The sequence below is a fragment of the Hevea brasiliensis genome, chromosome 1, assembly GCF_030052815.1.
Source record: "Hevea brasiliensis isolate MT/VB/25A 57/8 chromosome 1, ASM3005281v1, whole genome shotgun sequence".
Lineage (NCBI taxonomy): Eukaryota > Viridiplantae > Streptophyta > Magnoliopsida > Malpighiales > Euphorbiaceae > Hevea > Hevea brasiliensis.
The window spans coordinates 40,202,995-40,275,083 of record NC_079493.1 but is presented as its reverse complement, the minus strand read 5'-3'; the positions used below and the strand labels follow the sequence as shown (position 1 = coordinate 40,275,083).

The 72,089-nt window shown below is 35.2% G+C and overlaps 1 protein-coding gene across 1 annotated transcript; it reads left to right on the top strand.

Moving 5' to 3' along the window:
- The first annotated feature begins 45,463 nt into the window (after positions 1 to 45,463).
- On the top strand, positions 45,464 to 64,705 carry LOC110637260 (GTPase LSG1-2). The gene is made up of 7 exons (XM_021787297.2): positions 45,464 to 45,823; positions 45,904 to 46,005; positions 46,086 to 46,172; positions 46,840 to 46,933; positions 50,179 to 50,235; positions 63,055 to 63,134; positions 63,221 to 64,705. The coding sequence occupies exons 1-7, from the start codon at positions 45,600 to 45,602 to the stop codon at positions 64,359 to 64,361; spliced, it is 1,785 nt and encodes a 594-aa protein (XP_021642989.2). The 5' UTR covers positions 45,464 to 45,599; the 3' UTR covers positions 64,362 to 64,705.
- Positions 64,706 to 72,089: the final 7,384 nt, after the last annotated feature.

The window sequence follows — 72,089 nt, the reverse complement described above, 5'->3', positions numbered from 1 at the left end:
GGAGGGAACCATTTCCCTCAATCTTCAACCACCCGCTTCGACAGCGCACTCTTCCCCTGAGTGCCCCGCAGTTATCGGTTGAGTGTCCTTGTGCCCCTCCATGGTATTCACAACGGGCAGTAGCATCATACCATCTGGGATATGGTGGCTGGATCGGGTCTAGGGGAACTGGTACAATTTGGTTTATACCGACAAGGTATCGGTATATTTCACTGAGTGGGAGGGGAAGAGGTGGATCGTGGTTTCTTGGGGGTCTTGGGTTGTTTAGTGGTGGTCTTGATTGAGCGGGAGGAAGAGATGGTCTTGGTTGGTAATTTGTAGGTGGGGGATATTGTGAGCGCGGGTGTGGATAATTAGGGAAAGGAGGTGGAATGTTTGCTACTGTTTGGCCATGAGAGGAAGGGTATGGCCGGTAGTTATTTTGGGGAAGTGGGGAGTAATTATTCTGACGGGTGACGGAATGCACATCACCCTCCTTCTTCTTGCCAAAGTCGCGCCTTTCTTTGCAGAGTTCTCACCGACTCGCAATGTCCCATTCTTAAGTTGGCCTCAATTCTCACCCACTTTGGATGATATCAGAGAAGTTTGGAAGTGTTTCCAATCATCAAGTTGAAGTAGGAGCCTTCAAAGTCTCGATAAACAAAGGAACATAGTTCATTGTTTGGCCACCGGAGGGTATACTTCCGCCGCCTTTTCTCTCCATCTTTGGGCATACCGCTTGAAACCTTCCCGCCTTTCTGTGCAAGTTCGAGGTCCTCCTTGTGGGTGCCGCATCACAATTGAACTTATATTGCTTCAAGAAGATATCAGCTAAATCCTTCCAGAGTGCACTTGCTCTGTCCAATTGTATGCACCATCTTAGAGTCGCCCGAGAGGCTTTCGTGAAAAAAGTGAATGAGAAGTCTGTCATCTTCTGTTAGGGCAGACATTTTGGCAATGTAGGTTGCCAGGTGGATGCGGGGATCTGAGTTCCCGGTGTACTTGTCGAAATCCGGAACCTTGAATTTGGGTGGCACCACCACATCTGGCACCAGTCTTTAGTGACGCCACATCGACTGATCCATACATATTCAGCCCTTCAATTGCTCTCAATCTCTCCTCTAGAGCAGATAGTTTCTCACTTTCTTTTGACTTATTTTCTCCCCCCACTGCGTGGAATACTCCCCCAGTTGGGAGATGAGGGGTGAAGTGAATGGGAGGGATCACATTTGAAGGGTATGGTTCGGTGTTTTGAATGGTTGGGTAATGAGAGTAGGGTAGGTCATTATTCGTAGTAACCGGATTGACAGTAATTGTCGGGTCCGGGATGGGAGACTGAAAGGTAAAAGAAGTTGAAGCTTGGTGAGGATCATTTGTTGTAGGTGGTGGAGGAGGTAGTGGTAGGCTAGGCTCTGCTGTGGGTTTATTCTGGGACATTTCCCTCATTAGTCTCATGAGTTCTGAGACTTGATCTTTTAATTCGGAAACTTGCCCCTGTAGGTTCTGTACTTGTTCCTGATCTTCCATTATCTTCTTTGTCCGAGATCTTGTTAAGTACACTCGCTTGGGTTGAACCGTGTGCTTGATCAGACTTGCCTTGTTTGAAGCAATATTGATTTCCTGTAAGGAGTAAAAAAAGAAAATTTTAAATGAACTTTGAATTTTGCAAAGGAATTAAAAGTCCTGGTCTGGACGAAGGATACAGTGGCATTTGAGAGCCAGGTTGAAATCTGTAAAAGGATAATCGCCCCAATTTTATCATGGCATCGTTCGATAGTCCGATCGTGTGAATGATCGGATTGAATGAGCATTTATGATACTGGCCCATATAGCGCATTCAATTTTTCACATAACCCTAGCGAGGGAGTTCCTACGGGAGTCATATTATTCATTCACAAATTTACTAAACAATGGTCCAGAAATCATTTCATTAACTGAATAATTTGTACACCGTGTTCTTTACATCAGTCTAGGTTCTGGGAGGTTTTTTATAATGAGATGACATTTCCTGAGATACTCATATAACCTTTCTTCTTGTTTGGCAGGATCAAATGCTTTCAGAGCATACTCGGATCTGTGTAAGAGTTATTGCTTTCCCTGTATAGTGTTCTTTCCAAATGGGTCAACATTCTCTTTCATCCTTGATAAAGAGCATTTGTTTTTCTTTCTCTTTCCTTTCCTTAGCACATTCTTTCAAGATATCGTTAATGAGTAGTGCCTGCTTTTAATTCGAGCTTTTTCTTTTTGTTTTCCTGTTGATGCTCTTCAACGATAACCTCTTGGTATTTCATCTTTTCCTTAATATTAATATTCTGTACTTTCACCTCTTTTACCTCAGCTTGGAGAGAGTCTTTTTTCTTTTCCCACTGTTCCTCTTGCTCTTCGAACCCCATCCTTTCGGCCCTTGCCTCTTCCTTGAGCCTTCTTACTTTTCTTTTAAATTTCTGCTGTTGGTCCTTCAACTGTTTTATTTGTTCTTGCAGTTGTGAGTTCTTGGTGTTTGCTTTTTGTAGTGAGCCGCTGCACGATTATCGCCTTCTTCTAATAGGATGTTTTGGCGAGGGTTGTTGTCCTCGACTGTAGTTGAGTGTTCTGCCTCTGTCGCCTCCATTTAAGATAATCGCCCGAGGCACTTGGGCCTTTAGGCGATTTCTCCATCAGAGTAATGTTTTCCCAAGACTTGCGAGCCAGTTTCAATCCTTCCTCTTCCTTGAGCTCATGGTAGAAGTGACCTTGGTGATATTCTTCAATGTCGATTCTGGACTGTGTTGAGCCAAACTGCCTCATTACCAAGGCCGGAGTGTAACTTGTATATCCGGTTACTCCGATTAGGGATACCGACTGATTACCTCCCGTACCGGTCAAAACGGGTTGGCCTGACGTCCACAGCTTCTTCCAACAGTAATCATGGCTATTGAAACTCAAAATCCGTTCCCACCACTGCTGTTCATTCTTCGGACTGATTGCTAACCGGGTCATCTTCTCGATGGGAGGCTGGTCAAGGTACCAAGTTAATCCCTTTGTCTCCACAGGACACATGTGACTGATAATCCAGAGGTATAGCAACTGAGAACAACACTTAATGGACCCTTTCCCTTGTTGTCTGCAGTAGGTTAGGGTTAACAAGGTTTCCGCAAGAATTGCCGGTATCGGATTGATCTCCTGCCTTTCTACCGTCCAGAATACTTCCATCACCGCAAGTTACGATTCCCAATGGTCCCGGAACAAAATCACCATAGATTCCCAAGGCGAAAAGCATCAAGCTTGATTCCATCGCTTTCTTGGAGGTACTGCTCTAACCACTTCTGGAGATATGTCCAATACCAACCATGTGTGTTTCCTTTGACAGTTTCTTTTGACTTTGCCTCCTCCGAAGGGATGCCCAACAAATGTGTTAATCGTTTCCAGGTCTGCCTATGCTCAAGGTGTAGGTAGATCCGATTCTGTGTTGAATAAGGGATCCCTAGTAAAGCCTGATATTCTTCCATAGTGGGAACTGTATCAATATCATTGAAAGAGAATACCCCGTACTTAGGGTTCCAAACCAACAACATGGCCTTTAATGCCGGATTTGGACCTTGGCTCGCATTAAGGTTGCAATCCTCCCGCATTTCTCTCTTCAAATCGTGCCTTGACCTGATCAGGAAGCGACCTCCATCCATCAGACAGACTCTCGAGGCTGTTCATTCTGACTTCAATTCCATCCAGATCTAATGAAGGTAGTAAGCTAGCATGTGCCTTGGAAACATCATTTCGTGGGGGTACTGGAGTATGAATCGATTTGGACCAAAGTTTAGCATTCTGAACTTCTTCTGCCGACTGACTCGAGGATGCCATGATAAATATGATGCCTATCCTTTTACAGACTCTTGGTTTGGTAATGCCTACGGGAAAATTTGTTAGCAAGATAAATTAGGGTAATTTTGAATCATACTGTACCCATTTATCAAAGTAGGAAAATGCGTAGGTGTTTCAGTAAAATTCAAAATTACCCTCACAAAATGAACAAAAGGAAATTAAAGCAGAAAAGGATGAGAGTAAGTATGCCCCTTTTGTCCTATAATAGGGAGACTCCTGATATCGGACGAGCGCTACCTATTTGGATAGTTCTACCTTACAAGGTGGCTTACTACGGCTTTCAGCTATTGTGATAGTTTAGCTCAGGGTCTAATTTTCTAAAAGCCACAGGTTCCCAAATTGCCCTCATCAGAAACAGAGAGCCCCATTCTACCCCCATGATATTATCGGGAAAATTCCACTGGTATCACAGTGAATAGAACGAGTTTCAATCTGAGCAGAAGCCTTCACGGATACTAACGGGGTAAAACCCACGGGTACCGCTACATGACCCCCTCCTATTTTCCTAAAAGGGTGAGAAAGCCCGGGTATAGGGCCAAAGTGTGTGAGGACATCATGTGAGTGTTCAGTGTGTGAAGGGACACCTTTACCTCTTCCCAATTCAGGGGGATTTTATTTTTTCATTTTTTTTCTCCTTTTTTTTTGAAACGAAGAGCAATCAGAGGGAAACAAAATCAGAAACAAGCAAAATAGTTAGCCGCAATAACAATAATTAACGATAAAACATCGCCAATGAGCCCATCTAACTATAATTTGATTGGACAAAATTAAATCTACTTATGGACCACTAGACCGGTTAAGTCGCCTTTGCTATTATCCCCAATGAGTCGCCAAGTCGCCGCAAGGATTTTATGGTCGCTCGACGATCACTCACCGAAGTGGGAAAGAGTGAGGAGTCTCCACCTTAGTTTTGAGGGTAAATAAAGAGAACCATTTGTGAAAATAAATTGAAACGAAACCACTTCAAGACAGAGATTCTAGGTTCGGGTCCAGAAGCGGGTGGGGAAGGTGTTAGGCACCCCACCTCGTCCCTTAATAAGGGTAAGTAGATTTAATTTTGCATTAGTTAGGAGGGCTTGAATGGACATGTTGATCCTTTTGACTAAAGGAGCATTTGATTTTTCACTAAATTTGGATCGCCCAGATACATAAGTAAATGAGACAACCTTAGTGAATTGATGTCACATATCATTTTGGTTGTAGGTTAAAATTAGGTGTGAGAATCGGATAAGAACTCTCCTCCGATCTCTCTTAAATTCTGAGAGGAGATCGGATAAGAATCCTCCTCCGGTCTCTTTTGGGGTATTTAAAATTTAGGATTGAGGATCGGATAAGAACTCTCCTCCGATCTCTTTTAAGTATTCATTAAAATTTTAGCTCAGGGATCGGATAAGAATTTTCCTCCAATTTCTATTTAATGTTTATTAAGATTTTGAAATGAGACCGGATAAGAACTCTCCTCCGATCTCTATTTAATATTTATTAAAATTTTGAGTTGAGACCGGATAAGAAATCTCCTCCGATCTCTATTTAATGCTTATTAAAATTTTGAGTTGAGACCGGATAAGGACTCTCTTCCGATCTATATTAAATATTTATTAAAATTTGGATTTGAGACCGGATAAGAACTCTCTTCCGATCTCTATTAAATTAACAGGAACCTGAATGGGATCTTTCCGATTTCCCGAATTTTAATTGCAGCTACATGTCGTAAGGCCCTAAAGCCGAGGATTCAGCGTTCTAAAGTGCCTGGATAAGGCTTCTTTTAACTAATTGATATTTTGTGACTAAATAAGAGAAGTCGGACTGAATTTTGCCGACTTCCCTAAGGTCACTTTACCAAGACCTATTAATGTCCGATCTATTCTGCTTTGTTTACTTTGGTTTTATTCCACTTTATGGCATCTTGCAGACTGTTGCCACGCCACCTCAATATTGTGGCTATTTTCCTGACGTGTTATTCAGGCTCTCTCTCTTAAAAGAGACCCGTAAGTTGCAGTTATCTATATTTTACCCAACCACTTGCATGCTATTAGGAAATAGAAAACTTGCTTTCAGAAATGACGAAGATTAATAAAATGATGGACTGATCACTAAAGAGACAACTTGAGAGAATAATATTCTTTGGGGTTCTTTTGCACAAAATAAACTTAGAGAAAATTACATACGTAAGAAGAACAAAGAAAATGCGAAAGTAAACGTAAATGCTTAATAAACAACAAAGATGAGCTCTACCGTAAGGAGCCAAATCTATTGAAATAACTACGGTGACAAATAGTAATAAGACACAGATCGATTAGCTTGAGGGTGATGTTCTTTGAATCAAGGGTGCTTAGCTAAAATGCAGTAAGATTAAGATAAAAACCGAGTGAAGTGAAGTTGAGCTTGGATAATGGGAATGAAGACAGATATGATAAAAGGCTGAGAGTGAGAGTGTGACCGGATAATGAACAAACTGAAAATGTAGAGTTCCAGTATTCAGAATCCTTTTTCAAGAAAACACTTGTAAAACTAGTTTCAAAAGTCTTTCTAATCAAAACTTCAAATTAGCAGAGTAACAAATTGAATCAAGTTTCAGAGTTCTTCTGCTATAATAACTACCTCTTTTTTTGCCCGTCCCCTGAACAGTTTTTCATGCAGGTATTTATAGGAATCGGGTGCTCCCCATGAAGGGTCAGGATTTATTTTGAGGGAGATGAAGGGTCTGGATTTCGAAGGACATGATCGGATGTTCAGGAATTAAAGAGAATCAAAATGAATGGTTGAGATCACTCTTCAGAATTTTTGTCCTTTTCTTCTTTCAATCTGACGGTCCCAAATCTTCTCGTCCGGAACGATCTGAGGGCTAAGAGCGAAAGACGCTGGTATTGTCGTCTTCTCTCTTGATCCAAGGGTTCCGGATTTGTCCTTACAAGTGAGATCAACGGTGGGGATTGGGATGTACAGGATCGCATGACATACCCCGCACCACAAGCATTGCGGCGATTCTTAGGCGTATGTGGAGATCTCGCCTGCAACGCTTTAACTACCTCGGCTCTGATTCTGACGACGGTTATTTGGGATTTGTCTTATTCCTTTTGTCTTCCGATCCCTCTTCTTGACACGCTCCTATTCCGATCTCTCATGCTAATCTCCCGTCTTCCGATCTATTATTCCGATCTCTGATATATTTGTCCGATCTGATTCCTAACAAAACGACTCTTAACTAATCCTTCATTCAAGATATTCAACTTATTATGCCGATCTCCATTTAACCGATCTCTTTGGAATGTTCGAATATTTGAGAGAAGTGTCAGAACAGCTGGCGAGTCCCACCAATCGATGCGTTGCCTAGAGCCTCGTGAGCATTAAATGCTCGGACTAGTATAAATAGGGGTGGGGGGTTAGCCAGTTGTTCTCTCATTCCATTTTCAGTCCCCTGCTCACAACTTTGAAGTTCTCTCATTTTCTCAAGTTCTTCCGACGCCGATCAGACTCCGGTAAGGGCTTTGATCTTCTTTTTTAGTTTAAGTTCTTTATTTCTTTTGAAAATGAGCAGTGCCGAAGGTCAAAGAGCGGCGAGTCCTCCCTCCATTCAGTTCTCGTGGTCGTCTGACGAAGAAGAAGTGGTCGGGCCAAGCGCGCAAACGTAACCTCCTAGGGCCTCTGTTTCAGCTCTGGGGCGGACCATCAAGGCACGTACTTCTTCAGGAGGAGAATCTCCTATGGACGAGCCGCCATCGATCTTACAAGAGTCCGATCTACAATCGTTTAGCCAGAGTACAATATTCGCCGATTCGCATTTAACTTATCCGTGCCACGGCGATCACCGAGCCGATCACTTCTTTGAAGAAAATGACCGGTTATGGTATACGAGGAACGCTTAAAGGCCGGTCTTGGTTCCTCCGACGACTTCTTCAAGGAGGTCCTAAAACTTCACCGGTATGCATTGCTCAAATTCACCCTAACTCGTGGCGGATCTTAGTAGCTTTCCAAGGTCTATGCCGATCTAAGGGAATCGACCTACGCTAAGGTGTTCGCTAAACCGCAAAGCTAACTCGCGAAAGGACGATGATCATCGGTTCTTTCAGTGAAGCCTCATTGCGGGCTCTTCACCGATCCGCCTCCTCCCTTAAAAATTGGAAGAACCGCTTCTTCATTCCGAGGAGCAAAAATCCGACCGCTTTGAGGACTTCCTCAGCCGGTGGCACCAGGCCCTTGCTTCCAAGCACGTTAACTGAACCAGAAGAAAGCTTAATAGTGATGGATCTGAAAAGTCGCCGCCACTCAAAAGTATTCTGTTTAGACGCAGTGACCGCCGCACCATTGGACCCTACAATGCTCATCGCCAAGATCGCGAACTTCCGCTCGACCTCAAGATCGGTATTTTCTAAATCTCGATCTCAGACCTTAGCGATCTCACCGACCTCTCCTTTGTGCAGTATGGCGGGTGATGAGGGTTCTAGGAAGCGGAAGAAGGAAAGAGAGATCTCGGAAAGTAAAGGAGATGAAGCGTCGAGATGCCTCGAACTCCGGCCATGAACCAGTGGAGACGCAAGGAGGCCCGTCCCGACCTTCGTGGCCGCGATCACCGGGTTGTCCGATCTCCTCCTCAACAAGAAGAGCGCCCACCCTCCAGCTTGCTCCAAGCACGTAAAGGGGTCCTTCTCAACCTTCTGTGAGATCCTCCTCTCGTGGCGCTCAAACGTTGATGGAGTCCCTGAAGAATAACCGGACTGTTCGGGAGAACCCCGGTTTTGCCAAAGTGTTGGGGTCTTCCATCTGCCTTCGGGAGGATCGGGAAAGGCTATCCCCGGACAGCCTTGACGATATCTTGACTCGCGCCATGAGCCTGAACGTGGAGTGCCTGGTGAACCAAACCATAGTTCGGGAAAAGGCTCATCGCCTGGGCAAGAAGATCGAGAAGAAGAATCAGGAAATGGCTTCCCTCCGATCCCAACTCGCATCCACTCAGGATTACATATCTCAAGTTGAGGGGCGGGCGAAGTTCTATGAAGACAGAGTGGCCGAACAGAATCATGTTCTGGCTGAAAGGGATCGGGCTCTCAGGGAAGTCGAGGCGCTCCGGGCCAATGAAGCTTCTCAGGTCGCCCAACTTATCGAGGAGCTTAAGGCGAAAGATGAGGAAATGGTGACGGGGATAGCTGGTGCCTATGTGAATGCTCACAAGGACCTCTTGGCCGAACTCCAGAAGCGTTACCCGAAAGAGGACTTCTCTTGGATGGCCGACCTGGCTCCTGAAGGCGAGGAGGAAAGCGAAGAGGAGGCCGAGGGTGAGAGAGAAAATGAGCAAAATGTAGATCAGGCTGGGGGTGATCCCCCTGCCGAATGACTTGTACAAATTTTTGAAATGAAATGAAGTGGAATGCCCTTTTTGTTCGATGAATGGTTATGATCGGAAAATTTCTAAATTATTAAACACTTGATTGTCTGAGTATGTTGAAATAACTGAAGATGATTATTAACCTAAGTGTGAGAGATCGGAAAACACAAAGAGTATGAGATCGGTAGGGAAGAAATGCTGAACGAGACTTGATTAAAATTGGAAATTTGATTTGAACACTTAAGATCGAAATCCTCATTAAACCGGACCAAAACCTTAACTCTTAAACTTTTGAAAGGGAGATCAGCAATAAAACTGGTAAGAAAAGATCTTGTTCACTTTGTTTATACTACAACGGGTCGGAGAGATCGGTGAGCGATTTAATAGACCAGTAAGGCTCTGACTAATGTGAGGACCTGGCATTGATTTAATTCTCTGTGAGGAGAGATCGGAAATGTGACTGTCTATCAAAGAGAGATCGAAAACGTGATTAGCTGTCAAAAGGGGACTTAGTACTGAGGTCAGTTCCAAAGTTTTATTAATTTTGGGGATCGGCCAAAATATGGTGTCGACACCTCCACAAACTGATAATAGCTCATTACCTCCATTGGACCTGAGCAAAATTGAAGTCAGAATGAACAGTCTTGAGGGTCTGGCCAGTGGTTGGAAGTCATTTCCCGATCAGGTCAAAGCCCAATTTGAGAAGAGGTATGGGAGGATTGCAACCTTGATACGAGTTAAAGTTCAAGTCCTGGTATTAAAGGCCATGTTGCCAGTGTGGAATCCTAAGTATGGGGTGTTCTCTTTCAACGATATCGATACTGCTCCCGCTATGGAAAAATATCAAGCATTGCTAGAAATTCCTTATGCAGCACAGAATCGGATCTACCTACACCTCGAGCATAGGCAGACCTGGAAACGGTTCGCACATATGCTGGGAATTCCACCAGAAGAAGCAAAGGCAAGGGAAACTGTCAAAGGGAATACGCATGGATGGTATTGGACTTATCTCAAGAAGTGGTTGGATCAATGCATCCAAGATGAATAGTGGAATCAAGCTTCATTGATGCTCGCTTTAGCAATCTATGGCCTGATCTTGTTCCCTGGACCTTTCGGAATCATAACCTGCGGCGTTGTGGAAATGTTCTGGGCAGTAGAGAAACAGAAAGTCAACCCGATACCGGCAATTCTTGCAGAGACTTTGTTGACTCTCACCTATTGTAGACAACGAGGCAAGGGATCCGTTAAATGCTGCCCTCAATTATTATACCTCTGGATTATCAGTCACATATGTCCTGTAGAGACGAAGGGATTGACTTGGTACCTTGATCAGCCTCTCATTGAGAAAATGACCAGACTAGTAATCAACCCAAAGGATGAGTTGCAGTGGCAAGAACGAATCTTGAGCTTTAACAGCCCTGACTACTGTTGGAGGAAATTGTGGACATCGGGTCAACCCATTTTGATCAGCACAGGGGATAATCAATCAGTATCCCTAATCGGAGTGACTGGATACACAAGTTACACTCCGGCATTAGTGATGAGACAATTCGGCTCGACACAGTTCAGAGTCAACATTGAAGAATACCATCAAGGACATTTCTACCATGAGCTCAAGGAAGAGGAAGGGTTGAAAATAGCTCGCAGATCTTGGGAAAACATCACTCTGATGGAGAGGTCGCCTAAAGGCCCGAGTGCCACGGATGATTATCTTAAATGGAGGGCTGACAGAGATCAAGAACACTTGACTACAGATTCAACAAAACCCGAAGACAGCAACCCTTGCCGAAACGCCCTTTCAGGAGAAGATGGTGATCGTTTAGCCGACTCCCTACAAAAAGTAAACACTAAAAACTCACGACTGCAAGAACAAATAAAACATTTGGAGGACCAACAGCAGATCCTCAAAAGAAAAGTAAGAAGACTCAGGGAAGAGGCAAGAACCAAAAAGATGGGGTTCGAAGAGCAAGAGATACAGTGGGAAAAGGAAAAAAGTTCTCTCCAAGCTGTAATAAAAGAAGCAGAAGTACAAAATAGCAAACTTCAGGAGAAAATGAAATATCAGGAAATACTCATGGAAGAATATAAACAAGAAAGCAAAAAGAAGAAGCTTGAACTGAAGGAACAAGCACTGCTTATTAACGATATTCTGAAAGAATGTGCTAAAGAAAGGAAGGAAAAAGAGAGACAAGCTGCTCTCTATCAGGAGCTAAAAGAGAATGTTGACCAACTGGAGAGAATGATAGCACAGGGAAAACAAGAACTTCTACCTGAATCCGAATATGCTCTGAAAGTGTTCAACCCTGCCAGACAGGAAGAAAGGTTATATGAGTATCTCAGAAAATGTAATCTCATTATAAAGAACCTCCTGAGCCTAGGCCGATGTAAAGAATGCTGTGTATGAATTATTCAGTTAATAGAATGATTTTTGGGCCATTGTTTAGCAAAATTATGAATGAATAGTATGACTCCCATAGGAACCCCCTCGCTAGGGTTATGCGAAAAATTGGATGTGCCATATGGACAGGTATCATAGATGCGCATTCAATCCAGTCATTCACAGTCAGACTATCAAATGATGCCATGACAAAATTGATGCAATTATCCTTCTATAGATTTCATTTTGGCTCCCAAATGCCACTGTATCCTTTGTCCGAACCAGGACCTTTAGTTTTTTTACGAAATTCAAAATTTATTAAAAGCTATTTTTACTTCCCTACAAAAAATCAACATTGCTTCAAACAAAGCAAGTCTGACCAGGCACACGGTTCAACCCAAACGAGTGTACTTAACAAGATCACGAACAAAGAAGATAATGGAAGACCAGGAATAAGTACAGAACCTACAAGGGCAAGTGTCCGAGCTGAAAGATCAGGTCTCAGAACTTATAAGACTAATGAGGGAGATGTCCCAGAATAAACCTGCTTCAGAACCTAACTTACCACTACCTGCCCCACCACCTACAACAATTGATCCGCATCAAGCTTCAACCTCTTTCACCTTTCAGTCACCTATCCCGGATCCGACAATCATTGTCAATCCGGCTACCATAAATAATGACCTACCTTTCTCCCACTACCCAGCCGTCTCAAATGTCGACCCATACCCTTCATTACTAATTCCTCCAGTTCACTCCACCCCTCATCTCCCAACTGGAGGAGCATTTCATGCAGTAGGAGGAGAAAATAGGACCAGGGAAAATGAGAAGCTATCTGCTCTAGAGGAGAGATTGAGAGTAATAGAGGGGCTGAACATGTATGGTTCAGTCGATGTGGCGTCACTGAGATTGGTGCCAGACGTGGTAGTGCCGCCCAAGTTCAAAATTCCGGACTTCGAGAAATACACCGGGAACTCAGACCCTCGCATTCACCTGGCAACCTACATTGCCAAAATGTCTGCCTTGACAGAAGATGACAGACTTCTCGTCCATTTCTTTCACGAGAGTCTCTCTGGGGCAGCCCTGAGATGGTGCATACAGTTGGACAGGAGCAAACTGCGCTCCTGGAAGGATTTGGCTGATGCTTTCCTAAAGTAGTATAAATTTAACTGCGATGTAGCCCCCACGAGGAGAGACCTCCAAAACCTAGTGCAGAGAGACAGGGAAAGCTTCAAGGAATATGCCCAGAGATGGAGAGAAAAGGCTGCAGAAGTGTATCCTCCGGTAACCGACAATGAGCTATGCTCCCTGTTCATCGAGACATTGAAGGCTCATTATTTTAATCTGATGATTGGAAATACCTCCAACAGCTTCTCGGATATTATCCAAGTCGATGAGAGGATAGAAGCTAATTTAAGAATGGGAAGACTGCAGGAGTTGACTGAGAACCCTGCAAAGAAGACTGCCAGTTTTGGCAAGAAAAAGGAGGGTGATGTGCATTCCATCACCCGGTAAAACAATTACACCCCGCTTCCTCAAAATAACTACCGGCTATATCTTCCCCCTCATGGCTAAACAGTTGCCAACATTCCTCTCTCTTTCCCAAATTATCCTCACCCACGCCCCCAGTATCCACCACCTACAAATTACCAACCCAAACCACCTCCACCACCTGCTCAACCTAGACCACCTCAAATAACCCGAGACCACCAAGAAATCCTGATCCACCTCTTCCCCTGCCACTCAGCGAAATATACTGATACCTTGTCAGTATAAACCAGATAGTACTGGTTCCCCTTGACCCAATTCAGCCACCATACCCCAGGTGGTATGATGCCACTGTCCGGTGTGAATATCATGGAGGGGCACAAGGGCATTCAACCGATAACTATGGGGCACTCAGAGGGAGAGTGCACGCTTTAATCAGGAATGGGTGGTTGAAGATTGAGGGAAATGGTTCCCTCCCTAATATTACCTCAAACCCGTTGCCCAATCATAATATGGGCAATGGTGTAAACATGATAAAGTCAGACGGAGAAAGGTCGGCACCAGAGGTAGACAAGCTGATTCCTCACTTTGAGAAAATTTTTAGAATGGCAGTAAGGGAAGGTTACCTCCACCCTCAAGCCTCAGAACATGAGGTTGAAATGGGATGCCCTTATCATGGAGGAGCAGCTGGCCATGAGCTGCAAAATTGTGAAGAATTTAAGCAAGAGGTCCAGAACTTATTGTCCCTCAAAGTTCTGAGATGCCAAGCAAAGCCAAAGATGGAGGGTGGAGTAAATACAGCCCGACTCAGCCAAAACACCTCCACCCATAATCACAGAATTACTTTCTCACCCCCAGTATCCTCACCTCCAGTGACAATCATCCGAACCCCGCCTCAGCTCCCTGTCACAAACACCCATGCCATACCTTGGAATTATAATTTCCAAGTTTTCACCCAAGGAGCGTCAAGCAGTACATCGGCTCCTAATCTTGCTTCACCTTTAGCACCTCTAAAACCATGCTTCACTCCTCATGAGCATTTCAAAATGACTTATGCCGGACCTACCAGTAGTACTACTCCCCAGGCTATTCCTCAGCCCGTCGTTGCCACAAAATCCTCCCCACCTGAGCAAGAAGTCGAGTTTATAACTCGAAGCGAGAGATGTTACGGGCATGAAGAAAAAGAAAAGAAGAGAGGGAAAGTAAAAATAGGAGAGCCCCAAGAGAATACAGGAGAGGAGGTTGAGAGAATGGAGAGAGGAGAACCCGCCGGGTCGAGAGAGGAAGAGGAGCTGATGCTTCAAATAATGAAGCAAAGTGAGTATGATGTGGTAGAACAGTTAAGGAAGACACCTGCCCAAATTTCACTGTTATCGCTGATTCTGAGCTCTGAGGTGCACCGTCAAGCCTTGCAGAAAATCCTGGATCAGGACTTTGTGAGCCCCAACATCACACCGGGGCAATTTGAGAAGATAGTGGGACAAATCCAAGCATCCAGTTTTGTCACCTTTTTTGAAGAAGAGATAGACCCTGCAGGCTTAACGCACACTAAAGCTCTGCATGTGACAGTGAAATGTAAAGGTTGTATAGTGGCCAAGGTCTTTATTGATAATGGATCCGCACTCAATGTACTGCCTAATGCCACCTTGGCTAGGCTACCAGTTGACCAGTCCAATATACGTCAGAGTGCTATGGTGGTAAGAGCCTTTGATGGTACAAGGAGAGAAGTGCTGGAAGACATCGACTTGCCACTCCAAATTGGCGCATGCACCTTCAACGTCACATTCCAAGTGATGAACATTGAACCGGCCTACACTATGTTGCTAGGGAGGCCTTGGATCCATTCAGCGAATGCCGTTCCCTCAACTCTGCACCAGAAGATAAAGTACATTATGGACGGTAAAATCATCACTGTGAGAGGGGAAGAAGCCATATTGGTCACCAAGCCACAATCACTTCCTTATGTGGAAGCTGCCGAGGAGTCATTGGAAAGCTCCTTCCAAGTCCTCGAATTACAATAAACTATCTCAAAAAATGAAGGGGCTATGGCTATGGTAGCCAAGGTGATGTCAAGGAGTGGGTATGAAGAGGGCAAAAGCCTAGGCGCCGCATTGCAAGGGATTGTCGAACCTATACCGGCTATCCAGAAGATAGGCCATTGTTTGGGTTATGAGGAGGACACTCTCATGGATGGGCGATTCTGGATGAGAAATCAACTTCGGGATCAAAGATTTGGTCAGAAAATCGGGAGGATGAAGGTAGTCCCGAGAATCACGGAAGTATTCACTAAACCGGTCATTGAAAATCCGGCAGAGGTTGAAGAATCACCCGATGAACCATCCATCGATGTCATCCACTTGGATTCCTTGTATGAGGCTCTGGTCTCGCCAATAACTAAAGGGCAAGAACTAGACAACTGGACAGCAGAGGACATCCCTGTACTTAATTTCAAGTAAAGTACTTCTGGTTATCTACACTTGATCATTTTGTCCATGGTGGCAAGTGTAATATTGTAAATGGACCCTTTTCTTATGTCATAAATGTTAATGAATTAATAGCGCATTTTATATCCAATTCTCTTTTTCTTTCCTTTTGAATTCCATCCTTATAATATAATCCATTTTCGTTCATTCAGGACCATTCATCAATTAGCACCTAATAATTCAATAGACTCAGAAATTCCTCTGGTTAATTTTGAAATCCCCATAACTGCCATTACTTCAAATGATTCTGAGGTAGAACTCACAGAGGAAAGGGATGAAAGAGATGAACCTTCCCTAGTGCCTTGTGGGGACGAAACGCGCATCATAAACTTAGGCACGGAAGAAGTGAAAAGGGAAGTTAAGGTTGTAGAGAATGAAGAATCAGAAGATATGATCAGTTTGCTCAAAGAATTCCTGGATGTATTTTCATGGAGCTATGACGATATAATTGGTTTGAACCCCCAGATAGTGACGCATAAAATTCCTTTAATTCTGGGAACAATCCCGGTAAAGCAGAAGCTAAGAAGAATGAACCCTGACACGCTGCTCAAAGTTAGGGATGAGGTCAAGAAATAGTATGATGCTGGGTTTCTGGAAGTAGTCAAATATCCCCAATGGATAGCTAACGTTGTCCCGGTAATGAAGAAGGATGGGAGAGTCAAGGTGTGCGTTGATTACAGGGATCTTAATAAAGCAAGCTTGAAAGATGATTTCCCTCTCCCTCACATTGATGTGTTAGTAGACAATACTGCGGGATTGGGCAGGTGTTCGTGTATCGATGGGGCATCAGGGTACAATCAAAACCCAATGGATGAGGAAGACAAGGAGAAAACTGCTTTTATCACTCAATGGGGGGTATTTTGCTATCGGGTCATGCCTTTCGGGTTAAAGAATGCTGGAGCCACCTACCAACGCGCTATGGTCATATTATTCCACGATATGATGCATAAAGAAGTAGAGGTGTACGTGAATGATATGATCATCAAATCCCGGGGAGAAGAGAGCCATGTACAGGTGATGAGGAAAGTATTCGAGAGACTCAGGAAATATCAGCTGAAACTGAACCCTGCCAAATGCATACTCGGAGCTAGATCTGGGAAATTATTGGGGTTCATAGTGAGCGAGAAAGGAATAGAAGTTGATCCAGACAAAGTCCGAGCCACTCAAGAGATGCCATCCCTAAAAACAGAAAGGGAGGTGCGCAGTTTCTTGGGGAAATTGAACTACATATCAAGGTTTATTTCTAATCTCACCGCTAAGGCTGAGCCTATTTTTAGACTACTCCGAAAGAACAACACCACTCAATGGGATTCAGTTTGTCAAGAGGCTTTCGAGAAAATCAAGCAGTATCTGTCCAACCCACCAATATTGGTTCCGCCGGTGGCAGGAAGGCCTTTGATTCTGTATATGGCGGTCCAACAAAGCTCAATGGGATGTGTTTTGGGGCAACATGATGATACCGGCAGAAAGGAAAGGGCTATTTATTACCTGAGCAAAAAGTTCAATGATTGTGAGTCAAGGTACTCTTTCCTAGAGAAAACTTGCTGCGCGTTAGCCTGGACAGTGAATCGCCTCAAGCACTACATGTTGAATCACAAGACATTGCTCATTTCCAGAATGGATCCCATCAAGTATGTATTCGAAAGCCCATTCGTGCCGGGGAGGATAGCCAAGTGGCAGGTCATACTATCTCAATATGACATTGTCTATATGACCCGGAAAGCAGTCAAAGGTAGCGTGATCGTCGATCTCTTAGCAGAAAACCCTATCCAGGATTATGAAGCTTTGGATTTTGAGTTCCCCGACGAGCATATTAACGAAGTGGACTGCGAAGAAGAGGAGCCAACTGATGTATGGGAAATGTATTTCGACGGAGCTGTCAATTTGACCGGTAATGGAATCGGAGCTGTATTGGTATCCCCGGATGGGAAACACTTTCCGATAGCAATCAAGTTGAGATTTGATTGCACCAACAACGTCGCAGAATATAAAGCTTGTGTAATGGGTCTACAAGCTGCTATCGAAATGAAGGTCAAGAAGTTGGAGGTATATGGAGACTCAGCCCTGATCATTTATCAAGTCAAAGGAGAATGGCAAACCAAGGATCAGAAGCTAATCCCATATCAGAAGTACTTACTGGAGCTGATTAAGAAGTTCGAAGAAATCTCTTTCACTCACCTTAGTCGAGACAAGAATCAATTTGCAGACGCCTTAGCCACCCTGGCTGTTATGGCTCAAATAGAAGAAGGGCAGACGACTCAGGTATTAAAGATTAAAGCAAGGAATGAGCCGGCTTACTGCTTCATGATCGAAGAAGAACCTGATGGTAAACCTTGGTACCATGACATCTTACTTTACATCAGAACCAGAGAATTCCCTTCAGGGGCAAGCAAAAATGAAAAGAGGATGATTCGGAGATTAATATTAGGATACTTCCCCAGTGGAGAAACCCTATACAAAAGAAGCTCCAACGGCGAATTGTTGAGATGTGTGGATGCAAAAGAGGCGAAGAGAATCCTTTTCGAGACTCATGAGGGAAACTGTGCAACCCATGCTAATGGGCATATGATGGCTAAACAAATCATGAGACGAGGATATTTTTGGACTACCATGGAAAAATATTGTGTTGAGTATTTCCGAAAGTGCCATAAGTGTCAAATCTACGCAGATCCAATAAACGTTCCACCTCACCAATTGTTCAATCTCGTTTCACCATGGCCTTTCGCAATGTGGGGCGTCGATGTGATTGGTCCCATCAACCCTAAGGCATCCAATGGGCACAGGTCTATCCTGGTGGCTATCGATTATTTTTCTAAATGGGTCGAAGCGATATCATATGCTCACATTACACAGAACACATTTCTCAAATTCCTCAGAAATAATATCATCTGCCGACATGGCCTCCCCAATGAAATCGTCACTGACAACGCCAAGAATTTGAATGGTCCGAAGATTCAGAAGTTATGTGATCAATACAAAATCTGACATCTCAATTCCTCACCATACCGTCCCCAGATGAATGGAGCAGTGGAAGCCACAAACAAAAATCTCAAGAGAATAATCCGAAAAATGACAGTCACTTATAAGGATTGGCATGATATGCTTCCCTACGCCCTTCATGCATACCAGACTTCTGTAAGGACATCAACTGGGGCAACCCCATACTCACTGGTTTAGGGATGGAGGCTGTATTACCCATTGAAGTTGAAATTCCTTCCCTAAGGATTCTGAAGGAATCAGGGATTGATGAGTCAGAGTGGATCCAGTCGAGGTTGGATCAATTAAAATTGCTGGACGAGAAGAGGCTAGCAGCAGTATGTCATGGGCAGTTATACCAGAGGAGAATGGCCAGGGCATTTGACAAAAGCGTTCGCCCACGCGAATTTCAACCTGGGGACCTAGTTCTGAAGAAAGTGCTTCCGAATCAAAATGATCCCCGGGGTAAATGGTCACCAACCTACGAGGGACCCTATGTCGTTAAAAAGGCATTTTCTGGTGGGGCCCTGATCTTGACCCACATGGACGGTGAAGAATTTCCAAGACCTGTGAATGCCGACACCGTCAAAAGATACTATGCCTAAAAAAAAAAAAAAGGTAGGGGTGAAAACTCGAAAGGGCGCTCCTAGCAAAATGTGTGAAAGAAGGCGAAAACCCTCGAAGGGCGCTTTCTATAAAATGAGTGAAGGATAAAAACTCGAAAGGGCGTCCTGAAAGAGCGAGTAAAAAAAAAAAATCTAGGGGTGAAAACTCGAAAGGGCGTCCCAAGAACCAAAAGGGAGAAATAAGGAAAGGAGCATGAAACCGAGAAGGGAAATAAACCGTCATGGCATGAGACTTCAGAGTACTAGAAATAACGGCAGTTAAGGGATTTCAAAGCTAGCCACAAGGAATATGTGAGATCTATCCTTGTACCCGTTTTCTTTGAAACTGTACCTTTGTTTCTTAAAACCATAATAAAGTTATACTTTATTCACTTTGCTTTTATTTTCCCATACATTCACTTTTTAATATTGTACTTCTTCAATCTCTTTATCTAATGCGCTATTAGTCATTTAAAATTTTGCCATAAGATTAGGATTTGAAAATTGATAACCTCACGTACTTTGCTCTGAGATTTGCAGGAAATGGCCTAAAAAAAAAAAAACTTGGAAGGGCACTTCTAGTCAAATGGGTGAAAGGAAAGTGAAAACCCGCAAGGGCGCTTTTCGTAAAATAAGAAGAAAGTTGGGAATAGAAAAAAGGGGCATCCGAAGAAATGGGGTCGTAGGTCAAGTCTTGCAACTCGTCCTTCATTAATCATCGGCTTTCGGGATCCTGTTAAGTACACTTCATCAGGGAGGAACTTCTCGTGTCGAGATTAGACTTGCTTTGTAAGTTGATTTTAATTCCCTGTATTTTAAATTCCCTGTTATCAACCTCTGGTTCCTTGATCTAAGTTGATTTTAATTTTCAGCATTTTAAATTTCCTGTTATCAACCTCTGGTTCCCTGATCTAAGTTGATTTTAATTTTCAGCATTCTAAATTTCTTGTTATCAACCTCTGGTTCCTTTATCTAAGTTGATTTTAATTGTCAGCATTCTAAATTTCTTGTTATCAACCTCTGGTTCTGTGATCTAAGCTGATTTTAATTTTTAGCATTTTAAATTCCCTGTTATCAACCTCTGGTTCCTTGTTCTAAGTAGATTTTAATTTTCAGCATTTTAAATTCCCTGTTATCAACCTCTGGTTCCTTGATCTAAGTTGATTTTAATTTTCAGCATTCTAAATTTCTTGTTATCAACCTCTGGTTCCTTGATCTAAGTTGATTTTAATTTTCAGCATTCTAAATTTCTTGTTATCAACCTCTGGTTCCTTGATCTAAGTTGATTTTAATTTCCTGCACTTTAAATTTCCTGTCATCAACCTCTAGTTCCTTGATCTAAGTTGATTTTAATTTTCTGCATTCTAAATTTTTTATTATCAACCTGTGGTTCCTTGATCTAAGTTGATTTTAATTTTTAGTATTTTAAATTTCCTGTTATCAACCTCTGGTTCCTTGATCTAAGTTGATTTTAATTTTCAGCATTTTAAATTTCCTGTTATCAACCTCTGGTTCCTTGATCTAAGTTGATTTTAATTTTTAAGCATTTTAAATTTCCTGTTAATCAACCTCTGGTTCCTCGATCCAAGTTGATTTTAATTTTCTAGCATTTTAACTCCTGTTACCAATCTCTAGGTCACTAACTTAAGTAGGCTTTACTTTCCTAACCTTGAACACCTAATCGCCCAAAATATGGGTCTGAATCTTTACAAAATTCCTCAGACGGATGGACAATAACTCCATTTCAGCACAGCTTTTCATCCTCAGACGGATGGGCAATCCGAAAGAGTAATCCAGGTAAATAATTGAACCAATTGAATTAGTACAAATATTGAACTAAAATGATAACAATAACATGAAATATATGTCAGGTCCTTGAGGATATGCTGAGGAGTTGTGTCATTGAGTTTGAGGGAAGTTGGGATAGATACCTCCCATCGCGAATTTGCATACAACAATAGCTACCAAGCTAGTATCCAAATGACCCGTATGAAGCGCTGTATGGGAGAAAATGTAGAACTCAGCAGTCTTTGGACTGAATTGGGCGAAGACAAATCGGTAGGGCTGCACAGTGAAACAGTGAGGAGAAGGTGAAATCAATCAAAGCCAACTTAAAGGTTGCCTCGCATGCATGTAAATCTTATGCCGACCTGAAGAGGAAAGAAATAGAATATGGGGTTGGCGACAAAGTGTTCCTCAAGGTGTCACCATGGAAAAAGGTATTGAGGTTTGGAAGGAAAGGTAAGTTAAGCCCTAGGTTCATTGGCCCATATGAAGTCATTGAACGTGTGGGTCCAGTGGCCTATAGGCTAGCTTTACCATCAGAGCTGGACAAGATCCACAATGTGTTCCACGTGTCTATGCTCAGAAGATACCGCTCAGATCCTTCACATGTCATCTCCAGAGAAGAAATTGAAATACAGCCGGATTTGACATACGAAGAAGAACCTCTACGGATCTTGGCTCGGGAAGTGAAAGAGTTGAGAAACAAGCAAATTCCATCGGTGAAAGTGCTTTGGAGGCACCACAACACCGAGGAGGCAACTTGGGAAAGTGAAGAGACGATGAGGCAACAGTTCCCTCAACTGTTTACATCAGGTAAATTTCGAGGACGAAATTTAAATTAGAGGGGAAGAGTTGTAACACCCTCCTCCCTATACCAACTCCGTACATTCTACTGTTTCGGTGACCGGTGTCGGTCCGGACAGCTAGAACGTCCGAAAAAGTATTTAAACTAAAGTCGGGAATCATAATTAACTCAAATATTAATAAGAAAAATTTAGTAAAAATTTTAGAAATAAAATACAACCAAGTTAAACGAGCCGGTGCCCTAGCGATGGGTAACCAGAGGAAAGTTGCGGTTCTCGCAACGAGGAGCCCTAGACCCGGGGGAAAAATTATAAAATAATTTTTGGGACTCCAGAAAAGGGTTATTGAGGTTCCCATGGCATTAGAATGCCAAGAAAATACCTAGAAAAATTTTTCAATTGGTACAGACAAATTTGACCCGTTCAGCCAAACGGAGGGCATTTTGGTCATTTCGCCTTCAGAAGTGATTTTTGGCCGACTTGTCCAGTTGAGTAAATAATTAATATGACATAAAATATAAATAAACATTACTAGAAATTAAATTGAAATTGAGTAGTGATGAAAAGAAAAGAAAAATCAAAGAAAAGCTCATTTATGACATCTTGATGATGTCATTTATAAATTATGACCAATCACAATTGAGCTATCATTTGACTAACTATTAAAAGAGATAAAAGAAGACCAAAATAAGAAAAAAATTGCAGCAGCCATCCTTCCCCCAAAAGCCAGCCGAAACCCATTCCATAGCCACCCTCCATTAAAGCTTTTTCAAGCTTTAGATTTCCATCATTTCCACCATATTTCTCTAACCTCTCTTCATTAAAATTTTACCCCACACCTTAAACAAGCTTTTGGCAGCCAACAAGAGGAAAGAAAGTGAAGTTTGGGCCTTTGGAAATTCTGCCCATTCAAGGTTAGTGCAACTATAAACATAAAACTCTTAAATTTCATGATTTTGGACTTGAACTTAGTAAGACTTGTAATTTAAATGAACAAAAACCTATGTGTATGAGCACTTGAATTTCGGCTGCCCTAGTAAAGGAATATGTAGGAGTGTTTTTGATGAGCTTGAAGTGAAATAGAAACCATGTTTGAAGTTATAAACATATGAGTAATGCATTAGTAGCTAACCAAGGTAAATGGCATAAATCATGAATTTGAATTAGGGTTTAGGAAAGGTGAAAATGTGACTTGGCTTAGGAAATTGTTAGAGAACTTTTTAATGGTCAATTAGTGACTATTTTAGGTAAGTGGAGCACAATTTGGACTGAAAAATAGGATTGCAAAGAGAAGGAGTAAGCTGCCCTAGGATACAAAGAATGGTCGAGATTTCAGTCCAATTACACAGCCATAACTTTGGCTGTGTTGGTCCAATTGGTGTTTGGCCAATTGGATATGAAACTAGGCTTATAATGGCATATTTTTGCTGAAGAAACCATGCCCAAAAGACCAAAGCAAGAGGACCAAAACTTGGCCCCAATCCGGATACCCTGCAACTGATTCTGCAGAATTGACCAAATGAATAGTAACTGTTCATTTGGCCATAACTCACTGTAGATATGGTCAATTGACCTGAAATTTTTACAGCAACAAGTTAAGACATAGACAAACAACTTTCATGAAGGAACCTACCCCAAATTATGGCCAGAACCTAACCCAAATGGCAGTGGAAGTCACTGTTCATGTTACTGTAGATATGGTAATTTCTGCAGAATAGGAATCCGGCTAGCTGTGGTTTTTGGACCATATCTGGAGTTACAAAACTCTAAATGGAGTGATTCAAAAAAGGAAATTCAACTAGACAAAATAAGGAACAACTTTCATGTTTTACATTTCTTCAAATTCCCACAGCAACAGTGTCCAATGGAACAGTGAAGTTGACTCACAAAAACTAAAAATTCTGCTTGTGTTGGTTTAAACTTTGAAATGGTATAAATGCTTAATGCCAACAAGTTTGGAATGCCAAATGTGGTATGTTGGGAGTGCCAAAGTCAATGTACATATTTTTATTCTAAAAGTCAACATTTTTGTTGACCAATAAGATGAATAGTGACACCAAAAATTTGAAATTCACAAATTGAAGAATTTAAAAGTTTCAAATGCCCTAGTATACCTAACAAGATTGGTTTGGATAGTTTGGCATGCCAATAGGGTTCAGTTAGCAGTACTGCACATGGCAATATGCCATTCTGTGATTTCATGGCTTTTAGCCATTCTGACTTTGTATTGAGACTTGGCCTTGTGCCTGATATTACTTACAGCTTGTTAGCTGTTCTGCACAATCGAGATGCATATGTGACCGATGGTGTGACGGCCCGAGGTACTAGGTACCCAGTGCCAGTTTACCCGTTATCCAGTCCAGTCATCTAGTGTAGGTTACTTGGGCAACCAAATGAATAAAAGTGAACAACGTTAATGAAAAAAATGAATATACCAATACCAAACAAAGAAAGCATACACATTCTATACACATTTATTTTCTTGCTATTTTCTTTTATTATATTATTGCACCACTAAGCATTATTGCTTAGCGCGTTGCTTTTGCCACGCGTAGGTACTGGAGATCCCGATCGTGAGCCCAGTAGACCACAGACTGGGTGAGTCCATCCTGCAGTTCTGCACAGTGTCCGTGTCACCTCGTCACCTGCAGTGCATTGGTAGGACACTAGATGTCATTTTGTCATTTTGTAATTAAATTTTTATTTTCTCATATGTATTTGGGATTTATGTAATGTATTTTGAGGTCCATGTAAATAATAAAGATTTATGGTTATGTAAGGGAGTAATTTGAATATTTAATTGTTGTTTATACATGAGAACCCTGAGAAAGGGATGTTTGAGAAATGAAAAGGTTGTTGAGACCTGAAATTGAAATGTTGTTGAGACTTTGTTGATGAATTGAAGTTGGGATTGTTTGGAAAATTATTTGGAAGTGCTTTTAACAGGTTCCGAAGAACTGTTTTCTCCATTTTTAGCCGGTACTCCGCCGAATTTTCTTTAAAATTTTCGGAACCTCAAATAAATAATATTTTCGATAAATGGCTTAAATAAAGTATGTTTCATAAATCAGCTTCAAAAGCATGACACAAATTAAGTAAGGTATATTAGAGTGTGCCAGTACACCGTGTGGCATTACTTACTCGGGTATACTGTACACGGGTAAGGGGTGTCACACTATGACTCTCATGAGGATGAGAGAGGTCGTCATCAATGTTATTGCTTGGAACCGAGCCGCTGTCAGGACACCCAATGTGGTGAGAAGCCAAATGAACTTCAAGGCGCAGTCACCAACGGTAAGGGAAATATTAGCAGTCTTTACGCCCGAAGTCAGTTCGCCGATTATATCGGTCGAACGACTCGAGATCGACACGATCGAGGTCCTCGATCCAGATCGATTAATTAGTCCGGTTCTCTCACTGTCATCAGATAGGGTCATCATGATTCTTCGATTACCGGGATCGTAAACTTTCAGACGAGGGACAAAGAGGACAATCGGGAAAAGATCAAAAGTGGCCACCATGGCCAGAATTGTTACCAGGGCAGCTAGAACAAGAAAAGTGAGAAGGAAAGAGGAGAAAGTCAAATGAGGAAGGGTTTCCTATTGAAGGTATATATAGGGGGAGTCTGAGCATTTATTGCGAGCGGAAAACGAAGCGAATGACTCAAAAATCGAGGGAATAAATGCTTTGACTGAACCGGACCTGATAAAGAAAAGACCAGAGTAGGAGAGGTCGGAAGAGGGGAGCCCGGCATGAGGGATCGAAAAAGCATCATGTTGGAAAGACCGGAAAGGAGGAGAGCTCGGAAAACAAAGAGAATAAGACACTTACCGCTGTCCTCATAATCAGAGCCGAGGTAGTTAAAGCGTTGCAGATGAAATCTCTAACGCACGCCCCAGAATCGCCCGCATTACTGACATGTGCCAGAATATGTCATGACAGTGCTGTATATCCTAATCTCCACCGTTGATCCGACTTGTAAGGACGAGCCCGGAGCCCTTGGATCAAAGAAGAAGACGACAAGACCAGCGCCTTTCACTCCTAGCCCTCGGATCGCCCTTGATAAGAAATTTTGGGCCGTCAGATTAGAAGAGAGAAAGGACAAATATTCTGAAAGGAATCTCAGCCGTCCGTTCTGATTCTCTTTAATTCCCGAGCCTCAGATTGTGTCCTTTAAAATCCTGAGCCTCCATCTCCCTCAAAACAAATCCTGACCCTTCATAGGGAGCACCCGGTTCCTATAAATACCTACATGAAAACTGTTCAAAAGGGGAACGAAATAGTGAATATAGCGGAAGGACTCTGAAACTTAGTTCAGCTCGTTACTCTGCTATTTTTGTGCTTTCATAAGAAAAACTTTTGAAACCAGTTTTCTGAAGTATTTTCTTGCAAAGGGATTTTTGAATACTAAAACTCTCCATTTTCAGTTCGTTCATTGTACTGTGACACTCTCACTTTCTGTCTTTGTTATCTTTATTTCCACTCCCGTTGTCCAAGCTCAACTTCATTCAAACTCGGTTATAATTTTGATCGGACTGCATTTTAGCAAGGTATTCTTCATTTCAAGGCGAACCTTAGTCTTCAGGTTATCAGCCCGCAGCCCCATTACGTTTTGTGATCCCGTAGTTAGTTCAATAGATTCGTCTCCCTACAGGTGAGTGCCTATATCGCTGCTTTCTCAAGTGCTTGTTTTTATTTTATGTATTTCTTTTATTTTTATGTTCGTAATTTTCTCCAAGTTTATTTTGCGCTAAAGAACATGAAGAAGGTTATTCTCGAGTCTACTTCCTTGTTGATCAGTCCGTTCTTTTTGTTAATCTTTGTTATCTCTGAATGTAAGTCTACTAGTCCCGAGTAGCATATAAGTAGTTGGATAAAATGTAGGTAACTGTATCTTAAGGGTCTCTTTAAAATAATGAAAGGTCTGAATAATAAGTCAGGAAAATAGTAAGGCCGAATCACTAGAATAACACAAAAGACAATTGGGTAAGACGTCACAAGGCAAAGTAAAACCGAACCTTAGATAAATAAATGGAATAGATCGGGTATCAAAAGGTACTGGTAAGGCGACTACATAGGAAGGTCGGAAAATTCAGTTTGATATCCCCTGTCTAGTCACAAGGTACCAATGAGTTAAAAGAAGCCTTATTCCGATCCCCGGCATCTTTGAATGCCAGAACCCTTAGTCTTAGGCTCTTACGAGGTGTAACTGTAATCAAACTTCGAGAAGTCGGAAAAGTCCTTATCCGACTCCCATTAAAATAAAAGAGATCGGAGGAGAGTTCTTGTCCGATCCTCACCTAAAAATTTTAATAAATATTTTAAAGAGATCGGAGGAGAGTTCTTATCCGATTCTCAAGCCTAAAAATTTTAATAAATATTTTAAAGAGATCGGAGGAGAGTTCTTATCCGATTCTCAAGCCTAAAAACTTTAATAAATATTTTAAGGAGATCGGAGGAGAGTTCTTATCTGATCCTCACCCAAAAATTTTAATAAATATTTTAAAGGGATCAGAGGAGAGTTCTTATCCGATTCTCAAACCTAAAAATTTTAATAAATATTTTAAAGAGATCGGAGGAGAGTTCTTATCCGATTCTCAAGCCTAAAAACTTTAATAAATATTTTAAAGAGATCGGAGGAGAGTACTTATCTGATTCTCACCTAAAAATTTTAATAAATATTTTAAAGAGATCGGAGGAGAGTTCTTATCCGATTCTCAAGCCTAAAAACTTTAATAAATATTTTAAGGAGATCGGAGGAGAGTTCTTATCCGATTCTTACCTAAAAATTTTAATAAATATTTTAAAAAGATCGGAGGAGAGTTTTTATCCGATTCTCAAGCCTAAAAATTTTAATAAATATTTTAAAGAGATCGGAGGAGAGTTCTTATCCGATTCTCAACCAAAATTTTAATAAATATTTAAAGGAGATCGGAGGAGAGTTCTTATCCGATTCCCAAATTAAATTTTAACAAATACGTAAAATGATCCCCTAAAATAAAACTAATACGCAACAGCAACTCACTAAGGGTCGACTCATTTATTTATGTATCTGGGTAATCCGAATTGGTGAAAAATCAAATATTCCCTTTTACCAAGAGGATTAACATCTCCGTTTGAACCTCCTAACTACCAATTCTAGTTTATAAAGAGCTTGAAGTTAAATCTGCTTACCCTCATTGAGGGACGATGTGGGGTGCCTAACACCTTCCCCACCCGTTTACGGACCCCGAACCTAGAATCTCTATTTTTGAAGTGGTTTCATTTTAATTTATTTTCGCAAATGGTTTTCTTTAATTTCCCTCAAAATTAAAGTGGCGACTCCTCACTCTTTCCCACTTCGGTGAGGGTTCGTCCAGGCAACCGCAAAACACCTTGCGACATCCAATAACCGACCACATAAAACATCCCAGTCATAATCTATATCTCCTGTGACTGCAGCACCATCAATAGGCAAACTAGTTATAATCTCAGCATCTTGTAATGCTATAGTTGCTTCACCAATTGTAAGGTGAAATGTATGGATCTTTGGTCTCCATCGCTTAATAAGAGCAGTTATAAGGGTATGATCAACCTCTATAAACCCTATAGCGGTAATTCCAAAAAAGCCTAATGATCTAAGATATGAAATTAATCTTTCATCTATGTTAGTGTACATCTGACTGATTGTTGCCCGTCTAGTGCATAGTTGGCAGTAAAATTAACTGAATTTGTCAAAATAAATTTTCACTAATTTTTTTTAAATTATATAATTGGCATAAAATAAAAATTATTAAAAGAATGAAGGATTATCGGATTATGCCAAACAATTTCCGAACGATGAACATGTTGCTATATTAATAATTCTGGATTAAAGAGGCCAAGTTGCATAAAATTTTGTCGATGATTATGATATTCCATGACACAGCCAATAGACCTGTATTATAAAAACAAATTAGAAAATAATAAATAAGGTCCACAAACACTTGGACTTGATATAAACAATAACAATACTTCATTTAACAATCAAATAGCCAAGACACATCAAAGAAACATATTTTCTTTCAAATAAACTCAACATGCAACCCTTTTCCAAAGATTAAAATTTAAAACCATGTAACAATCACATGCAATTCAAAATCCAACAAACTCATATGTTTAAGTGTACTTGAATTCCTCTAAAGGATCAAAAGAAAGAGGAATTACCTCTTTCCTTTGAAATGGAGAAGAAAGCAAATTGATGGCTCTAACTTCAATCCATGTTTACCAAGCTTCCCCAAAGAATAAATCAAGCTTCACCACATGCAATAGTCAAGAAAATATCCTTATATAGCTTTTTGCATGTGTACCAAGTTGAGAGAGAAAGAGAAGTGAGAAAACAAGTCACTTTTGAGTCAGAAAACAAACTGTGGGCCTTTTATACCATCCTTTGTCAAGGGACTTTCTGTTGCTGGAAGTCATAGTTCTGGTAGTAGGAGTTCATTCCGTCTAAAATCAAATTTTAATAGTAAAAAGGACTTTGGCTGTCAAAAGTCCATCTTTCGGCTGCCAAAGTTTATTCTGCCCAAAAGTTCTTAAAACTTTTCTTTGAGAAAAACCATTAAAACATTTTCATTTTTAAATACATTTTAAAAACATCACACATACAAAAGCATGCACTTCTTACCACTCTTCCCTTGCCTGTGGAATCTTCAAATTCATCAGAATATTTCATCAATGACAGAAAATTCTGACATCGGAAAACCAAGCCTACTTATAATCAAAATAATTATAACTAGCTGGTTGAAAATTAATAGAAAATGCTCTTCCTGTGTATAAACTTTGTTTTCAATCTGAGATAGTTAAAACTTTATTAATTTTGACTTTACTGTAAGAGATCTTATGAGTTTCTTTCTCATCAAAGATATGTTCTAACTCTATTGAGCTAGAATCAATAAGGAATAACACATAAAATCTTCGATTTTTATAAAGATATTCTTGAATAAAGTAATGATTGGGTGAAAATAGAGCTTAAAAAATTTTAGAGTAATTTGGATTGGTAATATTGCCATTAAACATTTCTGGTTCAAGGATGGTAATATGTTTTATAATGTGCTTGGTAAAATATCGATTTGGATCGAAAGTTGGACTTTTTAAAAGAGCTTCGGTATAATTGGAAGCAATTTTGGTTTGGGCAGAAGAAGAGGAGAAAGATCCAATTGGTTTAGAACTAAATTGTTTAGGTTTAATTGCTATAAACGAGATTAAGGCTTCAAAAGGAAAAGGTGAAAAGGGTCTAATTAATGTAGAAGGAATTGGAAGAGCAGACAGTAAAAGAGCAAATTGATTAACATAATCTTCAGCTGTAACTTTCTTAACTTTCATTTTAATAGGAGTGCTTATTTTGCTCACTTTGATATTTTTCGTGTAAATATTCATGAGTAAGAAAATCAGGTAAAGAATTCCAAGAACCTTTAATATATTCTATATTAAAATAAAAATTCCTAAAAGAGCTTGCCATCCAGCAAAAATCTATTTAGAAATAAGATTTTTAACATTTTTTTGTAAAATATCTTTTGCTATAGAGCAATCAATTCTCAGCAAAAACTTTTTACTAATTAAATCATCTTGAATTTTGTAATACATAAAACTATTGATAAAACTTCCTTTTTAATAGTAGAGTAATTCTTTTGGGCTACATTCCAAACACCAGAATGAAATCTTACTAATATCTCTTTTCTTTCATTAGGAAGATGTTGTTTGAGAATATCACTACAGCCTAAATCAGAAGCATCAATTTCAATAATTAAGAATACATCCCGATGAGATATGGCCAAACAGGGAAGATAATGAACTTTTTGTTTAACAAAGTGGACAATTTTCTGTGTGTTGATCGATTTAAGGTAGAGGGTTCTTTGTAAGTCTATCATAAAGAGTTTTGCACAAAATCCTAATACCTTTAAAGAAATCAGAAATATAATTAAAACATCCCAAAAATCTTTGTAATTGATTTTTGTTTTTTAACTCATCAGGAATTTTGGATGTAAATTCTAAAACTCTAGAAATTGATGAAATTTTATTTTCAACAATTTCATGTCCCAAAAATCTAATTTTTGTTTAAAATAATTTCATCTTAAGAGTAGAAATTACTATTCCATTTTTGTTTAATAATATTGTAAAATTTTTCAAATGCATAAAATGTTCATCTAATGATTTTGAAAAAATTAACACATCATCTATATAAACTATTGTAAAATGTTTCTGATCCTTTAAAACATCATTCATATTATTTTAAAATTCACTTGGAGTATTTTTTAAACCAAATGGCATAACATTCTATTCATAATGACCAAGAGGATTATTAAAACCAGTTTTGTATTTATCTACTTCAGCTGTTTGAATCTATTGCATTCCATTTTTCATATTATATTTACTAAAGATTTTGGTAGTATATAATCTTTTTAACAATTCTCTCTTATTAGGTATTGAATATCTAATCCATTATAAAACTTTATTTAAAGGCTTATAATTAATTATTAATCTAGGAGCACATCTTTCTATTTCTGCTACATTCTGAACATAAAAGGTTGAACGACTCTAAGATTCTTAGATTCTCTGGTTAATCCTTTTTCTAATAAATCTTTAATTTCTTTTTTACAATAACTTTCTAATTCTTCATTTATGTGAATTGCATGGCTTCTGGTTGGAATTAATTTTTCATTAAAATTTTCTTCATAAGGTAAATATGCTATGTGTTTTTTTTTTATTCCAAAAAGCATCACGAACAGGGTACAAACATCTTTCTGAAATAAGAATTCTAAATTTTTAATTTTTTGAATAATAAAATCTTTATATAATTCTTCTTGGATTTTTAAAGATTTTATTTCATTATTTAAATACTCAACATGTTTTTTTTTCTTTTTATTAATTATATTTACTGAGTATCTTGAAATGTCTTTTAATATATTTAAATCTTTTTCTTGAATAAGTAAAATAAATTTAAAACAAATCTCTTTTCCTAGAATAATTGTATTAATACCATTTTTATGTGCATTAAAAGGATATATCATATTGTTTCTAAAATAACACTTCGAGTAATATTCTTAACTAATATAAAAGGTAAATTAAAACAAATACCTTGATTGCAAATTCTGGCTTTACTTAATTTATATTTAATTTGCAATCTATTACCATTAGTATCATGTAATCTTTCTTTGGTTTTTTCATAAAAATAAAAAATTGTAGGAATTAAACCTTCTTTATACAATTCTTATCTGCACCAGAATCTACTAATACAGTTGAAAAAAAAACTAAAATCACTAATGGAAATAGTAATATAACTAATCCATTTATGATAATTAAGTTTTGATAGAGTATTAATAAATTTATTTATATTGTAATGGCTTCTACTATCTTCTATTGTTTCCTCATTAGTCTTAATTTTTTTTCTTTTGACTTGGAATTAATTATTTATAACTCTTCTAATTTTCTTTTAAATTTAAAGCTTCCTTCTTTTAATTCACTTATTTCTTGTTTAATATTTTTAAATTTTTCTTGCAAATCATTTATATTAGAAGTAATATTTTTCTTAATTTCAAATCTTTGAAAAATATTTATTAACTTATAAGGTTCTAAATAATTAATTACTTTTTCTTTAGTTATAAAATTTTTTAATTTCAAAAAATATTCCTTTTTAATTTTTGGATCATCTATCTTATCTATAATGTCTAGTAAAAAATCTTGTTAATTAGAAATCACATTAATTGCCTTATTACAATAAAACCGGTGCAAATACCGAGACTTTCACAAGTATCTAATTTTTTAGAACTAGCAAAACTAGAAGAATCACCTAAAACATTTAAATCATTATCTTCAAAATCACTAATTTCTTCATTATTTCTTTCTGAATCAGTATCAAAAAGTAACAAATTTATCACTTGTTCTTTTAACTTATCTGATACATTTAAATTATTAATTTTTCTTTCATTTTACATTGACTTTTGTAATGACCTACTTTCCACATTTAAAAAAATATGAGGCTTTCTATTCTTTTTAGAAGATTTTTTCTTAGAAGAATTTGGCTTAATGGACCCATATTTCTTGTAAGATTTTTTATAATATTTTGAAGATTTTTTCCTATACATTTTTCTTTTTCTTTTGTGATAAGCACAAGGAGCAATAATTTTTCTCATAACTATTTTGAGAGCAAAATTCTTTTAATTCTTTTATAGATTCTTTTAATTTATTTTTCATTTTAGCTTTTAATTTTAAATTGCACATAAAGCTAAGCCTTCATCATTTACAAATTTAATTAGTTCCCTATATATTAAAGTATCATAAGATATTCTTGAATTATAACTATCCCTGATTCTTTGTCTAACCCTTTCTGCAAATATCTTTAGTAATCCAGCTATAAATCTTTCTTTCCAATAAGTAAGATTATAGTCAATTTCACTAAAGATCTTAGTAAGAAATACATCTTTATACCATCTAAAATCTTTTAATTTTAGGCAAGTTAAATTACTTAAAATTTCTAAAGACCTTTGTTGATAATTGCTTGGTTCTCCTATAAATGTTTTAGTAATAGCAAATATTAAAGTAGCAACAACATCTTCTTCTTCAATTTGAATATTTGATTATTTTCTGTTTTAGTTACTACTTTTCTAGCATTTAAAATTTTATATTTATCTTCTAGGTTAATATAGTTATCTCACTATCCTTTAAGAAATCCTGTAAATCCTGATACCAAAATATGTACAATTTGAGCATCAGAATTATCTTTGGCCTTATAAGCAGTATTGGCCATAGTCATTTCTTGAAGAATATTTAAAATGTGGTATTCACTTAAACCATCTAAATTCCACTCATAAATTGAGTCACCATCACACTTAACTTATGTGACCTGATTATATTCTTCATATTGAACATCAAGTGGGGTAGGTCTAGGACACCAATTCCTAGTCCTAGGATAATTATTTCTATCATGATAAATTTTATTAATTTCTATGTTTTCTTTAAACTGATCACTTAAGTCTTCTATATCAGAATTATCTTTAGTTATAACTGTCATAGAAAATTGATTAATGTTTAATTGTTATAATCTTTTTGTATTCTTTCTAATATGTCTTCTGTTATAGTATTTAACTTAATCATTTGTTCCTTAGGGACTTCATGATGTGTCAATTAATGACATGACATACGGGGGCCTATTGACGAGGTCCAAAAGTAAGTTCATTACTTTACGTACTTGTATTCAGAATTAAAGAAGTTGGGTTAGACTTAGCAAGTCCATAGGGCATATGAGATGGGTGCATACTAAAATATTTGGGCTTAAATTAAAACAAAGATAATGAGCTGATTATAAAAAAAATAAGCCCATATGTGTATAAAAGGCCTCTATTTCCTGTTTAGAATTGACGAAGTCAAAGAAATCAGAAGGAGATTAAAATATCTTTCAAATAAAGAAGGAAATAAGGTTGAAAAGTCATCAAATTTCCTCAAATTCATGTATCATGATATGGGCAGATTTCTGAAGTGTTTTTTTTTTTTTTTTTTTAAATTCAATACTATTTCCTATTTAGAATACTATTCAAACTTCCTATTTAGTAGCCTTGCTATCTTTCCTTTATAGTACTTGTAATCAGCCTATATAAAGGCTAACTCTTGTAAGCTCAAAGCATTCTGAATTTTAATTACAATAGCATGTGCTGCTTCTTCTTTCTTATCAAACATTATTTGTTTGTGGCGAAGTTTGACTTATCACAAGAATTTCTTGTATAGCGTCTTCATTGGGATTGTATTCTTTGTGGGAAGATTATTCTTATGAAAGTTTACATTCCTTAGTTATCCTTTTAATTTTGTCTTTTATTACTATTGTTTCTTAATTCATAAAATACTGAAAAGAAATCATTTCTTTTCTTTGTTGAAGTTAATTTGGGTGTTATATTGCTTAATTTTAGCTTATTCTTGTTCCTAGCCGAATTTCATATCTTTCATAACTAATCAACTTCATTCTCTTCTTCACAAGGCACATTACTTCATAACATTTAAAAATAGGTTGGGAAGAAGTTCCAGCATTAAAATTTCCATGTTTAATATGTAGAGAATTATTTTGTAAAGAATTTTCTATTCTATCTACCTGATTAACTATAGCAGAAAGAACCTTATTAGAATAATTATTTTGTGCAATAATTTTATTAGTATCATTAATAGTAGGCATAGTAGATGATTCATTATAAAGGTTAACTTGTTTAAAAGGAGTGGTTTAAACATTTTCATTGTTTGTTTTAAATTTAATATGTTTTAAAGGAGGATGAACAGAATTAATTATTTTATTATCATAAGTAATCCAATCTTTAGTAACTCTATTATTTACTAAAATATTTTTAAAAGGAAAATCTAATTGATTATTTTCACAATATAATTCAAATCATTGAAAGAAAAACACATTATGTTTAACAGAATTCATATAATCATAATATTTTTATTGAATTATATCCCTTTCCCGCTTGAAAAAGTGTTCTAAAACCATAAAACCCTTTCTCTATTACTTTCATAATAATGATCTTTTCTAACAAATTTTTTATTTATAATGAATTCATTAATAATCATATTTAAAGTACTATAATTTTTCATTATTTCTCTATTAGGAGATATTGATTCCTCAGATTTTGGTTTAACTTCTTGATAAACAGGTTGAGGAATACTTCTATTAAAATCAACACCTAGTAAGTCTATATTTAAACAAGAGAAGATGAGGGTAATCTAGATGTTGAATGTCTAGAGGGAGCTACAAAATTAATTATAATAGGAGATTCATTTGTTGGACTAAAAGACACTCAAACAGTTCCATATGATAATTCTACAATTCTAGATGCACTAGAACTATTATGTATAGGCTTGGGTATATTAATCTCTTCTAAATTCCAAGTTCTCGCTTCACTTAATCATGCCACATTAATTTCTCTTGGTACTTGTACTCTACTTTTTAAAGGATTGGCCTGAAACACTACAGTTTCATTTCTTGCTAAACTATGCCTAGATTTTGGGTCTAAAGTAGTTGTCATAACTTTATAATAGACTCTATAAATAACAGCAGTAGATTTAATATTCTTAGCAAAATCCATATTTTTAGATTTAATTGTCAAAGTTAAAGAAACGAAAAAATTAAGATAACAATCGAATTAAATTAGACCATTAGCTAAATTAGATTTAGCCATAGCAATTGAAGAATTATTAAAATTCATATGCCTAGCATATCTTAAACAAAAGAAAATAGGAATATCTAAACAATGGTTTAATAGCAACTTGAACTAATTTAATATGGAAAACTTGTATTTTTTATGATGTTCATTAATAGCAACTATAGAAAATAAAAAATATTTTAAAATAACATTATTTAATATTAATAAATAATATTTCTTTAATATTTCAAAATCAAAAGTTTTTTTATTTATTATAATAATATTAAAATAATTACAAAAAATTGTCAAAGTTAAAGAAATAGAAAAATTAGGATAACAATCGAAATAAATTAGATCATTAGCTAAATTAGATTTAACCATAGCAAGTAAAGAATTATTAAAATTCATATGCCTAGCATACCTTAAACATAAGAAATTAGGAATGTAACACCCCTTGCCCGTCTACAGTGTAGGCGAGCAAGATATGCCACACAGTATGTTAGAGCATCTTAACTTATCCCATTAAATTCTTTGTTATCACATTTAATTTTATTTAAATTTAGATTGATTTATTTTACCGGAGAAACTAACGAAATTTCCCCTAATTTATTAATATTTGATATATTATACTATTCACCTGTTTAAAACAATTCCATATCAATTCATGTACTCATCAACATTCTCAAGTTTAATTTAACATCTCAATCAACATTACTCAATTTCAAGCCATCAAATTCATTCAGATGTTCATCCATTCATAGTCAATTTATACATGAAATTCTCAAATTTCATTAATTTACATCACTATACAATTTATTACAAAAAGTTATAATTTACATCATGTACAATTGTAATTCCATAAATTCATAATTTACATTACAAAATTTAATGAATATTCACAATACACTAAAAATCACTAACATGGCTTAGTGGACCCTACCAAATGCACTGCACGGATGAGGTGATACTGTCTGACATTGATGCAGATCCAAAATCTCAAACTCCCAGTTAGATATCCACTAGGCTTTTTCCTTATCTCCAGAACTTACGCGATGGAAAATCCAACACGCTAAGCATTTCTGCTTAGTGATGCAATAATATAATGAAAATATAATATACAAATAAAAGTAATAATTTCCAAATTATAATACTTATAAGGAAAGTATATACTAAATAAGTTATGGATTAGTTGAAGGCTAATTAAAATTTATAGTATCAACTCTTCCTAACATTTTATAGGTTGATCCTATATTAATCTTAAACATCATTTTAAGTTTTATTGAACTTTGGGAATATTTATTTTATTGCAATCTTTCTTTTCCTTCTTTGTCTTATTACTCAATTCCTATACTTTGTTTCAATACATTTTTAATCTCATTAATATTTTTCACTGCCTAAGTAACATATAACCAACTGACTAGACTGGATAAACAGGTAAACTGACACTGGATATCAAGTATCTCGGGCCATCACATCATCGGTCATAAAGTATCTCCAGGTGTGCAACAGAATAGCTAATAAGCCGTAATAATCATTGGGCACAAGGCCAAGTATATCAAGCATAGCAGAATGGCCATAGGCCATAATATCACAGAATGGCACGAAATGTCATAAATCACAGAATGGCATAATGTCATATGCAGTATTGCTAACAGAACCCTATTGGCATGCCAACCTATCCAAACCAATAACACTAGACCTACTAGGGCATATTACAAATTTAAATGTGAAGTTCTTTGTAATTGAAGTTCAATAGTTATTATTTACCTTACTAGTCAATCAAAATATTGACTTTTTCATATACAATAGGCATGTTGGTTCTAATAACACCAACATACCACATTTTGCATTCCACAAATGTTGGCATTTGTTGCCAAATCCATTTCAAAGCTTATTACATGTTATTTCAATTTTTCAGATTTCGTATATTGAGTTTACTGTTCTATTAGTCATTGCTACAGTAATAATTTGGCTAAACTCTCTTCAACAAAGTTGTTCCTTATTGTATCTTCTTTAATTCTCTTTTTGAATAACTTCATTTGGAGTTTTCTAGCTCAAGTTATGCTTAAAAGACTATTCTGAACTCAATGGTTACTTATGCAAGTTTCCAGATTTTGTATGCTGTTTTAACCTAGCTAAATGACCTAATTCCCTTTATTTCTGGGTTTTGGTCCAAATACCAATATTGTAGGTCTATATCTTATTGCAATTTTGGCATTGATTTGATATCATTTGGAATTCTGTGGACCAAGTTATGGTCTCTTTACCAAAACTGATCAGTTTGCCTTTGTCTAGCAATTCTAGGCAGTTTCAATTCTGGACAGTTTTAGTGTCCCTAATTAGGCAAGCAATTTGACTTGGTTAATGGCATTTCTAGGCTTTGGTGTCTTCACAAGAGTTATAGCCCTATGTCTGATTTTTCCAATGGTATAAAATTCAGGTCATTTGGACCTGTCTACAGTGAGATATGACTAAATGAATGAACACCGTTCATTTGGTCAATTTTCTGAGTTCACTAAATGGCAATCCGGATAGGACAAACATTTGGTCACTTTTTAGGCAGAATTTGGATAGGCTTCTATATGAAAATTAGTGTATTTTAGGTTTAATTTTACCTCCAATCGGCCTCATACCAATTAGGGTCACACAAATTCACTTATGGCTCAAAACACATACTGATCTCAATAATTCTCAACCTGCAAGAAAATTATACACTCCCAAATTGTATTCCTCCAACTCCCTTACTTCAAATAGCATTCATGGCACTTCTAAATATAATCAATCAAATTCCAGCAACATCAATCAAGTCTCCATTTGGTCAATTTTCAGCATATTATCAAAACCCTAATTCAAATTAGTCAACCTCAAACATACACATATAATTAAGTTTTAGTACATGTAATCACTCTAATCAACCTCACTAATCACCATATACATGGAAGAATTAATCAAGTTCTCATGGGAATTAAGGCTGCTGAAATAAAGGTTCACCATTACCCATCAATTTCTTTCAAATTTCTTAACATATCAACTCATCACAACTTTAATTCAAAGTTTAATTAAGAAAGGAAGGGAAATTGACACTAACCTTCAACCAAAAATTTTCAAACCTTATGAAAACTTCACCAAATCCTCTAGTTCTTATTGCCTATGATCTGCCCAAGGTGTGGAGACAAACTTTAATGAAGAGACCTTGTGAATTTAAGTTGAAAATAGGAGAGATAGGGAGCTTGCATGGTGACCGGTCATAGAGGTTTGGGAGGAGAACCATTTGACCATGAATTGTGAAATGAAGAAAATGAAATGTTTAAGTGATGAAATATGTCCCCTTATGCACTTTCCGATGTAGTCACCCATTGCTACGGTTCCGGCTCATTTAACCTAATTGCACTTTACCTCTTGTATTTTCTCTTAATTTTTCTTGTATTTTCTTATTATTTATTCCATCATTTTATGTTTCCTCACTCTCATTTAAGTGTAGTTCCAGACATTGTGATTGTCCGGACAAACGTTAATCATCGAAACAGTAGAACATAGCAACTTGAACTAATTTAATAAGTCAAAACTTAAATTTTTTTATGATGTTCATTAATAGCAACCGCAGAAAATAAAAAATATTTTAAAATAACATTATTTAATATTAAAAAATAATATTATTTTGATATTTCAAAATCAAAAGTTATTTATTTATTATAATAATATTAAAATAATTACAAAAAATGTGACGATTTGCATAACACATGAATAAATGATTGATTAAATTTAAAATTGAAATAGAAATCCCAAGATTAAGTAAAATATTAATACAGAACATATTTCAAAAAGAAAAATAACAAAATTTATAACTATTTTTGATTTTTAAATTAGAAAATAATCATTTTTTTTTAATATTTGAAACTTAAGAAGAAAGGAAAATCTTTGCAAATAGTCATTATTAGTTTCACCTGAAAATAAATTGTAAAAAAAAAAAGTAAGTTTATATGCATTGTCTATTTGCCTTTCAAGAGCAAAACACAACATGCTATAAATTTTGAGTTAAAGAAATATAGTCTTTTTTTTGAAAAAAAAAATAGGATTCTTAATATTTTTAAAGTTTTATAAGAATCGAGTGTTACCTTCTTAGGGCACCATATTCAACGAGTGCTTGGGTAGAACACCACTTATCTCTGTCCCAATCTACTTTAACAATTTTGTTGAATTAAATTTGTAATTTTCTTTTTTCTTGGGATGGTTGTTCAGAATCATATGGCAAAATGACATTTGGTGCTCATCCATCTTATTTCCTTTTTTGCCTATGTATATGCAGAGGTTAAAGTTGTCATTTTACTTGTTAGAATTTTAAGTTGAGATAATAAAAGATTGCCACTTAAAAAATTATATAATTATATAATTATTGTAAATAAGGTAAACTATACTTGTAGAAGAAAAGGACTTTTTTTTTTGTCAATGATTAATAATATTTTTATTTTATTTCACGTTGGCTGTATTTTTTAATTGCAATTGTTAACTTAATTATCTTTTAGAACAGGATATATATATATATATTAGATTCCTATTTCTTATTAGGATTTTATTATTTAAAATTTATTAAAATATATTAATTAATTTAAATTTTATTATTCGAAAAAAATAAAATTAATCTATTATTGTCATCATACTAAATTGTCAGGGGTATTTTTAGAAATCTTAATATGTTCTCTTTTCACACATTTATATATAATATATTATAGATATAGATTATACATAAGTTGTATACTTTTTATCTTTTATTTATTAATTTATTATTTTAGTTAATTATTTCTTATAAAATTTTATATTTAATTGAAATGAAATATAAGTAGGACTAATAATTTTAAATTTATATAAACTCAAAAATTAAGAATTTTAATTTATATAAATATTAAAATTAATTTAAATAATAAAAATATAATTATAATTAATTCAAAGAATCGAAGACAATTTTTATAAAGTCAATGTTCTTTATTCCCACATTTACATATAACTAGTTTTTTATTTAACATGTGTTATGTGTTGTACCTTATTTGTACTCGGTGTATATACTTATTTTTTAATTTTTATATATATAATTTTTATTAATTTTTATATATTATATATTATTATAGACTTTTTGTGTTATTAAAAATTTGAGAGGATAATTGATATGATATAAGTAACAATATAAAATATCATAATGTCACATTCAACTGTATATGATTTTTTAATTTTTTCTACAACGTTGTTATAGTAGATTAATTGGCTTTAGAATATAGATTCACTATAATATTAAAATTATTATATTAGTTATCATTATTTTAATATAAGAGTCGAATATTTTGAATATAAGTTTTACAGATGGCTTTTTTTTGTATATGCTCCTTTTTTTTATTATCTTTTTTGACTTAATAAGGACTTTTGTAGTTGACATCGATACTCCTATTGATAGCGCTATTATTACATATAACTATTAATGGAACAAAACATCTTACGACAAATATATATTGACATTTGATATTGTTTGTCCTTGAGCTTTGTTTATTCCCATCGTAAGGTATAAAAAAATTGTGAATTGCTTTCTTTTGAAATAGAATGTGTATCTTCATTTTTTGAGCGCAATAGCAACATCCTAGTTAAAAATACTTGCTTCTTAGTATGTTGTCCTATCATTATTTTTGCATAAATTATATTTCTTCTAAATTTTCTTTAAATGTTGAGCACTAGATACGTTCTATTATTACTAAGTTGCCAAATGATTTTAAACTTTTTATGTAACTCAAGAGTAGTCTTAGGTAGTATATCTCACTCTATTGGATTCACTGTATTTACATAATTTATTACTTACTTTACTTTTTGCTAAGACCATCATCAACCATACTTATTCAATTCATAGTATTTTAGGAAATTTTTATACAATATTTGTGTTATATCTTCATCGATTGAGCATATTCTAAAACACTATCAACATTGCTCTCTATACATGATCTCATTGCATAGTACGTTCAATGCTAAAAGAGCTTATTTCTGACTTATATAACTTATTGTTCTATGATAATAATAAATATTTCTAAAAAAACCTATCAAAACAATATATCCCTTTACAAAGAGTTAAGGTTAAGAGTTTATTTGTCATTTTTTTAGGTGTAATCAGCTTCAACCAGTACTCAAACTTGAAATTTCAGAGCTCTAAAAATAATTTCAATATTATTTAACTAAAACTTGTTGGTGTATTTGACATTATTATTTAAATCTTTGTTAAAAAATATTAACTAAAAGTCATTAAATTTAAATATTTTAACAATAAAACTTTAAAATGTTTAAACAATCATTAAATTACATATTTAAATATCATTTATTTTATTTTCACAGTTCATAGTCTTGAAAAAAGTTAAAAGGATCAGCTTTATTTAATATTCATAATTTTAATAATATTATCATTATTTTATTTAATTTATTATAAAAGTTTAGTTTAAAATTTTAATATATTTTATTAATTTGATATTATTAATAATAAATTTTTTATTTAAAAAATATAAAAACTTATAAATCTTAATTATAGCACACATAGACATTGATATATTCTCTATATTTAATTTATCTATCTACCTATAATATATATAAAAGTAGAAATAAATGGATAAACTTATAAACTTATTAAAACACCCTTATATATTAAATTTAATTACTATAAAAATATTAATTAATTATTATAAATTATTTGCTAAAAAAATTAATATAAAACCTAATTGAATAATAAAATTTATGATTAGTATTAGGAGTAGGTTTTTCACTTTCTTTTATATTTATACACACCACTAAAAACAAATTAAATTCCTACTCTTATAAGAATTCTTATTTGATTCAAAACTAACTTGTTTTATTCTTATCCCTATTTCATATTAATTATAATTATTATTAAGTTTTTTTTTTAATTTCATATTGGATATATTGATTCTCTCTTATTTAGTTTTATATTTTCTTTTTAGAATTTTATTTATTAAGAATAATCTTTGATAAGTTTGTATTGGGGTAGTAAGTTATTTTTATTTTTTATTTCTCTTTTAGGATTTTTATGTATTTTGATTTACAAAATTCAGTATTAAATTTTTATTAATATATTACAATATTTTTTTCCTTTCAAGTTAAGGAAAATTTATTTTCAAATCATCACGTACAGAAAAAAATGCTTTTATTATTTTTTTTTTCTGTTTCTTTCAATGAATGCATTTGATATTATTTTAAAATTATGATTATAGACAAATATAGTAATATTAATATCACATTAAGATTTAAAATATATCTATATCTATAATTTATAATATATAAACATATATAATATATCTATATCTTCTTATAAAATTTTATATTTAATTAAACTTAAATATAAGTAGAATTAAGAATTTTAAATTTATATAAACCTTAAAATTAATTTAAATAATATAAATATAATTTTGATTAATTTTAAGAGTGAGAGGCAATTTGAATAAAGTTAATGTTTCCCCTTCACACACACACACACACACACACACATATATATATATATATATATATATATATAATTTTTGAAAAGGAAAATTAATAATAGATAGATTGATTATGCATCTAATATTTTATAATAGTTGTATTAAAATTGCCTTCAGAACTGTGGGGTCTTGAGTTTAATCCTAATCTAAACTGATTAAATACATATATATATGTTTTTAAAATTTATCTATAAAAAGGTTTATTCTATGATTATTTTGTTTTATTACAAAATAAAATTATTTTATTTAACAAAATTATGCAATTTATCTTATGTAATTTTTGTAAATTGATTTTTATTAAACTTGTTAATTACTACTAAAAATTTATTAATTTAACGAAAAAGTAAAGTTTTTAAATGTAAAAAAATACATATAATATTTTTTAAAAATATAATAGAAAAATTATATGCAACAAATTTTATTAAAAAATTATAAAAATAAGTTATTAATTCATTATAGAAAATTGTGTTAAATTAAAAAAAATATTAATTACATTAATATAGTATTCGTAACAAATATTTTTTTTATGTTAAATTAATCAATTATTTATTTTCAGAAAAATTATCACTTTACAAAAATTACAAATTTTGTTAAATTGTCTTATTTTTGTAATAAAATAATTTTATTTTATATAAAATAAAGCAACCATAAATACATCCTATTTAAATATAATATTGATATTTTTTATTTTATAATAAATTAAATATAATAATTTAATTATTTATTTAATATTAAGTTGAACAATTATATTAAAATTAAAAAAGATAATAAGTTAAAATAAAAAAGGAAAAATAGTAGAAGAAAAATGAATTAAAAGAGCGGAGTTGATTTTGGATTAGATTCTTTAGTTCTCTTTTTCAAGTTAAAGATTACAAGGGTAACTTAGATATAGGGTTGATGGTTAATAAGATATTATAATATTTGTCAGACATAAGCATATGATAATGTGATATTATTATTAAGTTTAATAATTAATTTTAAAGATGCAGTATAAGTAAATTGGATTTTAAATTTTTTATCCTATAAATTTAATGTGGATTAAATACATATATATATGTTTTTAAAATTTATCTATAAAAAGGTTTATTCTATGATTATTTTGTTTTATTACAAAATAAAATTATTTTATTTAACAAAATTATGCAATTTATCTTATGTAATTTTTGTAAATTGATTTTTATTAAACTTGTTAATTACTACTAAAAATTTATTAATTTAACGAAAAAGTAAAGTTTTTAAATGTAAAAAAATACATATAATATTTTTTAAAAATATAATAGAAAAATTATATGCAACAAATTTTATTAAAAAATTATAAAAATAAGTTATTAATTCATTATAGAAAATTGTGTTAAATTAAAAAAAATATTAATTACATTAATATAGTATTCGTAACAAATATTTTTTTTATGTTAAATTAATCAATTATTTATTTTCAGAAAAATTATCACTTTACAAAAATTACAAATTTTGTTAAATTGTCTTATTTTTGTAATAAAATAATTTTATTTTATATAAAATAAAGCAACCATAAATACATCCTATTTAAATATAATATTGATATTTTTTATTTTATAATAAATTAAATATAATAATTTAATTATTTATTTAATATTAAGTTGAACAATTATATTAAAATTAAAAAAGATAATAAGTTAAAATAAAAAAGGAAAAATAGTAGAAGAAAAATGAATTAAAAGAGCGGAGTTGATTTTGGATTAGATTCTTTAGTTTTCTTTTTCAAGTTAAAGATTACAAGGGTAACTTAGATATAGGATTGATGGTTAATAAGATATTATAATATTTGTCAGACATAAGCATATGATAATGTGATATTATTATTAAGTTTAATAATTAATTTTAAAGGTGCAGTATAAGTAAATTGGATTTTAAATTTTTTATCCTATAAATTTAATGTGGATTATATGAATTCGTTTTTTGAGGATTTGTAAAAATAAAAAATAAAAGGTAAAAAATAACAAAGTAAAATAAAAGTAAAACTAAACAAAATAGAGAACAAGAATTTAGAGTGGTAAGTTAAAATAAAAAATAGGCCCAAAATAAATGTGAAAAGGAAAAAAAATTATGGTTGGTCTCGCCGCTCGCTCTCTGAGCTTAGAAAACGTTTCGAGCTTGTGCACAGAAACACTATATATATATATATTCTCCTCTGCTCCATCAAATTCAAAATTGGACTCTTTCTGCGAGATAAACACAAGTAACTTAGCTGCAAAACAGAGGTAATTGAAGACATACGAAGCAAGATGGGGAAGAACGAGAAGACAGGACTAGGTAGAGCTTTGGTGAAGCACCACAACCAGATGATTCAACAATCCAAAGAAAAAGGCCGTTTCTACAAAGCCCTGCACAAGAAAGTTCTTGAATCTGTCACTGAAGTCAGCGACATCGACGCCGTCATCGAGCAAGCCGAGGAGGCCGACCGTCTCTTCTCTCTCCAGCATCCCACTCCCAATCTTCTCATCGACCTGTTCGTTTCTTTGCTTTTGTGTGATTGACGAATTTATGGCCTTTCTTTTTGATTAAATTTTGTGGGTTGTTCTCTATTAGGGACTCGAGCTCAAGTAGCAGTGATATGACACCGGAGCAAAGGAGGGAGCTGCAGAAGAAGGAGGAGGCATTACATGCTAGCAGTCTCCGAATCCCTCGAAGGCAAATTTTCATTCCCCTTAGTTATATTGTTAGCGATGGTTATGATTGGTGGGTGAAATTGTTTGCTTATTCTCCTATAGGCCACCGTGGAATGCTGGAATGTCTGTGGAGGAGCTTGATGCGAATGAAAGACGAGCCTTTTTGATCTGGCGTAGAAGCCTTGCAAGGTTAGGTCCATTACGTAGATTTTATAAATGCTCTTTTAACACACAATACAACACAACCATCTTTGAGGGAATATTAGCAAATATTGTTTTCAGTTCTTCTTTCCTTTGCTAGAAACTATATGTGTTATAAACGATTATAAGCATGGGGAATAACTTGTAATGAGTTCCTACCTTGTAATTTACCTTGAGGGAAAATCTTCTTGGCATGTATTCGTTTGCTTGTTAATGAAGTTGAAACCAGATCTAGAATTAGCTAGTATGTCGTGTAGCTTGGCTCTGACCTCCCAGTTACTAGTTGGGACAGGCAGCCATCCCTAAATGACGTCATTTGATGTAAAGACACATATTTTCATTTTAAAAAACGAAGAAAATGGAAAACTAAGCAAGGGAGAACTAAGAAAAGAACCAAACAAATGCTGGATATTTTTCAGCGATTCCTTAACTTGGGTTCTCCCTTATTTTCAATTTAGAAGCAGTATCATCAATTATGATGATAAGGGGAAAAAATTGTGTTAGAAGTCTTTGTTACATTTAAGGACATTTTACATTTTGTTTTATCAATGATTTGGATATCCTTGTTTCTACATTATTAATGGTATGGATTCCTGGATTTATTATTTATTTATTTATTTTTTAATGTATTTTTGTGCAATTGTACTTTCTTTAGCCTTGAGGAGAATGAGAAGCTTGTGCTCACACCATTTGAGAAGAACTTAGATATTTGGAGACAGCTTTGGCGTGTGGTTGAGCGCAGTGATTTGGTAAGCTGATTGTTTTTGAATTGCATTATACAGCAATTTCATGATTTTAGAAGAGCTGGTTTTCTTTTTCTTTGCCATTTCTTGGTCTCTTATAATTTATAAGAATCTTCAGGTTCAAGATCCCTAGGATTATCAAATTCTATGAGAACACTTATATCTTGTACTAAAGAATCATCCTTAACCAACTAACCTGTAAGCTTGTGCTATAGAAGAGGATAAAAAAAGGTGCTGAGTTCAAATTGTGTGGATGGTGGCCTTGTTGTTTAGTCACCCTAATTTATGTTATGCATCAGCCTTTTCTAGACACAACAAGGCAGATTCAAAACAAGAGAATCTATTTGTTCGGAGCCAACACTCATTTGTCATTGAAAAGCTCTTCATTTAAAAATGGTTTTTATATCACAGGGGTATTAAACCACATGCAAAATTTTCTCACAAAATTACTTCCCTGCTTTGTTCTGATTTTGTTATACTGTAGTTGGTTTTGCATTCCTATATTGCCTTTCCCTATTCCTTAGAAAACCATTACTGGAACCCTGCTCTAAGCCAGGTATGGTGTTGAGAGTACTGCCCTCCTTGACCCTTTCAAGGAGCTGTTTCTCACCCTGGCCCATGAATCAAATTCAAGTGAATTAGAATCACAATATTCTGTCAAAAATTTTCTTATTATTCAATTAATTTTTTTCACTGTTAGTCTCGGAATATCACTTGTGGAAACAAGTCCCATATCATACAAGAAAATTAAAGGACATATAAGTGTTGGCAAACTAAACCAAAATGGTTTAGGCCATTTTAGTGATGGGGAGTTTAGTTCAGCGTATAGCCTGCCAGTTTGATATTTACACTCCTGGGTCCATAATTATCAACATGTTATCAGAGCATATCAAGCCCTGGTTTCAGTTTAAGTTCAATTCTCGGTGTTGCCATTGCATTTCAGTTTTAGGTTTCAAGTGTGCCACTTGAGGGTGAGTCTTGGAATATCACTTGTCGGAACAATTCTCACATTGGCAGTGTATGAGAAAATTAAAGGGCATATATGTGTTGCCTGGGAATTTAATATTCACACTCCTAGGTCCATAATTATCAACAGTTAGAAAGAAAGATATTTATATTACCTGCTGAAGCAAAAATAACCCTCAATTTTGACATGACTTGAAAAATTCCAAATGAATAAGATCTGAGTTAATTATATCATGTTTCAAGAGCAATACTGAGAGTTTTTAAAAGGTGGACTAATATAACTGCAGAGTGCTATGAAAACTAGACTAAAGTATGGGGTTAGAGAAGTCAATATAATGTGGGAAGGGTACATGTCTTTCAAATGGAGCAAAGGAGTTATTTTGAAAATGATTCTGTTAATATCATCATCTTAAAGGAGTGAAGTGTTTTTTCTTTCTTCCGATGTACAGTGTAACTGAAGGTAAAACATGAGGTTCTTTTAGGAAAATAGATCTTCTAAAAGTCTAACAACTTCCAATTTTCAATAAAAGTCTAACAACTTCCAATGTTTAATTTTAAGTAAAATTGGTCAGAATGACCCCAAAAAAAATCCAAATAATTGTACTTTCCTTTTTTAATTTTAACCTAATCTTTTAATTGTAGTAACTTCAGCCTAATTGGTGTCAATTGTAGTCAATGATCAATACATATTATTCTAACTCTTAATAAAATATTATTTCTCTGTAAATTTCAATGAATTTTATATATTTTTCCCGTTTCCTCTCTCTCTTTGTCTCTTTCTTTTCTTTTTCTCCTTTCACTTTCTCCAAGTGCATATCTGTCACAATCAAGACTCTGTTCTTTCATCACACTGAAAAAATAGTATGGAATTTTCTTTGGCTGATCCTTACTAAGCAATAGAAAGCACTGGAGTTTTGGGCATTGAAATCCAGCGGGAATCTTATCAGGGATCTTGCAAAAGTTTAAATTGACTCTTTCAATAAAGTGTTGTCCATGGCAATAGCATAGATGACATGGTGATCTCTGGCTGCAATTGAGATGTCATAATTTTAAACATTATGCATATGGATTTATCCATTCTCTTCTAGCAACAAAACAGCAGGCTTTGAGGTTGTTGGGCAATTTATGCAGTTTATTTGATTCTTTTGCTGTATTGCTTTGTCTAAACAAACCCATACCTATGGTACAATGCAACAAGTAATCAGGGTTAAGGTTGTAAGGTTCAAGTTGTTCACGAAGTGAGAATAGTTACTTGATTTCGTCAATCTTTTAATGAACTGTAACTCAATTCAATTCTACTGCCAACATAACTTTCTTTTCCATTTCATCATTGCCAAACGATTTTACCCTACGAAGGCACCCTATTATCACACAATACCTTGTTTCTCTAGAGCCACTGCATACACTATGATTAAGCTTGAAGAGATTGAAAAGAGAGAGAGTGATTGTGGAGGGAGGGGGGGTAGCCTGGGGGTGCAGGGAGAGGGAGAGGGAGAGGGAGAGGGAGAGGGAGAGGAGAGGAAAAAAATCAAAATGATTTCAATTAGTAATAAAATATGAATTTTTTAATTTTTATTTCAATTTTGAATATTGGCTAAAATTGAAATAATTTCTCATAATCAAACTAAAATTGCCAAAATTAAAAGGTTTGGTCAAAATTGAAAAAGCATGCAAATGTTTAGATCTTTTCGGTCATTAGGCCAATAAAATTTGGTTTTTGGCATTGGCTAACTGCATCCCCAGTCTACACACTGTGCATGCTTCAGTTTTATATTTGTGAACACATGGATTATACTTCAAGTATTTGATTAGATTGGAATTAGTTGAATTATAGAAGAAAGCCATTGTGCTGAGTAACTCAGCACTTTAATAGTTTATAAGCCACTGAGTGTGTTCTAGAGATGCAGGATCTTTTGTATGAAAGCCACATAAGACCTATTGCGCTTTTTCTATGTAGTTAAAATGCATTTTGTTGGTGTTTATAATTCATGACTAGCCTTTGTCAATGCATTATTGGTTAGTTTCAGTCTCTGTTGATACATTCTATTGTTCCTCTGAAAAATGTTTAGATGAAAGGCTTTCTTTGAAATTCGAATATAATATATTCTCTGGGTTGCCTCTTTTTTCATGTATCATGTGGTTGCAGGTATGGCAGAACTCTTTATAATGCATTCTAAATTTTCACTTATATACTACGTATTTTCTTTTAGTTTCTTTCAATATTTGCTACAATAAATCATTTCATTATGTAATCTATGTAATTTTTTTTTACTTGCTCTATTCAGCTTGTAATGGTTGTTGATGCACGAGACCCCTTGTTCTACCGCTGTCCTGATCTTGAGGTAATATTTTTAACTTGTTTTTGAAATGCTGCTAAGTGCTTATGCGAGTGTTAAAGTATCTTCATGTGACCAGGAACCATTTTTCTTAACGAATAGCAAGATCTGGGAAAATTTCCACATATCATGTAAAGAGATCTAATTTAGAAATGATATTTTGGAATCCCATTCACTGCTAGTGCATTTGGAGACATAATGCTAGTAATGACTGTCTTTTAAATCCTGGGGATATTGTTCTTCATGTTTTCACTTATTTCTTTCTTCACTTGCTACTTAGAAAGTGGATGCTAGGACAGCATATGAAGTGGTCAAAACTGCAACTATATATATATATATATATATAAATATTTATTTATTTATTTATTTACTATTACACATCTTTGTTAATCTATGTTACTTGGACTGTTTAACAAATAATAAGTTGAATGCCAATAAAGATGCACAACTAGTAGTTTTATCAACCAAAGTTTGAATTTGACCGTTCCCTTTTGAAAGGTCACAAATGATCAATTTACTTGTAATGCAATTTGCAGATAGTTCTTAATTATGATCTCCATTATATTTTATTTTTAGGCCAAATGCATTATAGGTGTACTTATAGTAATTGTGCAGTTAGGACCTTGGTGTTTTATTTTGTTCAATTGAATCCATAACTTCTATTTATGCACTAGTTAGACCAATAGTTAAAAGTCCGCCAATTTTCATTTGTTTGAATTAAAAAAAAAAAAGGTTTTTTTTTGGGTTGACGTCCCTGACCTGCAGGGAAGAAAGAAATAGGGGAAGAGAGAAATCACAAACTTGTAATCAAAATCAGCATGGATTAGTCACTATCATTTTTGTTGATATCGGAAGAATAAGAAGAGGAAGATGAGAAAATAAGCGTTCAAATTTATAAGCATAAAGAAGGTAATGGCAACTGCACAAGGCTGCCATGAATTGAAGGATCACAATTAAAACCTGAATTACACTTGAGTGCTTGTTCTGTTGAATCTACAGGCATATGGACTTGAAAAGAATTAATCCCAACATATTCACAATCTCTTCTCTTGTTGTTTGCCTTTTCCAACATGAATAATAGCCAACCTAGGAATAACACCAATTTCATCGCTCATCATTGGTGCTTCAGCAGTTATCTGCCCCTTATTTCAACATCAACACTTAGTAAATGCAGCACTTTCACATTCTTGTGGTTTTACTCTTTTTTCCTTCTTTTAGCTAAAGAACAAAAATATAAAACAAAGTGAATCCCACCTGAAAATTTGAGTAATGGGATATTTGTTGGATTTCTATAGACCCAAAATGATCTGTAAATTCTTAAAAGGGAAACAAAAGAAAACAGCAGCAAAAGGGTTAATTTCATTTTTGAGAGAGAAAATTTTGGATTGGGAGAGGCTTGTTTAGAAGATGTTAGTGATTTGATACAAAAATTCATTTATATTTAGCTTCTCAAAATCCACTATCCTTCATTTCAATTCCCATCTCAAAGTGATTAAACGTATCAAATTTGGTGAAGAAAAATGTTATGGTCCTTGGCGTAGACTCGCATTATGGTTCTAGAAGAGGAAGGGTTAGGCTGTGGCTAAGGTAAGGATGAGTGTTTATTATGGTTTTTGCTTTCTGTACCCATGGTTATGATTGAGCTCAATTAAAGAGTAAACTCAAAATCTTTGATAAGGAAGTACTCGACTTTTGTGAAATTTTGATTGTCCTTTATTGAAAAATAACAACTGCATATATACATAAGCGAAGGATGAACAACCTCCTAAAATGTTGTGGAATGGGAGGAGTGGAGGTACACCCTCGTACAACTAAGGAATTAAAAATGCATAATAGTATAGGAAATAACATAAATTGGACTTAATGTATGACTTGCTCTTTCCTAATTGTCAATGTATAACACTGAGTAGAAGTGTCTAGGAGTGGGTTCAAGAAATTCCTTTTATATTATTGAATCGTTTGTAAACCGTAACTTTATTCCCCACCTCCTCAACATGTTTGTCCTTTTAGCGCCAAATTTGGATGATGTTAGAAGGCAGGCAACAAAGGTTCCTGAGAGGAATTCGCAAGTAAAGTGTGCTCCCATTGGATAAGTAATTAAGTTTCACTATTATGAGATCAATAGTTTAGAATTGCTGTGCCTTCAATAAGTTATTACAAAAGGAGGCTAGGTCTTCCTCTCTTGATAGCAATGGCTTCAATTTAGATGACAGTGGGTAGTAGAAGAGTAGGCAAGGGGGCTTATACCATAATCCACTTTGAAGGGAGTGGCTTTAATAGAGGAATGGTAGCTAGTATTGTAGCAATATGTAGCCGAAGAGAGCCAATTCAACCAATGCTTTGGTTTCTCAATTGTGAAGTAATAGAGATACATTTTAATGGTCTTGTTAATCAATTTAGTTTGTCCATTGGAGTGTGGATGGTAGGAGATAAAACAAATCTTAGTTGTACATAGACGGAAAAGTTTAGACCATGGGGCACTTGTGAATGTTGAATGTCGATCACTGACTATGGATTTTGGTAAGTTATGGAGTTTGAACGTGAAGTGAAAGAAGGTTGCCACCATTGATGTTGTATAGAGGTGAGGTAGAGGACAAAGGTGACAATATTGGGAAAATCTATCCATGACCATTAACAAGACATTTTTCCCATGTGAATTTGGCAACCCTTCCATGAAGTCAATTGAGATGTCAACCCTTATGTGGTGCAGTATTAGCAAAGGAAGTAGGCTAGCTGGTTAAAAATGCTTAGTTTTATGGCATGAAAGGTGAGGCAAGATCGAACAAAATTTTGTATTTATGTTTTAAGTCCCTTCGAGTGAAGATCTTAGGCAATTCTGTGGAGTGTTTTCTAATAACCTTTATGGGTTTGGTTCTGTATGGTGGCAATGATGTTTGTTTTAGTGGGGATTAGTTGGAAATCTAGATTTTATCTTTAAAGAGCATAGTTGTTAAAGGCGTGGCTCTAGCGCAAAGCGAATGGGTGCAACCCTCAATGCTTTAGCCCTTGAAAGGTGGGTAACCTACAATAGGCATGCGCCTTGACCTTCCTCTACAACATTTCGCTGAAATTTCAGCTAGATTATCCTAATTATCTTGCAGAGATTGACTTTTATATATCTACACACATACACAAAGTTATACATGTTAAAAGAATATATACAATATTAAAGCTGATTACAAAGAAAGAGGCTAAAATTATATTTGCCAACATTAGACTAAAATTCCTTTGATTTTGGAATGAGATTGATTAAATTTAAAATCTGGTTGTTATAAGTTTATTTTCCTATTTTAGATTTAATATGACCTATTTTTTATGAGTTGACATTTCTATCTGTAAATTTCCTATTAGCTAGTTGTCGTGAGTTGACTTTCACTTTTCTGTCATTTTGGCTGCATCTTTTTTTAAACTTTTAATTTAATTAAACCTTATCTTCACTATCCTATTTTTTTTTGTCTTTTCTCGCCCATTTTTTGTTTTTTCTTTTTCTATATGCCTCTTTGTTCCTATCTCTTTTCTAGGTGCTTTTTTTCTTTCAGTTATTTTCTGTTTTTTGCTTGATTTTTGTAGAAGAAAAATTGATCTATTAACCTAGCTTGTATGAATTGATGTTATATTGTTTATTTGACTATAAGCAATTTGCAATTAAGGAAAAAAAGAGAGGTTAGATTGACAACTACATCTTCTATCACAATGAAGAAGACTAAGTTACTCTTGATGATGAGTTTTTTTTTTGGGAAAATTATTCTTTTTAGTGGAAATTTTGGATTATGGTTTAAGAGTTTTAAAATCTTTTTGTTTTATTTTTATTTGGATTCCAAAAACATTAGTGCTAAAATCCTAAATAATTTATATCATTAATATGAGTTGACTTAACAGAGGATTAGTTATTTAATTTTATTTGTTTTGCACCTTATGTTGTGCCTTACACCTAGGCTTCGGAACCCCTTTGGCCTTTGCACTTCCAATAACTATGTTAAAGAATAACAGGTCATTGTAAATGGTCCGTGGGTTAGGATTTGTGCTTGTTTGAGTGTTTAAAGCTCTGATCTCTTGAATCTTATCATATTCTTGATGTCGATTTCATCAAATAGTCAGGGTTGTGGCATGGCTACTGCCAAAAGAATGGCATCCTTAGAGTTGTGGCAAGACAAGGCATTGGCAATTATATTGTGGCAGTGTGGTCTGTACTCCACGGAGAATGAGAAACCTGTTATAGAATAGGAAGTAGTTGTAAAATAGGAATCAAATTGTTAACATAATTTTAGGAATCGTACACACACACACACACACACACACACACACACACACACACACACACGCGCGTAATTATTATTGATAAAAAATCAACTTTTTCTGCTCCAAATTACATTGTATCAAAATAGATATCTTGTTTGGTACTTGTTTGATTTTCTGCCTTAGCAATTGTTCCCTCTATTTTTGAACACAATCCTACTAGGATTTCTAAGTCACCCATTTATGGCGATAATTGTAACTCACCGCTGCCCCCAGGAGAGCCACAGGTTGCCGATTGGCCTGTCCTCAAGATTGAGTGGCCCATGTGCGTCAGGTATCTCTCTTAGGGCCTCTTCACGCGTTGGCGAGTGGGGGCACATTTGATGTCACTCGAAGCTCCGTTGCCTTGAAGAATGTAGTGGATTCATGTTGGCATTTTGGTTTTTGATTGCTTGAGGGTGTTGGGGCTTGTTCAAGCTGTTGTTTGTAATCTTAGAGGCTTTTATGTCTTCATGTGGATTGGTCTCTGTAATTTGGTCTTGTTTTGAGGTTATTTCCTTTGTGATTTAAATTTGGTGACCTACCTTTGCTCATACTAGTTTGGTAGTGGGAGCCCTAAAGTTTGGCACACAGACTTCATTGCTTTTTCCCTATTACTACTGGTGTATCTTTGTCCAAGTTTGGTTTTTTTTTGCTATGTTGCTTTTATTTTTATCAAGGTTTCATTAATTTCATCAAATGATAGTAGCATCATCGTCCTTGAAAACAATTTTAGTATATGCAGAAGAGTTCTGTCACTGCTATCATTGAGTTTGGTAAATCCATTTTATGTCTTGTGTCTTCCTCTATGTGGGTCATTTATTTTGGTGCTATAGACCGCATGACAGGTAATTCTAACATTTTATCTAGCTTTTAGTCTCATACAACCTCTTCTACTATTACTCTAGTTAATGGATCTACCTCGTGTCATGGGTTTGGGAGTTGCGAACCCTATGTCATCCATCTCTTTATCATCTATTTTGTGCTTGTCTAAATTCTCTTTTGACTTACTTTTTGTCAGTAAGCTTACTGAAGCCTTGAATTTTCATCACATTCTTCCCTGACCATTGTCTATTTTATGATCTTATGACGAAGCTTGCTATTGGTAGAGTTTGTGAGTCTAGATGTCTCTATATCCTTCGTAAACAGGTATCAAGGTCTCTTGTATGCTTCAATATCTTGACTTTTTTGAAATTCATTGTTGATTAGAACATCCTTCCTAACCTACTTTAAAGAAATTATCTTAGTTTCAGTCTTTAACAACTTTAGAATGCGAGTCATGTTAGTTTGTTAAAAATTATTGCTTACCTTCAATTCCTTGAGTTAATAACAGAGCTTTGTCCCCTTTTGAGGTCATCCATATGTCCTATTGTTTCAAAGCTTGGATTTTAAGTATTTTGTTACATTTGTTGATGACTACTCGTCTATTACTTGGTTATATTTAATGAAAAATCGTTCAGAGTTGTTTTCTATATTTTGTGCCTTTTGTTTTGAAATAAAACTCAATTTAATGTTTTTGTGTGTATGTTGGAAGTGACAATGCTAAAAAATATTTTTCAGAAAGTTTCCAAACTTATTTGGTATAGAATGATATTCTTTGTCAATTTTCATGTGTTGATACACCATCCTAAAATGGTGTCACCAAAAGAAAAAATCGGCATTTTCTTGAAGTCGCTCAAGCTCTTCTCTTTCCATTGAATGTTCCCAAACAATTCTAGGCTGATCTAGTTTCTATTTCTTTTTTTTTTTAATTAATTGAATACCTTCTTCTCTACTTAATAGCGAAATTACATATTCTGTTTCGTTTCCGTTTAAATTTTTATTTCCTAATTAACCTTATATATTTGGTAGTATTTATTTTGTGCGAGATGTTCGTCCATAGGTCATTAAATTGTTTCTAAAATTTGTTAAATGTATCTTCCTTGGGTATTCTTGGCTTCAAAAAGGGTATAGATTTTTCTCTCCAACCTTTATTCATTATCTTGTGTCTTCAGATGTTACATTTTTTGAGTATGTTCCATTCCCTCTATCTTTTACTTATGATAGTCATAAGGAGGAAGATAATCTATCAGTCTATATTGTTAAACAAGTGTCTACTCATAATCCTCTTGATCCATCTATCTGGGTAACAGTTTGACCTCCTGTTGTTCATGTTTATTCTAGGATTTTTAAGACTCTTGGCTCAAGCCCTCCACCAATAGCTTCTTCGTCGGAAGATCCAACCACTACTATTGATCCTGATTCTGACCTAGATCTTCCTTTTGCTCTTCATAAAGGCAAACATAAGCGCACTTGCCCTATCTCATTTTTGGTGTCTTATAATCATTTGTCTACTTAGTCTCACTATTTTATCATTTCTCTAGAATTTGTTTCTATTTCTAAAACTATTATGGAAGCCTTGTCTCATTCTAGTTGGCGTAAGGCGATGTAAGAGTAATGAAGGTTTTAGATGCTAATAGTACTTGGGAACCGATGCCTTTACCCACCTCGGTTGCAAATGGGTATTCATAGTGAAAATGAATCTAGATGGTTCTATTGCTCGACTAAATGCCCACCTTGTTTCTAAAGGCTATGCTCATACTTATGGGATGGATTTCTCGACCTCTCTCCTGTGCCTAAGCTTTCTTCTGTTTGCTTGTTTATTTCTCTAGTAGCCACACATGATTGGCTTTTATGCCAGCTGGATATCAAAAATATTTTTCTTCATGGCAATATTTAGGAAGAGGTCTATATGGAGCAACACCTAGTTTTATTGCTCAAGGGGAGTTAAGTGTGCAAACTACATAAATTCTTGTATGGCTTGAAGCAAAACCTTCGTGTTTGGTTTGGGAGATTCGGTGAGGTGGTTTAGGAATTTGGCATGAAGAAGAGTAAATGTGATAATTCTGTGTACCATAGACATTTTGAGAATGCTCTAATATGGCTAGTCGTCTATGTGGAAGATATTATCATTACTGGGAATGACAATATAGGAATTTTATCTCTCAAATCCTTCCTTCAAACTTAGTTTCAAACAAATGATTTGGGTATGTTAAAGTATTTCTTGGGCATTAAGGTTATGAGATGTAAAAAGGGCATCATTTTTTCTAAGAGGAAATATGGTATTGACTTGTTAGTAGAAATGGGAAAATTAGGTGTTATGCCTTGCAGTGCAATAATGACTCTAATCTGCAGCTAGCAGTAGAAGGTGGTGAGTAATTTGAAGACTTGGAGAAATAGAGTAAATTAGTTGGAAAATTGAATTATTTGATAGTGGCTCGGCTTGATATTGCATACTTAGTGCAGTGAGTCGATTTATGTTTGCTTTTGACTCAATGGCAGAGATAGGGAGGCCAGCAGGAGCTACTACAACCTACTATATTTGTATATATGTTAAATAAATTTTAGCCCATCAGAGTAACAAATCATAATTACTTATATACATACCCTTAAAAACTTAAAAAGTTTAAGATCTCAAGGCTTATCTGTCTTTTTCATCTATTATTTATTACTATTCTCTACATTTTTTTTTTCTTTTCATTCTATTTCATATTAAAATTGATAATTTCATTTATATGATTTTTATTAAACATTGATATTTAGTATAGATAAATGAAAAATTTGATGAAAATTTTTATTAATTTTTAACGACTTATGTTTTAGTTTAGTAAGTATATTCATGTATAAATTGTAAACTTATAAATTTTTTCTTGAAATTTTAAGTTATTAGTTTTGTAATTATGTGTGTTTGAATTGGGAACTAATTAATAAAATTTTAATTTAGTAAAATTAAAAAGTTAATATCATGAGTAAAAATAAATTTATTTATGCGTATTTTATAAAAAGAGGGTTTTAAAATTTAGAAGCTACTTTTTCAACCACAAATGAAAGTGATCGCTCATTATTTAGAAGAGAAGAAAAATGAGGTATTCACCCTCCCTAATGTCAATTTATGGTTCTGCCACTATTTTGATTGTTATCCATTGGGAATCTTTGGGATAGAGTTTATGTTACTTGAAGGGAGCTCTAGCGCATGGCTTGTTGTACAGGAATCATGGGCATTCAAATATTGAGTTTTTTCAGATGTACACTAGACAGGATCTAAAGTTGACAGGAGATCAACTTTAGGACATTGTGTCTTTGTTGGAGATTACTTGGTGTCATGGAAAAGTAAGAAGCATAATGTAGTCTCTTGTCTTAATGTTGAATTAGAGTATAACACCATGGTACAATCAGTGTGTGAAAGTGATGTGGATATCTTAGTTATTGGAAGAAGTTCGGATTAAGATCTCATTGCCTGCTAAATTATGGTGTGATAATCAACCTGCTCTTCATATTGCTTCTAATCATGTATTTCATGAACGAGCTAAACATATTAAGATTGGCTACCACTTTGTTCGTGAAAAGATTGAATAGAAGATTATCTCAACAGGGTACATGAAGGTTGGAGGATAGTTAGTAGATATTTTCACAAAAGCTCTAAATGGAGCTCGAGTTGATTATATTTGTAAAAAGTTAGGTATGATTAATATTTATACTCCAGCTTGAAGGGGAGTGTTGTAGAATAGGAAGTAGTTGTAAAATAGGAATCAAATTGTTAGCATAATTTTATGAAGAATTATATATATAATCATTATTGAACAAAAATTAATTTTTGCTACCCCAAATTACAAAACCCAATATCTTGCCCAACTAATGTTGTTGTGGTGGACTGACTTGTTTTTATTCAAGTAGAAATTTGACCCTAAACGTAGGAATGGTGGTGTCAAATTGCTTTGACGAGGCCCATCAACTCTTTCTCATAGCGTGAAGGCTTGTGTCGAGCAGCCAATGCTTGGCTAAAGTATACCATTGGTTTATTATTTTGTTGTAGGATAGACTTGATCTTTGAAGCATCACATTTAACCACAAAAGTTTGTGAGAAATCAAGCAATATTAATGTCAAGAGTTCCACATCTAAAGATTACAAAAAATTCAATGGGTTTATAAGAGTGGAGGGCTAGCTAATTAATTAGTTCTTACTTTTTAGCAATGGTTGGTCCAAGTCCAATTAAGCCCATCTCACACTTCTCAGACTTTTGCGTTGGCCCAGTCATTCACCTCCGCTGGTTCAATTTAAGTTTGTGATATGGTATCGAGCAAGTTTGGCTCGGTTCAATTCAAGTTTCAAGATTCTTGACGTTGCAGCTGCGTCAATTAAATGTTTTAGAGGGAGGATTTCAAGTTTCAGGTGTCAACTAAAATGGTTACTACTTGAGGGGGAGTGTCAAGAGTCCCACATCTAAAGAAATCAAGAAATTCAAAGGGCTTATAAGGGTGGAGGGCTAGCTAACTAATTAGTTAGTTCTAATTTTTTAGCAATGGTTGGTCCAAATCTTAGTAAGTTCATCTCATACTTCAGGGACTCTTGCCTCGGCTCACTCATTCACTTTCGCCTATTCAATTTTAAGTTTGTGATAATTAAAATAGGGCTACTACTCATGGCCTTCTTTAATTACTCAAAAGCAATATTGGTCTCCTTCATCCATTTGAAATTGTTGTGGCATAACATTGTTGTCAAAGGTTCTGTGGTTAGCCATAATCTTGAGCAAATTTGTGGAAGGCCAATAATGATGGTTAGGTTGGGCCAATTCATCATTGCCACAATTGTGCTATCAAGCTAAAGAAACAACATGGCTATGATAGGCAACCTAATTTTGACTTCTCAAACAATTGATGAGTAGATAAAATACCTTATTCATTAAGGACTTGGAAGTGGAGGGGGCGTTCGTGAGTCCAAAAGGCATTATCATCAATTTGAAATTGCTTATGCTGGGTTTGGAAAGTCATCTCAATGTCAATGGCCTGCATTTCGATTTGGTGGTAACCAGAGTAGAGATCAAGATTTGTCAGATAGTGAGCGCCAAATAATTCCTCTAAGAGCTTGTCTGACTGAAATTGGGAATTTGTCCTTGATCTGCTTTGACATTCATGATTCAACACTCTATAATCCACACATGAATGCCAAATATTATCTGCCTCGGGCACAATAAGACTGGTCAGGAGTAAGGAGATTGGCTGGGTTGAATGATTCCTTGTTCTAGCATTAAGGCACATTGTTTTTCGATTTTATGTATTTAGATTTGTGGGTAGTGGTAGGGCCTTACCATAACATGCCCACTGTTTAGCTCTAGGTTGATTAGATGATCACATGCCCTGCAAGGGGGAAGGCCATTGGGCTCCTGAAATACATGAGGAGCTCTGTTAGTAATTATTGTAATTCAATCTTAGGGTCCAGTAGTGCTACAATTGCATTGAATACATTATGTTGAGGTGACATAGGAGTCTTGAGTCCAATAATTGCACTGACTTACCATTCTTGCAGAAATTCACACGAATGTTTGTGAAGTCTCACTGGATCGGGCCCAAGCTTCTTAGCCAATTAACGGCCAACACCGTGTCAAACCCATGCAAGATTAAGATAAATAAATCAATGGTAAAAGAATAAGAGTCCAATTCCAACTTAGCTCCCTTGTATTTGCCCGGAGTGGACTTTCGAATTTTTCACCATTTGCCACTACCACCTTAAAATTCTCTTGTTTCCCAATTGTGCCACCAGCCTTATGTATCATAGCAGAGTCCATAAAATTATGTGTTAAAATAGAATCAATTAAGATCAGAATAGGCTTTCCATTTCAAATTCCCTTAAAGTCACATAGCATGAGTGGTGATGCTCATAATTGCATGTAAGGAAATTTCTGGTTGTTGCTTCTCAAGATCATGTTTAGACTCTGGCTCTTCGTTGATAATGGTTTCAAGGAAAAAGAGCTGCTTGCACTAATAGCGACAAACAAAAGGTTCATCGTAATTGAAATAAAGGTTGAGCCTCCTCTCATCCATCTGGGCTTGGCTCAAACTCTTAATAAGTTTGTTTTCGACATTGATTTTGAGCAGAGGATGACGGGAATCACTCAATGCAAGTGGTGGCCTGTATGGATGTTGCTGTTCAAATAAGCGAGATACTCTCATAGGGGTAACAAGAGTCAACCTAGACCACAAATGCGTTGTTCAACCCATTGATATATAGCTGCATATTCTGTGATTGGATTAGATCACCTGCAAGTGAGAGAAGCTTCTCAAACCAGTCTACATAATCAGCCACCATTCCTTTCAGCTTCAGTTTGGCCAATTCTCTGGGTTTTTGATCTAGCAGAGGTGGCCGAACTGCACATCTCACTCTTTCATTTGAAGAATTCCCAAGTCATCTCCAAATACTCCTTTCTGAATTGCATGTACCAAATTTGAGCCTAGCCATCCAGTTGAAATGAAACTTTGCCAACCTTTTCCTCATTTGTCTTTTGCTGGTGGAAAAATTGGTCACATCGGTTCAGCCATCCACGAGGTTCATCTTTCCCATCATAAGGGGCATAATCAAATTTGGTGAATTTTGGCACTATGCTGCTACTGTCAAATAGTCCCTTTTCAGATCCTTCCAAGTGCGATTTTCCCTTTTTGGCTATATTGTTGCTTCCTTCAACAGCAGAAGAGGGCTCCAGTTTGGTGGCTGCAAGATCACTCAATAACTTCTCTAGTCGAGCCTGAGTTTCCTGCTGCCTGGTTTAGTTCGTTGCTAGCTCTTCTTGGAAGAGGGTCATAGGTTGATCCGGTTTTTGCTGATTCTGGTGGTTTTGGTTGTCTATAATGCCTAGCACTGATAGCAAAATGTTATGGTCCTTAGCATAGGATTGTGTTATGGTCTAGAAGAGGAAGGGTTAGGCTGTGGTTGAGGTAACAGTGAGTTGGTATTTGGGTGTTTGCTTTTTCTACCTATTGATATGGCTGGGCTCAATTAAGAAAACTCAAAATAAGTACTTGACTTTTGTGAAATTCTGCTTGTCCTTTATTGAAAAATAACAACTTCATACATACAAGACTGGAGGATAAACAACCTCCGAAAATTTAGGGTAATGGGAAGAATAGGGGTCCACCCTCCTACAACTAAGAGAAATGGGAAGAATGGAGGTACATCCCCCTACATCTAAGCAATTGAAAATGCGTAACAGAATCGGAAATAACAAAAATTGGACTTAGTGGCTGACATAGTCTTTCCTAATTATCAGTGCATGACCGTGCCTTAGTAGAAGTGTCTAGGAATGGGGTCTGAGAAATTCCTTTTCGATGAGTGAAACTTTTGTAGACCATAACAAAATAAAAGGAAAGAAAGGGTTTGAGCAAAGGGAAGATGAATGTAGTGGTGACTCTGCCTCTCTTGCCCTGTGAATGTCAATTTGGGAGAAGATAATTCTTGTGGGTGAACGTATTTAACGTCTGTTCATCATCATGAACTAATGAGCATATTGGTGCATAGATAAAGGTTATGGATTCAATTGAATGAAATAAAACTTTATGGTCTCAATTGCACATTCAATAGAAGTGCAAGGGCTGCTTAAGGCATTTACTCTTTTTTCTTTTATTGGGATATAATGGAAGAATTTCGGTAATGAACTTTTGCATACCATCTCTGTCCTCCTATCCTAGCAAATGATTTTGAATGGCACAATGAGACATAAATTGATTTTTGTTTTAATATAGGTATATGCACGAGAGGTTGATAAGCACAAAAGGACATTGCTTCTTGTGAACAAAGCAGATCTTTTACCCTATTCAGTCAGGTTACTAGCTCCCTTCACAATTTTACACTGATGCTATTTAATTCTCTATTAAATCCCTAAATTTGGATTTTTTGGCTTTACCACAGGCAGAAATGGGCAGAATATTTTTGCCATTGTGATATACTATTTATGTTCTGGTCGGCTAAGGCTGCTTCTGCAGCTCTTGAGGGGAAAAAGCTCAAAGAACCATGGAAGGGACACGCTACCCTTGAAGAGATGGATGACCCTCATACAAAAATATATGACAGGGATGAAGTTTTATCTCGTTTACAGCTAGAGGCGCAAGAGATAGTCAAGATGAGTAGGAAATCAAGCTCCAGTACCACCAGCCCATCGAGTGATCAGTCTCTGGAAGGAAATGATGTTGGAAATTCAGCTCCTAAGAATGTGGTGGTAGGATTCGTTGGATATCCTAATGTGGGCAAAAGCTCCACAATCAATGCTTTGGTAGGCCAGAAGCGCACTGGAGTGACCTCTACACCAGGGAAGACTAAGCATTTCCAAACACTGAAAATATCTGAGGAGTTGACCTTGTGTGACTGCCCTGGATTAGTGTTCCCTTCCTTCTCAAGCTCAAGATACGAGATGATTGCTTCAGGGGTGTTACCAATTGATCGAATGACCGAGCACAGGGAGGCTGTGCAGGTTGTGGCTAATAAAGTCCCAAGGCATGTCATCGAGGATGTGTACAAGATAAATTTGCCAAAGCCTAAGCCATATGAGCCTCAATCTCGGCCTCCTTTGGCATCAGAATTTTTAAGGGCTTATTGTGCATCTCGTGGGTATGTTGCATCTAGTGGACTGCCTGATGAAACTAGAGCTGCACGTCAAATTTTGAAGGATTACTTAGATGGCAAGCTACCTCACTTTGAGATGCCACCTGGAATGTCTGAAGAGAAAGCAAACAATGAAAATAATGAAGAACCCAGCTTGTCCGAGATGCACGACACAGATTCATCTGACATCGAAAACACTCCAGATATTGAAAGTGAAAATGCGCCTATTATTGAACATGTACTTGATGATCTAAATTCATTTGACATTTCCAATGGACTTGCATCCAAGAAGGCTACTGTCAAGAAGCCAAATGCATCACATAAGCACCATAAAAAGCCTCAGAGGAAAAAGGATCGGTCTTGGAGGATTGGAAACGATGATGGAGATGGAATGCCAGTGATGAGAGTCTTCCAGAAGCCAGTGAATGCTGGTCCTTTCCAGTCTAGGTGAGCCCATTAATGGCACCCCTTCAGGGTTCATTGTTGATTCTCAGGGAACTCCTCATGGCTACATATTTAGTAATTCGCTGTTGATATAAATTTTCATCGCTCATAATATATAGGGAAAATGGGAAAAAGAAATGAATGCATTCAAATAGTTCTATGCAGTTCACTGGCAAATGCATGTAACTATTTGCAACTTTTCTGATACGAATTAGTTACATAATTTTCAGTCTTACTGTATTTTTTTTAAAGGAAGGAGGCCTTGCTGTATGTTAAGCAATGAGGTTTATTTTCATTTCGTTATGTAACTTTTAATTTTTAGTGTTATCAATATTTATTTTTCGATTACAAGTTGGTATTGCTTATTTTGCTTTCTTAGCGAATTAGTTTCCATGGCAAAGAGAAAAACAACAGTAAATACATTTTAAAATTTGTGGTATTTAATTAAATCATAATTATTTTTTAAAAATATTTGAATAAATTTTTATCGTTGTAAATTCATTTAGTTACTAATTGTTAATAAATAAAAAACATGGTCCTGACTTGCCCATCTGAAAAACCATTAAACTATATAGTACTTTATCCTAATAAATATAGAATTTGAATTTGACAAATGATAAGACTTCTATAAGAGTCCAACTGTTCATGCTTTGCAGTTGAGCTGCTCCGTTAAAATTTTATTTTATTGAATCCCTTAACTCCATTGGATTTTAAATACTAATATAATGTCAAGATATGAAATATTATGTGAATTTCTAATGGATGTGATGCGATAGAATGAAAGGGAAAGGAAAAGGAGTCATTATGATGTTGAGCTGAAATTGGTTAGGCAATTATAGAGTTGCTATAATGGATTCTTGGTAGTTAAACCTCATTGATGTATAAATTAACTCTTCAGATATTTGTGAATGATATCTACGTTCATCTGTCTTCCTTGGTCTTTGTTTAGATTTTAATTGTGCAAAGGAAATGATGAGAAATTAAAAAGGGAAAATAAAAGAGAAAAAAAAAAATTATAACAGAGAAAAAGAGAGAAATTAAAATTTCTCTTTTATTGTTTGGATACTTAACAGAATTACTTAATTGCCATGAGTTGTGGTTTTGTTATTAGATAATGTCAAGGATATACAAATAATTTTAATAAAAAAAATTTAATTCTTCCATTTCACTTTAAATTAGAGAGAAATGTTTTGAGTTAATGAAGGAAAATTAAGAAATATAAGTTACATTTTTTTTTTAGAAAATATTTTCTCGTAAAACATTTTTCACATTTGTAGCACTTAGAAAATTGGTCAATGGAAAGTATTTTTGCTGTTAAAGGAAAACTAAGTAATTTAAAGAAAATGACTTTCTCTTTTCAAAAGAGGAAGTCATTTTCTATATTTTAATAATCTTACTGAAGTGTGAAAACACTTACATATTTGCATAAAACATTTTCTAAGAAAATAATTTCTGTAGAAACATCTTTCATTAACAAGTTATTTTTTGCAAAGCAAATGGAATCATAATTTCCTGTCATTTCTCTCATCAATTTGCTATTCAAACAAAGGAAATTTGAGAAATCACATTTCTCTCTCTCTCTGTTTCTCAACTTTCCTCAAAACAAACAAAGGGTAAGTTCTTCTATTCTTCTATGTTTCTCTCCTTCCTGGTTCATTTTCTCTTTTAGTTTCATCAATATTGATATGATACAAAGAATAGAAGGGAAAGGAAGGGGAGATGTTATGTAATTGAGCTGAAGTTAGTTGTGCAGTTAGACAGTTATAATAGATTCTTTGTAGTTAAGCCTCATTTTATGCTTCAATAGATATTAATCAGTATTATTTCAGAGGACAAAGAATATGCAAGAGAAATAATTCTACTGCATAATTAGTCAAGTAAGCCTAAGCTGAATAATTAATCATGTAAGCCTAAGCTAAAATATGAGATGAGATCCTACGAAGAAATGGTGGTGAATTGAATTAGGCAAATGAGTGAACATATTCCTCAGCTTCCCTGGTTGCATAATAGAGTTGCTGAGCAACAAAGTCATGCAAAAGAACTTGAAGAGTCCAATGGCATGTTGAAGGAGAAGCTAAACAAGGCAGCTAAGGCCTTGGAGATCTTGAAACTAAAAGCCAAATAGCAGCATGAGTAGGACATGGAAGAGGTTATTCTTTTTTTCCACTTAAGAAGAAAGCTAAGCTTCTAAGCCTATGCAAAAATGAAAAAAAAAAAAAAAATTCCATTACTTTTCATTATGCGTTATTATTGTCCACCAAAAGGGCATTTTCTTGAATTGATATTTGCTATTTTTTTGGTGAATCATTTCAATTTCAATCTCAATCGACCATAGCAATGCTTTTCCTTAGATGGATTGTAACGCTATCACCATAGGTAGTCCATACATTTTATTGTTCCGACGACTAATGTCTGTTTGGACAGTCAAAATGCCTGGAACTACACTTAAACTATAGTGAGGAGGCATAAATTGAAGGAATAAATGTTAAGAAAATATAGAAAAAATTTAGAGGAAATAAAATAAAAATTTAGAGAATTTATTAATTAGTATAAAATAATAAAAATAACCCGATATGCACTATGAAAGGCATTTTGGTCATTTCACCCCAAGAGGTGAATTTTGACCTAAATGTCAAATTAAAATTTAGAGAATAAAATTATTAACATAAATTAAAAATTTATGAAATAAATTAGGAAAATGAGAAAAAAAAAAGAAAAGAAAAGAAAGGAAAAGAAAAGAAAAGAAAGGAAAAAGCTTATGGAAATTTTAAAATTTAAAGTACACAAAAAAAAAAAAATAGACACTACAAGACAAACTCTTACCCACTTCCATCTTCTTCCTCCATTTCTTCTCTCTCTCTTTCCCCCTTGGAGCCGGCTGCATGCTCCCTCTTTCCTCCATTGTTGTCAAGCTTTAAAGCTTGATTTCCCAAGCTTCTTCCACCCAAAACTCATAGCCCACTTCACAAAAATTTCTCCCCACTCCATAAGAAAGCTATAGCCACCCATTGGAAGTAAGAAAATTAAAGTTTGGGAAGCTCAAGTAAGGTCAGTGCGCTAATCCTTCTTCTTCTCTTCATTAAACATGAAAAGCATGTTTAGCCAAGGATAAATATCATGAAAATAAAAATAAAATCTTTAGAAAAGAATCCCTTGAATTTTCGGCAGCCATGGAACCTTGAGGTTTGTTGCTTTCAAGTGATGAAAAATGATTCCATGAGAATGTGTGATAGGTTGATATGTTTAGGAGTTTAAATGTGTAGTGTTTGTGCAAATTTGAAACTTTGAAAACTAGGGTTTGTGTAAATGATTGAGGACTTTATGTAAATGCTTGAAATTGACCTGTTGACTTGGGATTGTTGCTTATGGAAGTGTTATGCATGCAAATTGAAGTAAGGAAGTTGGAGGAGATTGAATTTTGGGAGTGTCAAGTTTTCTGCAGGTTGGGACTCAATGAGTCCAGTGGGTTTGAGGAACCATAACTGAAAATGTGTGACTCCAATTGGTATGAGGCCAATTGGAGGTGAAATTAGACTCAAAATAGCCCATTTTTCATGTAGATACCATGCCTAAATTTTGTCAAAAACTTGACCTAAACACTGCTCAAATCCGGATTATCCTGCACCAAACCCAGAAAATGACTAAATAAACAGTATATGTTCATTTGGTCATAACTTCCTCTATACTGGTCCAAATGACCTGAATTTGATACCATTGGAAAGCTTAGATATAGGGCTAAAATTTTTATGAAGACCACTAAACCCAGAAATGCCAAAAACCAAACCAAATGGCTGGCCCAAGTTGGGTCACAAAACTGCCCAGAATTAGGTTGTCCAGAAACTGCTGGACATAAACTCACCCGACCAGTTTTGGCAAAATGGCAATAACTTGGTCTAAAAGAACTCAAATGTAATTAAACCAGTGGCAAAATGTCCATAAGACACAAACCTACAAAATTAGTATTTTGACTAAAACCCAAAAATTAAGAGAACTAGGTCAAATAGTTAGAATAAGTCACTGCATCAAAACCTGCAATCTGACCAAACTTCACTTGACCCCAGGACAGTCTTTTAGTCATAACTCCCACTAGAAAAATCCAATTGGGATGAGCCATACCTTTCCAAAAACCTGAGAGATAGGACTACAACTTTATTTTAGAGATCTTCCTCAAATTATGCCTGTAAGAATCTCAAAAAGTGACCTGAAATCACTGTCTTGAACTGAGCCCCTATTGGCACAGGGTACATGAGCCCAGGTCAGTTATTTGGCCATAAATAACTCCAAAAAAATTGAAAAATTGGGATTAAAAATTCTAAGTGACCACAAGATATAGGGAAACAGTTTCTTTGAAGATCACCATGCCTAAAAGTGACTGCAACCTGTTCCATTAATTAGGTAATCTTTAAGTCCAAAAGCTGCCTAGTTAAGGAACCAGAATTTGAAAATGAGTCAGTTATGGTTATCCGGCCATAACTTGAGTTCTAAAAATCAAATTGACATTATTCAACAAGGAAAATAAAGATAAGACATAGGGGAACAACTTCCATGAAAGAAGTGAGGCCAAATAGTGGCTACAAACTGATTAAATGGATATGTAAATGTGAGACACAAAAACTGAAACTAAAGAAGGGTCCATGAGATAAATTATCTTATGGTAGGAAATTTAACCCCAACAAGCTATTAAACACTAACCTACATGAAAGAGGTATGTGAGACCTATTTTCTCACTATAAAATGATATGAACATTCAAATAAAAATATAACAATGTGTGATTGCCCATATTATACCTAGACTTATTTATTTAGTTTGGATCAATTGGTATACCAATTAGGGACGACAGATAGCGGTATTGCCTATCGAGAAAATCATGAACTGACAATATATATCTGGTATGATGGTTCTACAGGCTATATGCCTACTTACTGGCCATTGTGCCTACTTTATTTCTAGCTTTACAAGCCTGACAGAGGGCCTCGTGCCTGACAGCTGGCCTCGTGCCTGATAGATGTATACAGGGTAGACATATGACTGTCTAACCCGTATACTCCAGTGTATCCAGCTTTTATAGTCTGTTATAGGTTTCTTGGGCATTGATAATAATTAATTAAGACCGAATATATAATAAGTAAATAAAAAAGATCCCGATAATTTAAATTGTTTCCAAAGTGAAATGAAAATGTAGAATACCTAAAAATTATGAAATTTCCATATATAGAATTATTATTTAAGTTGTTTAGTTATTTGTTATTATAAATTATGCACAACTAAGCGTTATGCTTAGTGCGTTGGTTTTCCATCGCGTAGGTATTGGAGACCAGTCCGAGTAGCCGCAGCAGCAGCACCAGTAATGCCCTGACAGAGCTCTGACCAGATCTACCACTATCCAGAGTCACCTCACCGATCTTTTGTATTTTGATAGGGCTCATGTATAGACTAGTATTTTTGTTCATTATGTCTAATCATGATGTAATTACTAGTTATGATGTATTTCATTTTGGACTTGTAATTTAAACTTTGAGATTGAAATGAAAACTTGTAATTTATTATCTATGAATTTTCATATGAATGCAATAGATGATACTTCATTTTGAGATCTCATAAATAATTGTGAATGATATGATAAAGGAGAATATGATATGGAAATGTGTGAAATGAATATGAACATGTTAATAGGTGATTAGTGAAACCCGCCAGATGCTAATAAAACAGAGGAGGCTCTATCCGGGTCTCCACAGAAATAAGTTATAAAAAAAAAATTTTACACATGGATTACTACTTTTAAATGATAATAAAGGTTTACAATAGAAATGATAAAACAAGATAGGGTGCTCCGGCACCAAATGTGACACTTCTTGCTCGGCTATACAGTAGACAGGTAAGGGGCGTCACATGGAAAATCTGGAACAATTTTACAAGGATCAAATTAGAAATATTCTTGAAGCAAGAAAAAATGGAGATTTTCAGAATATATAGCAGAAGCAAGTGCAAGAAAATGCAGAGCAATCAAATGCAAACCTTTCAAATAGAAATGATTGCATAAAGAAGCCAAAGAAAGAAAAGGGATAAGCGATAGAGATAATTAAATGTATTCTAAAATGTGAAAATAGTATATAATACAACCGCACTTATTAAAGCATAATTAATCTTATTATCTTATCATTTAACAAAAACAAAAAAAAAAATTGAACCCCAGATAAAAAGATTTACAATCCAAAATAACCTTACTAAAATTTTGACCAATTTTCAGCATCAAATAACATAGCATTAACTACTTCTCACCAATTTCCCATTACTATCATATGTAATATATATAAAAAAAGAGTGACGATATAATATGGGTAAAAATCCAATTTGAGTGGTGTAACACCCCTATTTGTATAGCCTGGTATATTTCACTGTTCCGGTGACCGATGTCGGTCCGGACAATTAAGGGGATTAGAACCATACTTAAGACAACTAGAGAAGCTATAAACACAAATAATTAGTAATGTTTAATTAGTTAAGTATAAATAAGAAAAACAGAACATAAGAAGTTAAACGAGCCAAGAGTCACAGCGATGGGTGACCTCCTCGGGAATGACTGCGAAGTCATTTTACACTCAAAATTCGAACCGTAAAATGTGACGCTGCGGTCCTTAGGACCATTATGAACACAGTGGAAAAGAGAAAATCACGAAAAGGAACTGTTAAGTCAGTCAAATAATTAGGTCAAGGAGCTGAAAGAAATATTGGATTATTTGCAAACCGGGATGAACCGGCGAGGGGTAATTTGGTCAATTGACCCCGAGAGCTGACTCCTGACCTAACTGTCAAATAAAATCGGAGAAAAGAAAGTTTCGAAATCGAGAATTAAATTAAAGAACTAATAGAAAAATAAATAGAAAAAAAAAGAAGATGGAAAAGTCAAAGGTGATGACATCATGTATGACCTCATGCATGATGCCATAACTAAACTAATTAATTTAATTAATTAATTGGAATTTTTGTGGTCTTCCATAAGTTAAATTAGAGAAAAGAAAACAAAAGAAAAAAAAAAATTAAAGTTGTCTTCTTCTCCCATCAAGTTGCCGCCCCATCTTCTCCCAAGTCCCTCCATGAAAATCCACCATTAAAGCTTACACTCAAGCTTTAATTCTTCCACTCAATCTTCATAAATCCCCAAAAAACTTTACTAAAGCTTGTTATTACAACTTGAGAAGAAGATTACAAGAAGAAAGAAGAGTTAAAGATAGGGTTTGAAGGATTTAAGAAAGGTTAGTGTGCTAACTTACTATTTTACTTCTTTAAATGCATAATTAGTTGTGAAAGTGAGCTTAGAACTTGATTAAATGAAACAAATATGGGGGAAGGACCATTGCTGAAATTTCGGCCTGGTTGAAAGGAGTATGAATTGCTTGAATTTAATGAGTTTGAATGAGTTTGTGGACCTCCATTAGTTGATTGATTATGTTGAGAGCTTTGAATTTAGTTAATTGAAATAATTAAATGAGTTAGGGTTTGAATGTTAGGGTTTGTGAACCAAAATTTGGAGAAATGAGTAAATGGCATGTTTGACCTGTTGTGAGGTGAAAAATGGTCAATAATGACCAAAGGAGATGTGTTTGAATTGTTGGAAGTGAAGCCAAATTCGGAGGTTGAATGGTCATGCTGCTGGCAGCATGACCAAACCAACTTTGAAGGACCAAAACGGAAATTTTACAAGTCCAATTGATATTCGACCAATTAGGGATGAAA

Excerpts from the sequence above, each read along its gene's own strand:
- LOC110637260 (XM_021787297.2), top strand. The coding sequence starts at position 45,600 with ATGGGGAAGAACGAGAAGACAGGACTAGGTAGAGCTTTGGTGAAGCAC. Across the intron at positions 46,934-50,178 it reads TGGTTGAGCGCAGTGATTTG|CTTGTAATGGTTGTTGATGC; the intron begins GTAAGCTGATTG and ends TGCTCTATTCAG. Across the intron at positions 63,135-63,220 it reads CTTTTACCCTATTCAGTCAG|GCAGAAATGGGCAGAATATT; the intron begins GTTACTAGCTCC and ends GCTTTACCACAG.